Here is a 72,089-nt window from a genome sequence, read left to right as displayed (position 1 = left end):
CTGTCTCTGGTCCACGGTAATGTTCTGTCTCTGGTCCACGGTAATGTTCGATCTCTGGTCCACGATAATGTTCGGATTCACGGTAATGTTCCGTCTCTGGTCCACGATAATGTTCTGTTTCGGTTTCACGGTAATGATCCGTTTCTGGTCCACGATAATATTCTGTTTCGGTTTCACGGTAATGTTCCGTCTCTGGTCCACGGTAACGTTCGGTTTCAAGGTAAAGTTCCGTTTCTGGTCAATGATAATGTTCTGTTTCATGGTAATGTTCTGTCTCTGGTCCACGGTAACGTTCGGTTTCAAGGTAAAGTTCGGTCTCTGGTCCACAGTAATGTTCTGTCTCTGGTCCACGGTAATGTTCTGTCTCTGGTCCATGGTAATGTTCGATCTCTGGTCCACGATAATGTTCTGTTTCTCTATCACGGTAATGTTCCGTTTCTGGTCTACGCTAATTTTGTGTTTCTGTTTCACGGTAATGTTCCGTTTCTGGTCCACGATAATGTTCGGTTTCACGGTATTGTTCTGTCTCTAGTCCACGGTAATGTTCTGTGTCTGGTCCACGATAATGTTCGGTTTCACGGTAATGTTCCGTCTCTGGTCCACGATAATGTTCCGTCTTTGGTCCACGATAATGTTCTGTTTCTGTTTCACGGTAATGTTCTGTCTCTGGTCCATGATAATGTTCCGTTTCTGGTCCAGGATAATGTTCTGTTTCAGTTTCACGGTAATGTTCTGTTTCCGTTTCACGGTAATGTTCTGTCTCTGGTCCACGGTAATGTTTTGTTTCTGTTTCAAGGTAATGTTCCGTCTCTGGTCCACGATAATGTTCGGTTTCACGGTAATGTTTCGTCTTTGGTCCACAATAATGTTCTGTTTCTGTTTCACGGTAATGTTCTGTCTCTGGTCCATGATAATGTTCCGTTTCTGGTCCAGGATAATGTTCTGTTTCAGTTTCACGGTAATGTTCTGTTTCCGTTTCATGGTAATGTTCTGTCTCTGGTCCACGGTAATGTTTTGATTCTGTTTCACGGTAATGTTCCGTCTCTGGTCCACGATAATGTTCGGTTTCACGATAATGTTCCGTCTCTGGTCCATGATAATGTTCTGTCTCTGGTCCACGATAATGTTCCGTTTCTGGTCCACGATAATGTTCATTTTCGGTTTCACGGTAATGTTCTGTCTCTGGTCCACGATAATGTTCCCTTTCTGGTCCACGATAATGTTCTGTTTTGGTTTCAAGGTAATGTTCTGTCTCTGGTCCACGGTAATGTTCCGTTTCTGGTCCACGATAATGTTCTGTTTCGGTTTCACGGTAATGTTCCGTTTCTAGTCCACGATAATGTTCTGTTTCTGTTTAACGGTAATGTTCCGTTTCTGGTCCATGATATTGTTCTGTTTCACGGTAATGTTCTGTCCCTGGTCCATGGTAATGTTCTGTCTCTGGTCCACGGTAATGTTCGGTTTCAAGGTAAAGTTCGGTCTCTGTTCCACAGTAATGTTCTGTCTCTGGTCCACGGTAATGTTCTGTCTCTGGTCCACGGTAATGTTCTGTCTCTGGTCCACGGTAATGTTCTGTCTCTGGTCCACGGTAATGTTCGATCTCTGGTCCACGATAATGTTCGGTTTCACGGTAATGTTCCGTCTCTGGTCCACGATAATGTTCGGTTTCACGGTAATGTTCCGTCTCTGGTCCTCGATAATGTTCTGTTTCGGTTTCACGGTAATGTTCCGTTTCTGGTCCACGATAATTTTGTGTTTCTGTTTCACGGTAATGTTCCGTTTCTGGTCCACGATAATGTTCGGTTTCACGGTAATGTTCTGTCTCTGGTCCACTGTAATGTTCTGTGTCTGGTCCACGATAATGTTCGGTTTCACGGTAATGTTCCGTCTCTGGTCCACGATAATGTTCCGTCTTTGGTCCACGATAATGTTCTGTTTCTGTTTCACGGTAATGTTCTGTCTCTGGTCCACGGTAATGTTTTGTTTCTGTTTCAAGGTAATGTTCCGTCTCTGGTCCACGATAATGTTCGGTTTCACGGTAATGTTCCGTCTCTGGTCCACGATAATGTTTTGTTTCTAGTCCACGATAATTTTCCGTTTCTGGTCCACGATAATGTTCTTTTTAGGTTTCACGGTAATGTTCTGTCTCTGGTCCACGATAATGTTCCGTCTCTGGTCCACGATAATGTTCCGTCTCTGGTCCACGATAATGTTCTGTTTCGGTTTCACGGTAATGATCCGTTTCTGGTCCACGATAATATTCTGTTTCGGTTTCACGGTAATGTTCCGTCTCTGGTCCACGGTAACGTTCGGTTTCAAGGTAAAGTTCCGTTTCTGGTCAATGATAATGTTCTGTTTCATGGTAATGTTCTGTCTCTGGTCCACGGTAACGTTCGGTTTCAAGGTAAAGTTCGGTCTCTGGTCCACAGTAATGTTCTGTCTCTGGTCCACGGTAATGTTCTGTCTCTGGTCCATGGTAATGTTCGATCTCTGGTCCACGATAATGTTCTGTTTCTCTATCACGGTAATGTTCCGTTTCTGGTCTACGCTAATTTTGTGTTTCTGTTTCACGGTAATGTTCCGTTTCTGGTCCACGATAATGTTCGGTTTCACGGTATTGTTCTGTCTCTAGTCCACGGTAATGTTCTGTGTCTGGTCCACGATAATGTTCGGTTTCACGGTAATGTTCCGTCTCTGGTCCACGATAATGTTCCGTCTTTGGTCCACGATAATGTTCTGTTTCTGTTTCACGGTAATGTTCTGTCTCTGGTCCATGATAATGTTCCGTTTCTGGTCCAGGATAATGTTCTGTTTCAGTTTCACGGTAATGTTCTGTTTCCGTTTCACGGTAATGTTCTGTCTCTGGTCCACGGTAATGTTTTGTTTCTGTTTCAAGGTAATGTTCCGTCTCTGGTCCACGATAATGTTCGGTTTCACGGTAATGTTTCGTCTTTGGTCCACAATAATGTTCTGTTTCTGTTTCACGGTAATGTTCTGTCTCTGGTCCATGATAATGTTCCGTTTCTGGTCCAGGATAATGTTCTGTTTCAGTTTCACGGTAATGTTCTGTTTCCGTTTCATGGTAATGTTCTGTCTCTGGTCCACGGTAATGTTTTGATTCTGTTTCACGGTAATGTTCCGTCTCTGGTCCACGATAATGTTCGGTTTCACGGTAATGTTCCGTCTCTGGTCCACGATAATGTTCCGTTTCTGGTCCACGATAATGTTCCGTCTCTGGTCCATGATAATGTTCTGTCTCTGGTCCACGATAATGTTCCGTTTCTGGTCCACGATAATGTTCATTTTCGGTTTCACGGTAATGTTCTGTCTCTGGTCCACGATAATGTTCCCTTTCTGGTCCACGATAATGTTCTGTTTTGGTTTCAAGGTAATGTTCTGTCTCTGGTCCACGGTAATGTTCCGTTTCTGGTCCACGATAATGTTCTGTTTCGGTTTCACGGTAATGTTCCGTTTCTAGTCCACGATAATGTTCTGTTTCTGTTTAACGGTAATGTTCCGTTTCTGGTCCATGATATTGTTCTGTTTCACGGTAATGTTCTGTCCCTGGTCCATGGTAATGTTCTGTCTCTGGTCCACGGTAATGTTCGGTTTCAAGGTAAAGTTCGGTCTCTGTTCCACAGTAATGTTCTGTCTCTGGTCCACGGTAATGTTCTGTCTCTGGTCCACGGTAATGTTCTGTCTCTGGTCCACGGTAATGTTCTGTCTCTGGTCCACGGTAATGTTCGATCTCTGGTCCACGATAATGTTCGGTTTCACGGTAATGTTCCGTCTCTGGTCCACGATAATGTTCGGTTTCACGGTAATGTTCCGTCTCTGGTCCTCGATAATGTTCTGTTTCGGTTTCACGGTAATGTTCCGTTTCTGGTCCACGATAATTTTGTGTTTCTGTTTCACGGTAATGTTCCGTTTCTGGTCCACGATAATGTTCGGTTTCACGGTAATGTTCTGTCTCTGGTCCACTGTAATGTCCTGTGTCTGGTCCACGATAATGTTCGGTTTCACGGTAATGTTCCGTCTCTGGTCCACGATAATGTTCCGTCTTTGGTCCACGATAATGTTCTGTTTCTGTTTCACGGTAATGTTCTGTCTCTGGTCCACGGTAATGTTTTGTTTCTGTTTCAAGGTAATGTTCCGTCTCTGGTCCACGATAATGTTCGGTTTCACGGTAATGTTCCGTCTCTGGTCCACGATAATGTTTTGTTTCTAGTCCACGATAATTTTCCGTTTCTGGTCCACGATAATGTTCTTTTTAGGTTTCACGGTAATGTTCTGTCTCTGGTCCACGATAATGTTCCGTCTCTGGTCCACGATAATGTTCCGTCTCTGGTCCACGATAATGTTCTGTTTCGGTTTCACGGTAATGATCCGTTTCTGGTCCACGATAATATTCTGTTTCGGTTTCACGGTAATGTTCCGTCTCTGGTCCACGGTAACGTTCGGTTTCAAGGTAAAGTTCCGTTTCTGGTCAATGATAATGTTCTGTTTCATGGTAATGTTCTGTCTCTGGTCCACGGTAACGTTCGGTTTCAAGGTAAAGTTCGGTCTCTGGTCCACAGTAATGTTCTGTCTCTGGTCCACGGTAATGTTCTGTCTCTGGTCCATGGTAATGTTCGATCTCTGGTCCACGATAATGTTCTGTTTCTCTATCACGGTAATGTTCCGTTTCTGGTCTACGCTAATTTTGTGTTTCTGTTTCACGGTAATGTTCCGTTTCTGGTCCACGATAATGTTCGGTTTCACGGTATTGTTCTGTCTCTAGTCCACGGTAATGTTCTGTGTCTGGTCCACGATAATGTTCGGTTTCACGGTAATGTTCCGTCTCTGGTCCACGATAATGTTCCGTCTTTGGTCCACGATAATGTTCTGTTTCTGTTTCACGGTAATGTTCTGTCTCTGGTCCATGATAATGTTCCGTTTCTGGTCCAGGATAATGTTCTGTTTCAGTTTCACGGTAATGTTCTGTTTCCGTTTCACGGTAATGTTCTGTCTCTGGTCCACGGTAATGTTTTGTTTCTGTTTCAAGGTAATGTTCCGTCTCTGGTCCACGATAATGTTCGGTTTCACGGTAATGTTTCGTCTTTGGTCCACAATAATGTTCTGTTTCTGTTTCACGGTAATGTTCTGTCTCTGGTCCATGATAATGTTCCGTTTCTGGTCCAGGATAATGTTCTGTTTCAGTTTCACGGTAATGTTCTGTTTCCGTTTCATGGTAATGTTCTGTCTCTGGTCCACGGTAATGTTTTGATTCTGTTTCACGGTAATGTTCCGTCTCTGGTCCACGATAATGTTCGGTTTCACGGTAATGTTCCGTCTCTGGTCCACGATAATGTTCCGTTTCTGGTCCACGATAATGTTCCGTCTCTGGTCCATGATAATGTTCTGTCTCTGGTCCACGATAATGTTCCGTTTCTGGTCCACGATAATGTTCATTTTCGGTTTCACGGTAATGTTCTGTCTCTGGTCCACGATAATGTTCCCTTTCTGGTCCACGATAATGTTCTGTTTTGGTTTCAAGGTAATGTTCTGTCTCTGGTCCACGGTAATGTTCCGTTTCTGGTCCACGATAATGTTCTGTTTCGGTTTCACGGTAATGTTCCGTTTCTAGTCCACGATAATGTTCTGTTTCTGTTTAACGGTAATGTTCCGTTTCTGGTCCATGATATTGTTCTGTTTCACGGTAATGTTCTGTCCCTGGTCCATGGTAATGTTCTGTCTCTGGTCCACGGTAATGTTCGGTTTCAAGGTAAAGTTCGGTCTCTGTTCCACAGTAATGTTCTGTCTCTGGTCCACGGTAATGTTCTGTCTCTGGTCCACGGTAATGTTCTGTCTCTGGTCCACGGTAATGTTCTGTCTCTGGTCCACGGTAATGTTCGATCTCTGGTCCACGATAATGTTCGGTTTCACGGTAATGTTCCGTCTCTGGTCCACGATAATGTTCGGTTTCACGGTAATGTTCCGTCTCTGGTCCTCGATAATGTTCTGTTTCGGTTTCACGGTAATGTTCCGTTTCTGGTCCACGATAATTTTGTGTTTCTGTTTCACGGTAATGTTCCGTTTCTGGTCCACGATAATGTTCGGTTTCACGGTAATGTTCTGTCTCTGGTCCACTGTAATGTTCTGTGTCTGGTCCACGATAATGTTCGGTTTCACGGTAATGTTCCGTCTCTGGTCCACGATAATGTTCCGTCTTTGGTCCACGATAATGTTCTGTTTCTGTTTCACGGTAATGTTCTGTCTCTGGTCCACGGTAATGTTTTGTTTCTGTTTCAAGGTAATGTTCCGTCTCTGGTCCACGATAATGTTCGGTTTCACGGTAATGTTCCGTCTCTGGTCCACGATAATGTTTTGTTTCTAGTCCACGATAATTTTCCGTTTCTGGTCCACGATAATGTTCTTTTTAGGTTTCACGGTAATGTTCTGTCTCTGGTCCACGATAATGTTCCGTCTCTGGTCCACGATAATGTTCCGTCTCTGGTCCACGATAATTTTCCGTCTCTGGTCCACGATAATGTTCTGTCTCTGGTCCACGATAATGTTCCGTTTCTGGTCCACGATAATGTTCTGTTTCGGTTTCACGGTAATGTTCTGTCTCTGGTCCACGATAATGTTCCCTTTCTGGTCCACGATAAAGTTCTGTTTTGGTTTCAAGGTAATGTTCTGTCTCTGGTCCACGGTAATGTTCCGTTTCTGGTCCACGATAATGTTCTGTTTCTGTTTCACGGTAATGTTCCGTTTCTGGTCCATGATAATGTTCTTTTTCACGGTAATGTTCTGTCCCTGGTCCACAATAATGTTCTGTTTCTGTTTCACGGTAATGTTCTGTCTCTGGTCCATGATAATGTTCCGTTTCTGGTCCAGGATAATGTTCTGTTTCAGTTTCACGGTAATGTTCTGTTTCCGTTTCATGGTAATGTTCTGTCTCTGGTCCACGGTAATGTTTTGATTCTGTTTCACGGTAATGTTCCGTCTCTGGTCCACGATAATGTTCGGTTTCACGGTAATGTTCCGTCTCTGGTCCACGATAATGTTCCGTTTCTGGTCCACGATAATGTTCCGTCTCTGGTCCATGATAATGTTCTGTCTCTGGTCCACGATAATGTTCCGTTTCTGGTCCACGATAATGTTCATTTTCGGTTTCACGGTAATGTTCTGTCTCTGGTCCACGATAATGTTCCCTTTCTGGTCCACGATAATGTTCTGTTTTGGTTTCAAGGTAATGTTCTGTCTCTGGTCCACGGTAATGTTCCGTTTCTGGTCCACGATAATGTTCTGTTTCGGTTTCACGGTAATGTTCCGTTTCTAGTCCACGATAATGTTCTGTTTCTGTTTAACGGTAATGTTCCGTTTCTGGTCCATGATATTGTTCTGTTTCACGGTAATGTTCTGTCCCTGGTCCATGGTAATGTTCTGTCTCTGGTCCACGGTAATGTTCGGTTTCAAGGTAAAGTTCGGTCTCTGTTCCACAGTAATGTTCTGTCTCTGGTCCACGGTAATGTTCTGTCTCTGGTCCACGGTAATGTTCTGTCTCTGGTCCACGGTAATGTTCTGTCTCTGGTCCACGGTAATGTTCGATCTCTGGTCCACGATAATGTTCGGTTTCACGGTAATGTTCCGTCTCTGGTCCACGATAATGTTCGGTTTCACGGTAATGTTCCGTCTCTGGTCCTCGATAATGTTCTGTTTCGGTTTCACGGTAATGTTCCGTTTCTGGTCCACGATAATTTTGTGTTTCTGTTTCACGGTAATGTTCCGTTTCTGGTCCACGATAATGTTCGGTTTCACGGTAATGTTCTGTCTCTGGTCCACTGTAATGTTCTGTGTCTGGTCCACGATAATGTTCGGTTTCACTGTAATGTTCCGTCTCTGGTCCACGATAATGTTCCGTCTTTGGTCCACGATAATGTTCTGTTTCTGTTTCACGGTAATGTTCTGTCTCTGGTCCACGGTAATGTTTTGTTTCTGTTTCAAGGTAATGTTCCGTCTCTGGTCCACGATAATGTTCGGTTTCACGGTAATGTTCCGTCTCTGGTCCACGATAATGTTTTGTTTCTAGTCCACGATAATTTTCCGTTTCTGGTCCACGATAATGTTCTTTTTAGGTTTCACGGTAATGTTCTGTCTCTGGTCCACGATAATGTTCCGTCTCTGGTCCACGATAATGTTCCGTCTCTGGTCCACGATAATGTTCTGTTTCGGTTTCACGGTAATGATCCGTTTCTGGTCCACGATAATATTCTGTTTCGGTTTCACGGTAATGTTCCGTCTCTGGTCCACGGTAACGTTCGGTTTCAAGGTAAAGTTCCGTTTCTGGTCAATGATAATGTTCTGTTTCATGGTAATGTTCTGTCTCTGGTCCACGGTAACGTTCGGTTTCAAGGTAAAGTTCGGTCTCTGGTCCACAGTAATGTTCTGTCTCTGGTCCACGGTAATGTTCTGTCTCTGGTCCATGGTAATGTTCGATCTCTGGTCCACGATAATGTTCTGTTTCTCTATCACGGTAATGTTCCGTTTCTGGTCTACGCTAATTTTGTGTTTCTGTTTCACGGTAATGTTCCGTTTCTGGTCCACGATAATGTTCGGTTTCACGGTATTGTTCTGTCTCTAGTCCACGGTAATGTTCTGTGTCTGGTCCACGATAATGTTCGGTTTCACGGTAATGTTCCGTCTCTGGTCCACGATAATGTTCCGTCTTTGGTCCACGATAATGTTCTGTTTCTGTTTCACGGTAATGTTCTGTCTCTGGTCCATGATAATGTTCCGTTTCTGGTCCAGGATAATGTTCTGTTTCAGTTTCACGGTAATGTTCTGTTTCCGTTTCACGGTAATGTTCTGTCTCTGGTCCACGGTAATGTTTTGTTTCTGTTTCAAGGTAATGTTCCGTCTCTGGTCCACGATAATGTTCGGTTTCACGGTAATGTTTCGTCTTTGGTCCACAATAATGTTCTGTTTCTGTTTCACGGTAATGTTCTGTCTCTGGTCCATGATAATGTTCCGTTTCTGGTCCAGGATAATGTTCTGTTTCAGTTTCACGGTAATGTTCTGTTTCCGTTTCATGGTAATGTTCTGTCTCTGGTCCACGGTAATGTTTTGATTCTGTTTCACGGTAATGTTCCGTCTCTGGTCCACGATAATGTTCGGTTTCACGGTAATGTTCCGTCTCTGGTCCACGATAATGTTCCGTTTCTGGTCCACGATAATGTTCCGTCTCTGGTCCATGATAATGTTCTGTCTCTGGTCCACGATAATGTTCCGTTTCTGGTCCACGATAATGTTCATTTTCGGTTTCACGGTAATGTTCTGTCTCTGGTCCACGATAATGTTCCCTTTCTGGTCCACGATAATGTTCTGTTTTGGTTTCAAAGTAATGTTCTGTCTCTGGTCCACGGTAATGTTCCGTTTCTGGTCCACGATAATGTTCTGTTTCGGTTTCACGGTAATGTTCCGTTTCTAGTCCACGATAATGTTCTGTTTCTGTTTAACGGTAATGTTCCGTTTCTGGTCCATGATATTGTTCTGTTTCACGGTAATGTTCTGTCCCTGGTCCATGGTAATGTTCTGTCTCTGGTCCACGGTAATGTTCGGTTTCAAGGTAAAGTTCGGTCTCTGTTCCACAGTAATGTTCTGTCTCTGGTCCACGGTAATGTTCTGTCTCTGGTCCACGGTAATGTTCTGTCTCTGGTCCACGGTAATGTTCTGTCTCTGGTCCACGGTAATGTTCGATCTCTGGTCCACGATAATGTTCGGTTTCACGGTAATGTTCCGTCTCTGGTCCACGATAATGTTCGGTTTCACGGTAATGTTCCGTCTCTGGTCCTCGATAATGTTCTGTTTCGGTTTCACGGTAATGTTCCGTTTCTGGTCCACGATAATTTTGTGTTTCTGTTTCACGGTAATGTTCCGTTTCTGGTCCACGATAATGTTCGGTTTCACGGTAATGTTCTGTCTCTGGTCCACTGTAATGTTCTGTGTCTGGTCCACGATAATGTTCGGTTTCACGGTAATGTTCCGTCTCTGGTCCACGATAATGTTCCGTCTTTGGTCCACGATAATGTTCTGTTTCTGTTTCACGGTAATGTTCTGTCTCTGGTCCACGGTAATGTTTTGTTTCTGTTTCAAGGTAATGTTCCGTCTCTGGTCCACGATAATGTTCGGTTTCACGGTAATGTTCCGTCTCTGGTCCACGATAATGTTTTGTTTCTAGTCCACGATAATTTTCCGTTTCTGGTCCACGATAATGTTCTTTTTAGGTTTCACGGTAATGTTCTGTCTCTGGTCCACGATAATGTTCCGTCTCTGGTCCACGATAATGTTCCGTCTCTGGTCCACGATAATTTTCCGTCTCTGGTCCACGATAATGTTCTGTCTCTGGTCCACGATAATGTTCCGTTTCTGGTCCACGATAATGTTCTGTTTCGGTTTCACGGTAATGTTCTGTCTCTGGTCCACGATAATGTTCCCTTTCTGGTCCACGATAAAGTTCTGTTTTGGTTTCAAGGTAATGTTCTGTCTCTGGTCCACGGTAATGTTCCGTTTCTGGTCCACGATAATGTTCTGTTTCGGTTTCACGGTAATGTTCCGTTTCTGGTCCATGATAATGTTCTTTTTCACGGTAATGTTCTGTCCCTGGTCCATGGTAATGTTCTGTCTCTGGTCCACGGTAATGTTCGGTTTCAAGGTAAAGTTCGGTCTCTGGTCCACAGTAATGTTCTGTCTCTGGTCCACGGTAATTTTCTGTCTCTGGTCCATGGTAATGTTCGATCTCTGGTCCACGATAATGTTCGGTTTCAGGGTAATGTTCCGTCTCTGGTCCACGATAATGTTCTGTTTCTGTATCACGGTAATGTTCCGTTTCTGGTCCACGATAATTTTGTGTTTCTGTTTCACGGTAATGTTCCGTTTCTGGTCCACGATAATGTTCGGTTTCACGGTAATGTTCTGTCTCTGGTCCATGGTAATGTTCTGTGTCTGGTCCACGATAATGTTCGGTTTCACGGTAATGTTCCGTCTCTGGTCCACGATAATGTTCCGTCTTTGGTCCACGATAATGTTCTGTTTCTGTTTCACGGTAATGTTCTGTCTCTGGTCCATGATAATGTTCCGTTTCTGGTCCAGGATAATGTTCTGTTTCAGTTTCACGGTAATGTTCTGTTTCCGTTTCACGGTAATGTTCTGTCTCTGGTCCACGGTAATGTTTTGTTTCTGTTTCACGGTAATGTTCCGTCTCTGGTCCACGATAATGTTCGGTTTCACGGTAATGTTCCGTCTCTGGTGCACGATAATGTTCCGTTTCTGGTCCACGATAATGATCTGTTTAGGTTTCACGGTAATGTTCTGTCTCTGGTCCACGATAATGTTCCGTCTCTGGTACACGATAATGTTCCGTCTCTGGTCCACGATAATGTTCTGTTTCAGTTTCACGGTAATGTTCTGTCTCTGGTCCACGATAATGTTCCCTTTCTGGTCAACGATAATGTTCTGTTTTGGTTTCAAGGTAATGTTCTGTCTCTGGTCCACGGTAATGTTCCGTTTCTGGTCCACGATAATGTTCTGTTTCGGTTTCACGGTAATGTTCTGTTTCTAGTCCACGATAATGTTCTGTTTCTGTTTCACGGTAATGTTCCGTTTCTGGTCCATGGTAATGTTCTGTCTCTGGTCCACGGTAACGTTCGGTTTCAAGGTAAAGTTCGGTCTCTGGTCCACAGTAATGTTCGGTCTCTGGTCCACAGTAATGTTCTGTCTCTGGTCCACGGTAATGTTCTGTCTCTGGTACACGGTAATGTTCTGTCTCTGGTCCACGGTAATGTTCGATCTCTGGTCCACGATAATGTTCGGTTTCACGGTAATGTTCCGTCTCTGGTGCACGATAATGTTCCGTTTCTGGTCCACGATAATGTTCTGTTTAGGTTTCACGGTAATGTTTTGTCTCTGGTCCACGATAATATTCCGTCTCTGGTCCACGATAATGTTCCGTCTCTGGTCCACGATAATGTTCTGTCTCTGGTCCACGATAATGTTCCGTTTCTGGTCCACGATAATGTTCTGTTTCGGTTTCACGGTAATGTTCTGTCTCTGGTCCACGATAATGTTCCCTTTCTGGTCCACGATAAAGTTCTGTTTTGGTTTCAAGGTAATGTTCTGTCTCTGGTCCACGGTAATGTTCCGTTTCTGGTCCACGATAATGTTCTGTTTCGGTTTCACGGTAATGTTCCGTTTCTGGTCCATGATAATGTTCTGTTTCACGGTAATGTTCTGTCCCTGGTCCATGGTAATGTTCTGTCTCTGGTCCACGGTAATGTTCGGTTTCAAGGTAAAGTTCGGTCTCTGGTCCACAGTAATGTTCTGTCTCTGGTCCACGGTAATGTTCTGTCTCTGGTCCACGGTAATGTTCTGTCTCTGGTCTACGGTAATGTTCTATCTCTGGTCCACGGTAATGTTCTGTCTCTGGTCCACGGTAATGTTCGGTTTCAAGGTAAAGTTCGGTCTCTGGTCCACAGTAATGTTCTGTCTCTGGTCCACGGTAATGTTCTGTCTCTGGTCCACGGTAATGTTCTGTCTCTGGTCCACGGTAATGTTCTGTCTCTGGTCCACGGTAATGTTCTGTCTCTGGTCCACGGTAATGTTCTGTCTCTGGTCCACGGTAATGTTCGATCTCTGGTTCACGATAATGTTCGGATTCACGGTAATGTTCCGTCTCTGGTCCACGATAATGTTCTGTTTCGGTTTCACGGTAATGATCCGTTTCTGGTCCACGATAATATTCTGTTTCGGTTTCACGGTAATGTTCCGTCTCTGGTCCACGGTAACGTTCGGTTTCAAGGTAAAGTTCCGTTTCTGGTCCATGATAATGTTCTGTTTCATGGTAATGTTCTGTCTCTGGTCCATGGTATTGTTCTGTCTCTGCTCCACGGTAACGTTCGGTTTCAAGGTAAAGTTCGGTCTCTGGTCCACAGTAATGTTCTGTCTCTGGTCCACGGTAATGTTCTGTCTCTGGTCCATGGTAATGTTCGATCTCTGGTCCACGATAATGTTCTGTTTCTGTATCACGGTAATGTTCCGTTTCTGGTCTACGCTAATTTTGTGTTTCTGTTTCACGGTAATGTTCCGTTTCTGGTCCACGATAATGTTCGGTTTCACGGTAATGTTCTGTCTCTAGTTCCACGGTAATGTTCTGTGTCTGGTCCACGATAATGTTCGGTTTCACGGTAATGTTCCGTCTCTGGTCCACGATAATGTTCCGTCTTTGGTCCACGATAATGTTCTGTTTCTGTTTCACGGTAATGTTCTGTCTCTGGTCCATGATAATGTTCCGTTTCTGGTCCAGGATAATGTTCTGTTTCAGTTTCACGGTAATGTTCTGTTTCCGTTTCACGGTAATGTTCTGTCTCTGGTCCACGGTAATGTTTTGTTTCTGTTTCAAGGTAATGTTCCGTCTCTGGTCCACGATAATGTTCGGTTTCACGGTAATGTTTCGTCTTTGGTCCACAATAATGTTCTGTTTCTGTTTCACGGTAATGTTCTGTCTCTGGTCCATGATAATGTTCCGTTTCTGGTCCAGGATAATGTTCTGTTTCAGTTTCACGGTAATGTTCTGTTTCCGTTTCATGGTAATGTTCTGTCTCTGGTCCACGGTAATGTTTTGTTTCTGTTTCACGGTAATGTTCCGTCTCTGGTCCACGATAATGTTCGGTTTCACGGTAATGTTCCGTCTCTGGTCCACGATAATGTTCCGTTTCTGGTCCACGATAATGTTCTGTTTAGGTTTCACGGTAATGTTCCGTCTCTGGTCCACGATAATGTTCCGTCTCTGGTCCACGATAATGTTCTGTCTCTGGTCCACGATAATGTTCCGTTTCTGGTCCACGATAATGTTCATTTTCGGTTTCACGGTAATGTTCTGTCTCTGGTCCACGATAATGTTCCCTTTCTGGTCCAAGATAATGTTCTGTTTTGGTTTCAAGGTAATGTTCTGTCTCTGGTCCACAGTAATGTTCCGTTTCTGGTCCACGATAATGTTCTGTTTCGGTTTCACGGTAATGTTCCGTTTCTAGTCCACGATAATGTTCTGTTTCTGTTTAACGGTAATGTTCCGTTTCTGGTCCATGATAATGTTCTGTTTCACGGTAATGTTCTGTCCCTGGTCCATGGTAATGTTCTGTCTCTGGTCCACGGTAATGTTCGGTTTCAAGGTAAAGTTCGGTCTCTGTTCCACAGTAATGTTCTGTCTCTGGTCCACGGTAATGTTCTGTCTCTGGTCCACGGTAATGTTCTGTCTCTGGTCCACGGTAATGTTCTGTCTCTGGTCCACGGTAATGTTCGATCTCTGGTCCACGATAATGTTCAGTTTCACGGTAATGTTCCGTCTCTGGTCCACGATAATGTTCGGTTTCACGGTAATGTTCCGTCTCTGGTCCACGATAATGTTCTGTTTCGGTTTCACGGTAATGTTCCGTTTCTGGTCCACGATAATTTTGTGTTTCTGTTTCACGGTAATGTTCCGTTTCTGGTCCACGATAATGTTCGGTTTCACGGTAATGTTCTGTCTCTGGTCCACTGTAATGTTCTGTGTCTGGTCCACGATAATGTTCGGTTTCACGGTAATGTTCCGTCTCTGGTCCACGATAATGTTCCGTCTTTGGTCCACGATAATGTTCTGTTTCTGTTTCACGGTAATGTTCTGTCTCTGGTCCATGATAATGTTCCGTTTCTGGTCCACGATAATGTTCTGTTTCAGTTTCACAGTAATGTTCTGTTTACGTTTCACGGTAATGTTCTGTCTCTGGTCCACGGTAATGTTTTGTTTCTGTTTCACGGTAATGTTCCGTCTCTGGTCCACGATAATGTTCGGTTTCACGGTAATGTTCCGTCTCTGGTCCACGATAATGTTTTGTTTCTAGTCCACGATAATTTTCCGTTTCTGGTCCACGATAATGTTCTTTTTAGGTTTCACGGTAATGTTCTGTCTCTGGTCCACGATAATGTTCCGTCTCTGGTCCACGATAATGTTCCGTCTCTGGTCCACGATAATGTTCCGTCTCTGGTCCACGATAATGTTCTGTCTCTGGTCCATGATAATGTTCCGTTTCTGGTCCACGATAATGTTCTGTTTCGGTTTCACGGTAATGTTCTGTCTCTGGTCCACGATAATGTTCCCTTTCTGGTCCACGATAATGTTCTGTTTTGGTTTCAAGGTAATGTTCTGTCTCTTGTCCACGGTAATGTTCCGTTTCTGGTCCACGATAATGTTCGGTTTCACGGTAATGTTCCATTTCTGGTCCACGGTAATGTTCTGTCTCTGGTCCACCATAATGTTCGATCTCTGGTCCACGATAATGTTCGGTTTCACGGTAATGATCCGTCTCTGGTCCACGATAATGTTGTGTTTCTGTTTCACGGTAATGTTCCGTTTCTGGTCCACGATAATGTTCTGTTTCGGTTTCACGGTAATGTTCTGTCTCTGGTCCATGATAATATTCCGTTTCTGGTCCACGATAATGTTCTGTTTCTGTTTCACGGTAATGTTCCGTTTTTGGTCCATGATAATGTTCTGTTTCACGGTAATGTTCTGTCTCTGGTCCATGGTAATGTTCTGTCTCTGGTCCACGGTAATGTTCGGTTTCATGGTAAAGTTCGGTCTCTGGTCCACAGTAATGTTCTGTCTCTGTTCCGCGGTAATGTTCTGTCTCTGGTCCACGATAATGTTCGATCTCTGGTCCACGATAATGTTCGGTTTCACGGTAATGTTCCGTTTCTGGTCCACGATAATGTTCTGTTTCGGTTTCACGGTAATGTTCCGTCTCTGGTCCATGGTAATGTTCTGTCTCTGGTCCACGGTAATGTTCTGTCTCTGGTCCACGGTAATGTTCTGTCTCTGGTCCACGGTAATGTTCTGTCTTTGGTCCACGGTAATGTTCGATCTCTGGTCCACGATAATGTTCGGTTTCACGGTAATGTTCCGTCTCTGGTCCACGATAATGTTCTATTTCTGTATCACGGTAATGTTCCGTTTCTGGTCCACGATAATTTTGTGTTTCTGTTTCACGGTAATGTTCCTTTTCTGGTCCACGATAATGTTCGGTTTCAAGGTAAAGTTCTGTCTCTGGTCCACGGTAATGTTCTGTCTCTGGTCCACGGTAATGTTCGATCTCTGGTCCAAGATAATGTTCGGTTTCACGGTAATGTTCCGTCTCTGGTCCACGATAATGTTCTGTTTCTGTATCACGGTAATGTTCCGTTTCTGGTCCACGATAATTTTGTGTTTCTGTTTCACGGTAATGTTCCGTTTCTGGTCCACGATAATGTTCGGTTTCACGGTAATGTTCTGTCTCTGGTCCACGGTAATGTTCTGTGTCTCGTCCACGATAATGTTCGGTTTCACGGTAATTTTCCGTGTCTGGTCCACGATAATGTTCCGTCTTTGGTCCACGATAATGTTCTGTTTCAGTTTCACGGTAATGTTCTGTTTCCGTTTCACGGTAATGTTCTGTCTCTGGTCCACGGTAATGTTTTGTTTCTGTTTCACGGTAATGTTCCGTCTCTGGTCCACGATAATGTTCGGTTTCAAGGTAATGTTCCGTCTCTGGTCCACGATAATGTTGTGTTTCTGTTTCACGGTAATGTTCCGTTTCTGGTCCACGATAATGTTTTGTTTCTGGTCCACGATAATGTTCCGTTTCTGGTCCACGATGATGTTCTGTTTAGGTTTCACGGTAATGTTCTGTCTCTGGTCCACGATAATGTTCGATCTCTGGTCCACGATAATGTTCGGTTTCACGGTAATGTTCCGTTTCTGGTCCACGATAATGTTCTGTTTCGGTTTCACGGTAATGTTCCGTCTCTGGTCCATGGTAATGTTCTGTCTCTGGTCCACGGTAATGTTCTGTCTCTGGTCCACGGTAATGTTCTGTCTCTGGTCCACGGTAATGTTCTGTCTTTGGTCCACGGTAATGTTCGATCTCTGGTCCACGATAATGTTCGGTTTCACGGTAATGTTCCGTCTCTGGTCCACGATAATGTTCTATTTCTGTATCACGGTAATGTTCCGTTTCTGGTCCACGATAATTTTGTGTTTCTGTTTCACGGTAATGTTCCTTTTCTGGTCCACGATAATGTTCGGTTTCAAGGTAAAGTTCTGTCTCTGGTCCACGGTAATGTTCTGTCTCTGGTCCACGGTAATGTTCGATCTCTGGTCCAAGATAATGTTCGGTTTCACGGTAATGTTCCGTCTCTGGTCCACGATAATGTTCTGTTTCTGTATCACGGTAATGTTCCGTTTCTGGTCCACGATAATTTTGTGTTTCTGTTTCACGGTAATGTTCCGTTTCTGGTCCACGATAATGTTCGGTTTCACGGTAATGTTCTGTCTCTGGTCCACGGTAATGTTCTGTGTCTCGTCCACGATAATGTTCGGTTTCACGGTAATTTTCCGTGTCTGGTCCACGATAATGTTCCGTCTTTGGTCCACGATAATGTTCTGTTTCAGTTTCACGGTAATGTTCTGTTTCCGTTTCACGGTAATGTTCTGTCTCTGGTCCACGGTAATGTTTTGTTTCTGTTTCACGGTAATGTTCCGTCTCTGGTCCACGATAATGTTCGGTTTCAAGGTAATGTTCCGTCTCTGGTCCACGATAATGTTGTGTTTCTGTTTCACGGTAATGTTCCGTTTCTGGTCCACGATAATGTTTTGTTTCTGGTCCACGATAATGTTCCGTTTCTGGTCCACGATGATGTTCTGTTTAGGTTTCACGGTAATGTTCTGTCTCTGGTCCACGATAATGTTCGATCTCTGGTCCACGATAATGTTCGGTTTCACGGTAATGTTCCGTTTCTGGTCCACGATAATGTTCTGTTTCGGTTTCACGGTAATGTTCCGTCTCTGGTCCATGGTAATGTTCTGTCTCTGGTCCCAGGTAATGTTCTGTCTCTGGTCCACGGTAATGTTCTGTCTCTGGTCCACGGTAATGTTCTGTCTTTGGTCCACGGTAATGTTCGATCTCTGGTCCACGATAATGTTCGGTTTCACGGTAATGTTCCGTCTCTGGTCCACGATAATGTTCTATTTCTGTATCACGGTAATGTTCCGTTTCTGGTCCACGATAATTTTGTGTTTCTGTTTCACGGTAATGTTCCGTTTCTGGTCCACGATAATGTTCGGTTTCAAGGTAAAGTTCTGTCTCTGGTCCACGGTAATGTTCTGTCTCTGGTCCACGGTAATGTTCGATCTCTGGTCCAAGATAATGTTCGGTTTCACGGTAATGTTCCGTCTCTGGTCCACGATAATGTTCTGTTTCTGTATCACGGTAATGTTCCGTTTCTGGTCCACGATAATTTTGTGTTTCTGTTTCACGGTAATGTTCCGTTTCTGGTCCACGATAATGTTCGGTTTCACGGTAATGTTCTGTCTCTGGTCCACGGTAATGTTCTGTGTCTCGTCCACGATAATGTTCGGTTTCACGGTAATTTTCCGTGTCTGGTCCACGATAATGTTCCGTCTTTGGTCCACGATAATGTTCTGTTTCAGTTTCACGGTAATGTTCTGTTTCCGTTTCACGGTAATGTTCTGTCTCTGGTCCACGGTAATGTTTTGTTTCTGTTTCACGGTAATGTTCCGTCTCTGGTCCACGATAATGTTCGGTTTCAAGGTAATGTTCCGTCTCTGGTCCACGATAATGTTGTGTTTCTGTTTCACGGTAATGTTCCGTTTCTGGTCCACGATAATGTTTTGTTTCTGGTCCACGATAATGTTCCGTTTCTGGTCCACGATGATGTTCTGTTTAGGTTTCACGGTAATGTTCTGTCTCTGGTCCACGATAATGTTCCGTCTCTGGTCCACGATAATGTTCCGTCTCTGGTCCACGGTAATGTTCTGTCTCTGGTCCACGATAATGTTCCATTTCTGGTCCACGATAATGTTCTGTTTCGGTTTCACGGTAATGTTCTGTCTCTGGTCCACGATAATGTTCCCTTTCTGGTCCACGATAATGTTCTGTTTCTGTTTCACGGTAATGTTCTGTCTCTGGTCCATGATAATGTTCCGTTTCTGGTCCACGATAATGTTCTGTTTCAGTTTCACAGTAATGTTCTGTTTACGTTTCACGGTAATGTTCTGTTCCCGTTTCATGGTAATGTTCTGTCTCTGGTCCACGGTAATGTTCTGTTTCAGTTTCACAGTAATGTTCTGTTTACGTTTCACGGTAATGTTCTGTTCCCGTTTCATGGTAATGTTCTGTCTCTGGTCCACGGTAATGTTTTGTTTCTGTTTCACGGTAATGTTCCGTCTCTGGTCCACGATAATGTTCGGTTTCACGGTAATGTTCCGTCTCTGGTCCACGATAATGTTCCGTTTCTGGTCCACGATAATGTTCTGTTTAGGTTTCACGGTAATGTTCTGTCTCTGGTTCACGATAATTTTCCGTCTCTGGTCCACGATAATGTTCCGTCTCTGGTCCACGATAATGTTCCGTCTCTGGTCCACGATAATGTTCTGTCTCTGGTCCACGATAATGTTCCGTTTCTGGTCCACGATAATGTTCATTTTCGGTTTCACGGTAATGTTCTGTCTCTGGTCCACGATAATGTTCCCTTTCTGGTCCACGATAATGTTCTGTTTTGGTTTCAAGGTAATGTTCTGTCTCTGGTCCACGGTAATGTTCCGTTTCTGGTCCACGATAATGTTCTGTTTCGGTTTCACGGTAATGTTCCGTTTCTAGTCCACGATAATGTTCTGTTTCTGTTTAACGGTAATGTTCCGTTTCTGGTCCATGATAATGTTCTGTTTCACGGTAATGTTCTGTCCCTGGTCCATGGTAATGTTCTGTCTCTGGTCCACGGTAATGTTCGGTTTCAAGGTAAAGTTCGGTCTCTGTTCCACAGTAATGTTCTGTCTCTGGTCCACGGTAAGGTTCTGTCTCTGGTCCACGGTAATGTTCTGTCTCTGGTCCACGGTAATGTTCTGTCTCTGGTCCACGGTAATGTTCGATCTCTGGTCCACGATAATGTTCGGTTTCACGGTAATGTTCCGTCTCTGGTCCACGATAATGTTCGGTTTCACGGTAATGTTCCGTCTCTGGTCCACGATAATGTTCCGTCTTTGGTCCACGATAATGTTCTGTTTCTGTTTCACGGTAATGTTCTGTCTCTGGTCCATGATAATGTTCCGTTTCTGGTCCACGATAATGTTCTGTTTCAGTTTCACAGTAATGTTCTGTTTACGTTTCACGGTAATGTTCTGTCTCTGGTCCACGGTAATGTTTTGTTTCTGTTTCACGGTAATGTTCCGTCTCTGGTCCACGATAATGTTCGGTTTCACGGTAATGTTCCGTCTCTGGTCCACGATAATGTTGTGTTTCTGTTTCATGGTAATGTTCCGTTTCTTGTCCACGATAATGTTTTGTTTCTAGTCCACGATAATGTTCCCTTTCTGGTCCACGATAATGTTCTGTTTTGGTTTCAAGGTAATGTTCTGTCTCTGGTCCACGGTAATGTTCCGTTTCTGGTCCACGATAATGTTCTGTTTCGGTTTCACGGTAATGTTCCGTTTCTAGTCCACGATAATGTTCTGTTTCTGTTTAACGGTAATGTTCCGTTTCTGGTCCATGATAATGTTCTGTTTCACGGTAATGTTCTGTCCCTGGTCCATGGTAATGTTCTGTCTCTGGTCCACGGTAATGTTCGGTTTCAAGGTAAAGTTCGGTCTCTGTTCCACAGTAATGTTCTGTCTCTGGTCCACGGTAATGTTCTGTCTCTGGTCCACGGTAATGTTCTGTCTCTGGTCCACGGTAATGTTCGATCTCTGGTCCACGATAATGTTCGGTTTCACGGTAATGTTCCGTCTCTGGTCCACGATAATGTTCGGTTTCACGGTAATGTTCCGTCTCTGGTCCACGATAATGTTCCGTCTTTGGTCCACGATAATGTTCTGTTTCTGTTTCACGGTAATGTTCTGTCTCTGGTCCATGATAATGTTCCGTTTCTGGTCCACGATAATGTTCTGTTTCAGTTTCACAGTAATGTTCTGTTTACGTTTCACGGTAATGTTCTGTCTCTGGTCCACGGTAATGTTTTGTTTCTAGTCCACGATAATGTTCCGTTTCTGGTCCACGATAATGTTCTTTTTAGGTTTCACGGTAATGTTCTGTCTCTGGTCCACGATAATGTTCCGTCTCTGGTCCACGATAATGTTCCGTCTCTGGTCCACGATAATGTTCCGTCTCTGGTCCACGATAATGTTCCGTTTCTGGTCCACGATAATGTTCTGTTTCGGTTTCACGGTAATGTTCTGTCTCTGGTCCACGATAATGTTCCCTTTCTGGTCCACGATAATGTTCTGTTTTGGTTTCAAGGTAATGATCTGTCTCTGGTCCACGGTAATGTTCCGTTTCTGGTCCACGATAATGTTCGGTTTCACGGTAATGTTCCATTTCTGGTCCACGGTAATGTTCTGTCTCTGGTCCACCATAATGTTCGATCACTGGTCCACGATAATGTTCGGTTTCACGGTAATGATCCGTCTCTGGTCCACGATAATGTTGTGTTTCTGTTTCACGGTAATGTTCCGTTTCTGGTCCACGATAATGTTCTGTTTCGGTTTCACGGTAATGTTCTGTCTCTGGTCCATGATAATATTCCGTTTCTGGTCCACGATAATGTTCTGTTTCAGTTTCACGGTAATGTTCCGCTTCTGGTCCACGATAATGTTCTGTTTCTGTTTCACGGTAATGTTCCGTTTTTGGTCCATGATAATGTTCTGTTTCACGGTAATGTTCTGTCACTGGTCCATGGTAATGTTCTGTCTCTGGTCCACGGTAATGTTCTGTCTCTGGTCCACGATAATGTTCGATCTCTGGTCCACGATAATGTTCGGTTTCACGGTAATGTTCCGTTTCTGGTCCACGATAATGTTCTGTTTCAGTTTCACGGTAATGTTCCGTCTCTGGTCCATGTTAATGTTCTGTCTCTGGTCCACGGTAATGTTCTGTCTCTGGTCCACGGTAATGTTCTGTCTCTGGTCCACGGTAATGTTCTGTCTTTGGTCCACGGTAATGTTCGATCTCTGGTCCACGATAATGTTCGGTTTCACGGTAATGTTCCGTCTCTGGTCCACGATAATGTTCTGTTTCTGTATCACGGTAATGTTCCGTTTCTGGTCCACGATAATTTTGTGTTTCTGTTTCACGGTAATGTTCCGTTTCTGGTCCACGATAATGTTCGGTTTCAAGGTAAAGTTCTGTCTCTGGTCCACGGTAATGTTCTGTCTCTGGTCCATGGTAATGTTCTGTCTCTGGTCCACGGTAATGTTCTGTCTCTGGTCCACGGTAATGTTCTGTCTCTGGTCCACGGTAATGTTCGATCTCTGGTCCACGATAATGTTCGGTTTCACGGTAATGTTCCGTCTCTGGTCCACGATAATGTTCTATTTCTGTATCACGGTAATGTTCCGTTTCTGGTCCACGATAATTTTGTGTTTCTGTTTCACGGTAATGTTCCGTTTCTGGTCCACGATAATGTTCGGTTTCACGGTAATGTTCCGTCTCTGGTCCACGATAATGTTCCGTCTTTGGTCCACGATAATGTTCTGTTTCTGTTTCATGGTAATGTTCCGTTTTTGGTCCACGATAATTTTGTGTTTCTGTTTCACGGTAATGTTCCGTTTCTGGTCCACGATAATGTTCTGTTTCGGTTTCACGGTAATGTTCTGTTTCCGTTTCACGGTAATGTTCTGTCTCTGGTCAACGGTAATGTTGTGTTTCTGTTTCACGGTAATGTTCCGTCTCTGGTCCACGATAATGTTCGGTTTCACGATAATGTTCCGTTTCTCGTCCACGATAATGTTCTGTTTAGGTTTCACGGTAATGTTCTGTCTCTGGTCCACGATAATTTTCCGTCTCTGGTCAACAATAATGTTGTGTTTCTGTTTCACGGTAGTGTTCCGTTTCTGGTCCATGATAATGTTCTGTTTCATGGTAATGTTCTGTCACTGGTCCATGGTAATATTCTGTCTCTGGTCCACGGTAATGTTCGGTTTCAAGGTAAAGTTCGGTCTCTGGTCCACAGTAATGTTCTGTCTCTGGTCAACGGTAATGTTCTGTCTCTGGTCCACGGTAATGTTCTGTCTCTGGTCCACGGAAATTTTCTGTGTCTGGTCCACGGTAATGTTCTGTCTCTGGTCCACGGTAATGTTCGATCTCTGGTCCACGATAATGTTCGGTTTCACGGTAATGTTCCGTCTCTGGTCCACGATAATTTTGTGTTTCTGTTTCACGGTAATGTTCCGTTTCTGGTCCACGATAATGTTCTGTTTCGGTTTCACGGTAATGTTCTGTCTCTGGTCCACGGTAATGTTCTGTGTCTGGTCGACGATAATGTTCGGTTTCAAGATAATGTTCCGTTTCTGGTCCACGATAATGTTCTGTTTCGGTTTCACGGTAATGTTCTTTCTCTGGTCCACGATAATGTTCCGTTTCTGGTCCACGGTAATGTTCTGTTTCTGTTTCACGGTAATGTTCCGTTTCTGGTCCACGATAATGTTGTGTTTCTTTTTCACGGTAATGTTCCGTTTCTGGTCCACGATAATGTTCTGTTTCGGTTTTACGGTAATGTTCCATTTCTGGTCCACGATAATGTTCTGTTTCGGTTTCACGGTAATGTTCCGTCTCTGGTCCACGAAAATGTTGTGTTTCTGTTTCACGGTAATGTTCCGTTTCTGGTCCATGATAATGTTCTGTTTCACGGTAATGTTCTGTCTCTGGTCCATGGTAATGTTCTGTCTCTTGTCCACGGTAATGTTCGGTTTCAAGATAAAGTTCGGTCTCTGGTCCACAGTTATGTTCTGTCCCTGGTCCACGGTAATGTTCCATTTCTGGTCCACGGTAATGTTCTGTCTCTGGTCCACGATAAAGTTTTATCTCTGGTCCACGATAACGTTCGGTTTCACGGTAATGTTCTGTCTCTGGTCCACGATAATGTTGTGTTTCTGTTTCACGGTAATCTTCCGTTTCTGGTCCACGATAATGTTGTGTTTCTGGTCCACGATAATGTTCGGTTTCACGATAATGTTCCGTTTCTGGTCCACGATAATGTTCTGTTTAGGTTTCACGGTAATGTTCTGTCTCTGGTCCACGATAATGTTCCGTCTCTGGTCCACGATAATGTTCTGTCTCTGATCCACGATAATGTTCTGTCTCTGGTCCACGATAATGTTCCGGTACTGGTCCACGATAATGTTCTGTTTCGGTTTCACGGTAATGTTCTGTCTCTGGTCCACGGTAATGTTCCGTTTCTGGTCCACGATAATGTTCTGTTTCTGTTTCACGGTAATGTTCCATTTCTGGTCCATGATAATGTTCTGTTTCACGGTAATGTTCTGTCTCTGGTCCATGGTAATGTTCTGTCTCTGGTCCACGGTAATGTTCTGTTTCTGTTTCACGGTAATGTTCCGTTTGTGGTCAACGATAATGTTCTGTTTCTGTTTCACGGTAATGTTCCGTTTCTGGTCCATGATAATGTTCTGTTTCACGGTAATGTTCTGTCTCTGGTCCATGGTAATGTTCTGTCTCTGGTCCACGATAAAGTTCGATCTTTGGTCCACGGTAATGTTCGGTTTCAAGGTAAAGTTCGGTCTCTGGTCCACAGTAATGTTCTGTCTCTGGTCCACGGTAATGTTCTGTCTCTGGTCCACGGTAATGTTCTGTCTCTGGTCCACGGTAATGTTCTGTCTTTGGACCACGGTAATGTTCTGTCTCTGGTCTACGGTAATGTTCGATCTCTGGTCCACGATAATGTTCGGTTTCACGGTAATGTTCCGTCTCTGGTCCACGATAATGTTCTGTTTCGGTTTCATGGTAATGTTCTGTTTCTGTATCACGGTAATGTTCCGTTTCTGGTCCACGATAATTTTGTGTTTCTGTTTCACGGTAATGTTCCGTTTCTGGTCCACGATAATGTTCGGTTTCACGGTAATGTTCTGTCTCTGGTCCACGGTAATGTTCTGTGTCTGGTCCACGATAACGTTCGGTTTCACGGTAATGTTCCGTCTCTGGTCCACGATAATGTTCCGTCTTTGGTCCACGATAATATTCTGTTTCTGTTTCACGGTAATGTTCCGTTTCTGGTCCACGATAATTTTGTGTTTCTGTTTCACGGTAATGTTCTGTTTCTGGTCCACGATAATGTTCTGTTTCGGTTTCACGGTAATGTTCTGTCTCTGTTCCATGATAATGTTCCGTTTCTGGTCCACGATAATGTTCTGTTTCAGTTTCACGGTAATATTTTGTTTCTGTTTCACGGTAATGTTCCGTCTCTGGTCCACGATAATGTTCGGTTTCACGATAATGTTCCGTTTCTGGTCCATGATAATGTTCTGTTTCACGGTAATGTTCTGTCTCTGGTCCATGGAAATGTTCTGTCTCTGGTCCACGGTAATGTTCGGTTTCAAGGTAAAGTTCGGTCTCTGGTCCACAGTAATGTTATTGTCTCTGGTCCACGGTAATGTTCCGTTTCTGGTCCATGATAATGTTCTGTTTCATGGTAATGTTGTGTCTCTGGTCCACAGTAATGTTTTGTCTCTGGTCCACGGTAATGTTCTGTCTCTGGTCCACGGTAATATTGTGTCTCTGGTCCACGGTAATGTTCAATCTCTGGTCCACGATAATGTTCGGTTTCACGGTAATGTTCCGTCTCTGGTCCACGATAATGTTCTGTTTCTGTATCACGGTAATGTTCCGTTTCTGGTCCACGATAATTTCGTGTTTCTGTTTCACGGTAATGTTCCGTTTCTGGTCCACGATGATGTTCGGTTTCACGGTAATGTTCTGTCTCTGGTCCACGGTAATGTTCCGTCTTTGGTCCACGATAATGTTCTGTTTCTGTTTGACGGTAATGTTCCGTTTCTATTCCACGATAATTTTGTGTTTCGGTTTCACGGTAATGTTCTGTCTCTGGTCCATGATAATGTTCCGTTTCTGGTCCACGATAATATTCTGTTTCAGTTTCACGGTAATGTTCTGTTTCCGTTTCACGGTAATGTTCGGTCTCTGGTCCACAGTAATGTTCTGTCTCTGGTCCACGGTAATGTTCCATTTCTTGTCCACGGTAATGTTCTGTCTCTGGTCCACGATAAAGTTCGATCTCTGGTCCATGATAATGTTCCGTTTCTGGTCCACAATAATGTTGTGTTTCTGGTACACGATAATGTTCGGTTTCACGATAATGTTCCATTTCTGGTCCACGATAATGTTCTGTTTAGGTTTCACGGTAATGTTCTGTCTCTGGTCCACGATAATGTTCCGTCTCTGGTCCACGATAATGTTCTGTCTCTGATCCACGATAATGTTCTGTCTCTGATCCACGACAATGTTCTGTCTCTGGTCCACGATAATGTTCCGTTTTTGGTCCACGATAATGTTCTGTCTCTGGTCCACAATAATGTTCCGTTTCTGGTCCACGATAATGTTTTGTTTTGGTTTCACGGTAATGTTCTGTCTCTGGTCCACGGTAATGTTCCGTCTTTGGTCCACGATAATGTTCTGTTTCTGTTTGACGGTAATGTTCCGTTTCTGGTCCACGATAATTTTGTATTTCTGTTTCACGGTAATGTTCCGTTTCTGGTCCACGATAATGTTCTGTTTCGGTTTCACGGTAATGTTCTGTCTCTGGTCCATGATAATGTTCCGTTTCTGGTCCACGATAATATTCTGTTTCAGTTTCACGGTAATGTTCTGTTTCCGTTTCACGGTAATGTTCGGTCTCTGGTCCACGGTAATGTTCTGTCTCTGGTCCACGATAAAGTTCGATCTCTGGTCCACGATAATGTTCGGTTTCACGGTAATGTTCCGTCTCTGTTCCACGATAATGTTGTGTTTCTGTTTCACGGTAATGTTCCGTTTTACTGGTCCACGATAATGTTGTGTTTCTGGTCCACGTTAATGTTCGGTTTCACGATAATGTTCCGTTTCTGGTCCACGATAATGTTCTGTTTAGGTTTCACGGTAATGTGCTGTCTCTGGTCCACGATAATGTTCCGTCTCTGGTCCACGATAATGTTCTGTCTCTGATCTACGATAATGTTCTGTCTCTGATCCACGATAATGTTCTGTCTCTGGTCCACGATAATGTTCCGTTTTTGGTCCACGGTAATGTTCCATTTCTGGTCCACGGTAATGTTCTGTCTCTGGTCCATGATAATGTTCCGTTTCTGGTCCACGATAATATTCTGTTTCAGTTTCACGGTAATGTTCTGTTTCCGTTTCACGGTAATGTTCGGTCTCTGGTCCACAGTAATGTTCTGTCTCTGGTCCACGGTAATGTTCCATTTCTGGTCCACGGTAATGTTCTGTCTCTGGTCCACGATAAAGTTCGATCTCTGGTCCTTGATAATGTTAGGTTTCACGGTAATGTTCCGTCTCTGGTCCACGATAATGTTGTGTTTCTGTTTCACGGTAATGTTCCGTTTTACTGGTCCACGATAATGTTGTGTTTCTGGTCCACGATAATGTTCGGTTTCACGATAATGTTCCATTTCTGGTCCACGATAATGTTCTGTTTAGGTTTCACGGTAATGTGCTGTCTCTGGTCCACGATAATGTTCTGTCTCTGGTCCACGATAATGTTCCGTTTTTGGTCCACGGTAATGTTCCATTTCTGGTCCACGGTAATGTTCCGTCTCTGGTCCTCGATAATGTTGTTTTTCTGTTTCACGGTAATGTTCCGTTTCTGGTCCACAATAATGTTGTGTTTCTGGTCCACGATAATGTTCGGTTTCACGATAATGTTCCGTTTCTGGTCCACGATAATGTTCTGTTTCGGTTTCACGGTAATGTTCTGTCTCTGGTCCATGATAATGTTCCGTTTCTGGTCCACGATAATATTCTGTTTCAGTTTCACGGTAATGTTCTGTTTCCGTTTCACGGTAATGTTCGTTCTCTGGTCCACAGTAATGTTCTGTCTCTGGTCCACGGTAATGTTCCATTTCTTGTCCACGGTAATGTTCTGTCTCTGGTCCACGATAAAGTTCGATCTCTGGTCCATGATAATGTTCCGTTTCTGGTCCACAATAATGTTGTGTTTCTGGTCCACGATAATGTTCCGTCTCTGGTCCACGACAATGTTCTGTCTCTGGTCCACGATAATGTTCCGTTTTTGGTCCACGATAATGTTCTGTCTCTGGTCCACAATAATGTTCCGTTTCTGGTCCACGATAATGTTCTTTTTTGGTTTCACGGTAATGTTCTGTCTCTGGTCCACGATAATGTTCCGTTTTTGGTCCACGATAATGTTCTGTCTCTGGTCCACAATAATGTTCCGTTTCTGGTCCACGATAATGTTCTGTTTTGGTTTTACGGTAATGTTCTGTCTCTGGTCCACGGTAATGTTCCGTCTTTGGTCCACGATAATGTTCTGTTTCTGTTTGACGGTAATGTTCCGTTTCTGGTCCACGATAATTTTGTATTTCTGTTTCACGGTAATGTTCCGTTTCTGGTCCACGATAATGTTTTGTTTCGGTTTCACGGTAATGTTCTGTCTCTGGTCCATGATAATGTTCCGTTTCTGGTCCACGATAATATTCTGTTTCAGTTTCACGGTAATGTTCTGTTTCCGTTTCACGGTAATGTTCGGTCTCTGGTCCACAGTAATGTTCTGTCTCTGGTCCACGGTAATGTTCCATTTCTGGTCCACGGTAATGTTCTGTCTCTGGTCCACGATAAAGTTCGATCTCTGGTCCACGATAATGTTCGGTTTCACGGTAATGTTCCGTCTCTGGTCCACGATAATGTTGTGTTTAGGTTTCACGGTAATGTGCTGTCTCTGGTCCACGATAATGTTCCGTCTCTGGTCCACGATAATGTTCTGTCTCTGATCTACGATAATGTTCTGTCTCTGATCCACGATAATGTTCTGTCTCTGGTCCACGATAATGTTCCGTTTTTGGTCCACGGTAATGTTCCATTTCTGGTCCACGGTAATGTTCTGTCTCTGGTCCACGATAAAGTTCGATCTCTGGTCCACGATAATGTTCGGTTTCACGGTAATGTTCCGTCTCTGGTCCACGATAATGTTGTGTTTCTGTTTCACGGTAATGTTCCGTTTCTGGTCCACAATAATGTTGTGTTTCTGGTCCACGATAATGTTGTGTTTCTGTTTCACGGTAATGTTCCGTTTCTGGTCCACGATAATGTTCCGTCTCTGGTCCACGATAATGTTCTGTCTCTTATCCACGATAATGTTCTGTCTCTGATCCACGATAATGTTCTGTCTCTGGTCCACGATAATGTTCCGTTTCTGGTCCATGATAATGTTCTGTTTCACGGTAATGTTCTGTCTCTGGTCCATGGTAATGTTCAGTCTCTGGTCCACGATAAAGTTCGATCTCTGGTCCACGGTAATGTTCGGTTTCAAGGTAAAGTTCGGTCTCTGGTCCACGGTAATGTTCTGTCTCTGGTCCACGGTAATGTTCTGTTTCGGTTTCACGGTAATGTTCTGTTTCCGTTTCACGGTAATGTTCTGTCTCTGGTCCATGATAATGTTCCGTTTCTGGTCCACGATAATATTCTGTTTCAGTTTCACGGTAATGTTCTGTTTCCGTTTCACGGTAATGTTCGGTCTCTGGTCCACGGTAATGTTCTGTCTCTGGTCCACGATAAAGTTCGATCTCTGGTCCACGATAATGTTCGGTTTCACGGTAATGTTCCGTCTCTGGTCCACGATAATGTTGTGTTTCTGTTTCACGGTAATGTTCCGTTTTACTGGTCCACGATAATGTTGTGTTTCTGGTCCACGATAATGTTCGGTTTCACGATAATGTTCCGTTTCTGGTCCACGATAATGTTCTGTTTAGGTTTCACGGTAATGTGCTGTCTCTGGTCCACGATAATGTTCCGTCTCTGGTCCACGATAATGTTCTGTCTCTGATCTACGATAATGTTCTGTCTCTGATCCACGATAATGTTCTGTCTCTGGTCCACGATAATGTTCTGTTTTTGGTCCACGGTAATGTTCCATTTCTGGTCCACGGTAATGTTCTGTCTCTGGTCCATGATAATGTTCCGTTTCTGGTCCACGATAATATTCTGTTTCAGTTTCACGGTAATGTTCTGTTTCCGTTTCACGGTAATGTTCGGTCTCTGGTCCACAGTAATGTTCTGTCTCTGGTCCACGGTAATGTTCCATTTCTGGTCCACGGTAATGTTCTGTCTCTGGTCCACGATAAAGTTCGATCTCTGGTCCTTGATAATGTTCGGTTTCACGGTAATGTTCCGTCTCTGGTCCACGATAATGTTGTGTTTCTGTTTCACGGTAATGTTCCGTTTTACTGGTCCACGATAATGTTGTGTTTCTGGTCCACGATAATGTTCGGTTTCACGATAATGTTCCGTTTCTGGTCCACGATATTGTTCTGTTTAGGTTTCACGGTAATGTGCTGTCTCTGGTCCACGATAATGTTCTGTCTCTGGTCCACGATAATGTTCCGTTTTTGGTCCACGGTAATGTTCCATTTCTGGTCCACGGTAATGTTCCGTCTCTGGTCCTCGATAATGTTGTGTTTCTGTTTCACGGTAATGTTCCGTTTCTGGTCCACAATAATGTTGTGTTTCTGGTCCACGATAATGTTCGGTTTCACGATAATGTTCCGTTTCTGGTCCACGATAATGTTCTGTTTCGGTTTCACGGTAATGTTCTGTCTCTGGTCCATGATAATGTTCCGTTTCTGGTCCACGATAATATTCTGTTTCAGTTTCACGGTAATGTTCTGTTTCCGTTTCACGGTAATGTTCGTTCTCTGGTCCACAGTAATGTTCTGTCTCTGGTCCACGGTAATGTTCCATTTCTTGTCCACGGTAATGTTCTGTCTCTGGTCCACGATAATGTTCCGTCTCTGGTCCACAATAATGTTCCGTTTCTGGTCCACGATAATGTTCTGTTTTGGTTTTACGGTAATGTTCTGTCTCTGGTCCACGGTAATGTTCCGTCTTTGGTCCACGATAATGTTCTGTTTCTGTTTGACGGTAATGTTCCGTTTCTGGTCCACGATAATTTTGTATTTCTGTTTCACGGTAATGTTCCGTTTCTGGTCCACGATAATGTTCTGTTTCGGTTTCACGGTAATGTTCTGTCTCTGGTCCATGATAATGTTCCGTTTCTGGTCCACGATAATATTCTGTTTCAGTTTCACGGTAATGTTCTGTTTCCGTTTCACGGTAATGTTCGGTCTCTGGTCCACAGTAATGTTTTGTCTCTGGTCCACGGTAATGTTCCATTTCTGGTCCACGGTAATGTTCTGTCTCTGGTCCACGATAAAGTTCGATCTCTGGTCCACGATAATGTTCGGTTTCACGGTAATGTTCCGTCTCTGGTCCACGATAATGTTGTGTTTAGGTTTCACGGTAATGTGCTGTCTCTGGTCCACGATAATGTTCCGTCTCTGGTCCACGATAATGTTCTGTCTCTGATCTACGATAATGTTCTGTCTCTGATCCACGATAATGTTCTGTCTCTGGTCCACGATAATGTTCCGTTTTTGGTCCACGGTAATGTTCCATTTCTGGTCCACGGTAATGTTCTGTCTCTGGTCCACGATAAAGTTCGATCTCTGGTCCACGATAATGTTCGGTTTCACGGTAATGTTCCGTCTCTGGTCCACGATAATGTTGTGTTTCTGTTTCACGGTAATGTTCCGTTTCTGGTCCACAATAATGTTGTGTTTCTGGTCCACGATAATGTTGTGTTTCTGTTTCACGGTAATGTTCCGTTTCTGGTCCACGATAATGTTCCGTCTCTGGTCCACGATAATGTTCTGTCTCTTATCCACGATAATGTTCTGTCTCTGATCCACGATAATGTTCTGTCTCTGGTCCACGATAATGTTCCGTTTCTGGTCCATGATAATGTTCTGTTTCACGGTAATGTTCTGTCTCTGGTCCATGGTAATGTTCAGTCTCTGGTCCACGATAAAGTTCGATCTCTGGTCCACGGTAATGTTCGGTTTCAAGGTAAAGTTCGGTCTCTGGTCCACGGTAATGTTCTGTCTCTGGTCCACGGTAATGTTCTGTTTCGGTTTCACGGTAATGTTCTGTTTCCGTTTCACGGTAATGTTCTGTCTCTGGTCCATGATAATGTTCCGTTTCTGGTCCACGATAATATTCTGTTTCAGTTTCACGGTAATGTTCTGTTTCCGTTTCACGGTAATGTTCGGTCTCTGGTCCACGGTAATGTTCTGTCTCTGGTCCACGATAAAGTTCGATCTCTGGTCCACGATAATGTTCGGTTTCACGGTAATGTTCCGTCTCTGGTCCACGATAATGTTGTGTTTCTGTTTCACGGTAATGTTCCGTTTTACTGGTCCACGATAATGTTGTGTTTCTGGTCCACGATAATGTTCGGTTTCACGATAATGTTCCGTTTCTGGTCCACGATAATGTTCTGTTTAGGTTTCACGGTAATGTGCTGTCTCTGGTCCACGATAATGTTCCGTCTCTGGTCCACGATAATGTTCTGTCTCTGATCTACGATAATGTTCTGTCTCTGATCCACGATAATGTTCTGTCTCTGGTCCACGATAATGTTCTGTTTTTGGTCCACGGTAATGTTCCATTTCTGGTCCACGGTAATGTTCTGTCTCTGGTCCATGATAATGTTCCGTTTCTGGTCCACGATAATATTCTGTTTCAGTTTCACGGTAATGTTCTGTTTCCGTTTCACGGTAATGTTCGGTCTCTGGTCCACAGTAATGTTCTGTCTCTGGTCCACGGTAATGTTCCATTTCTGGTCCACGGTAATGTTCTGTCTCTGGTCCACGATAAAGTTCGATCTCTGGTCCTTGATAATGTTCGGTTTCACGGTAATGTTCCGTCTCTGGTCCACGATAATGTTGTGTTTCTGTTTCACGGTAATGTTCCGTTTTACTGGTCCACGATAATGTTGTGTTTCTGGTCCACGATAATGTTCGGTTTCACGATATAGTTCCGTTTCTGGTCCACGATATTGTTCTGTTTAGGTTTCACGGTAATGTGCTGTCTCTGGTCCACGATAATGTTCTGTCTCTGGTCCACGATAATGTTCCGTTTTTGGTCCACGGTAATGTTCCATTTCTGGTCCACGGTAATGTTCCGTCTCTGGTCCTCGATAATGTTGTGTTTCTGTTTCACGGTAATGTTCCGTTTCTGGTCCACAATAATGTTGTGTTTCTGGTCCACGATAATGTTCGGTTTCACGATAATGTTCCGTTTCTGGTCCACGATAATGTTCTGTTTCGGTTTCACGGTAATGTTCTGTCTCTGGTCCATGATAATGTTCCGTTTCTGGTCCACGATAATATTCTGTTTCAGTTTCACGGTAATGTTCTGTTTCCGTTTCACGGTAATGTTCGTTCTCTGGTCCACAGTAATGTTCTCTCTCTGGTCCACGGTAATGTTCCATTTCTTGTCCACGGTAATGTTCTGTCTCTGGTCCACGATAAAGTTCGATCTCTGGTCCATGATAATGTTCCGTTTCTGGTCCACAATAATGTTGTGTTTCTGGTCCACGATAATGTTCCGTCTCTGGTCCACGACAATATTCTGTCTCTGGTCCACGATAATGTTTCGTTTTTGGTCCACGATAATGTTCTGTCTCTGATCCACAATAATGTTCCGTTTCTGGTCCACGATAATGTTCTTTTTTGGTTTCACGGTAATGTTCTGTCTCTGGTCCACGGTAATGTTCCGTCTTTGGTCCACGATAATGTTCTGTTTCTGTTTGACGGTAATGTTCCGTTTCTGGTCCACGATAATTTTGTATTTCTGTTTCACGGTAATGTTCCGTTTCTGGTCCACGATAATGTTCTCTTTCAGTTTCACGGTAATGTTCTGTCTCTGGTCCACGGAAATGTTCTGTCACTGGTCCACGGTAATGTTCTGTCTCTGGTCCACGGTAATGTTCGATCTCTGGTCCACGATAATGTTCGGTTTCACGGTAATGTTCTGTCTCTGGTCCACGATAATTTTGTGTTTCTGTTTCACGGTAATGTTCCGTTTCTGGTCCACGGTAATGTTCGGTTTCACGGTTCTGTGTCTGGTCCACGATAATGTTCTGTTTCTGTTTGACGGTAATGTTCCGTTTCTGGTCCACGATAATTTTGTATTTCTGTTTCACGGTAATGTTCCGTTTCTGGTCCACGATAATGTTCTGTTTCGGTTTCACGGTAATGTTCTGTCTCTGGTCCATGATAATGTTCCGTTTCTGGTCCACGATAATATTCTGTTTCAGTTTCACGGTAATGTTCTGTTTCCGTTTCACGGTAATGTTCGGTCTCTGGTCCACGGTAATGTTCTGTCTCTGGTCCACGATAAAGTTCGATCTCTGGTCCACGATAATGTTCGGTTTCACGGTAATGTTCCGTCTCTGGTCCACGATAATGTTGTGTTTCTGTTTCACGGTAATGTTCCGTTTTACTGGTCCACGATAATGTTGTGTTTCTGGTCCACGATAATGTTCGGTTTCACGATAATGTTCCGTTTCTGGTCCACGATAATGTTCTGTTTAGGTTTCACGGTAATGTGCTGTCTCTGGTCCACGATAATGTTCCGTCTCTGGTCCACGATAATGTTCTGTCTCTGATCTACGATAATGTTCTGTCTCTGATCCACGATAATGTTCTGTCTCTGGTCCACGATAATGTTCCGTTTTTGGTCCACGGTAATGTTCCACTTCTGGTCCACGGTAATGTTCTGTCTCTGGTCCATGATAATGTTCCGTTTCTGGTCCACGATAATATTCTGTTTCAGTTTCACGGTAATGTTCTGTTTCCGTTTCACGGTAATGTTCGGTCTCTGGTCCACAGTAATGTTCTGTCTCTGGTCCACGGTAATGTTCCATTTCTGGTCCACGGTAATGTTCTGTCTCTGGTCCACGATAAAGTTCGATCTCTGGTCCTTGATAATGTTCGGTTTCACGGTAATGTTCCGTCTCTGGTCCACGATAATGTTGTGTTTCTGTTTCACGGTAATGTTCCGTTTTACTGGTCCACGATAATGTTGTGTTTCTGGTCCACGATAATGTTCGGTTTCACGATAATGTTCCGTTTCTGGTCCACGATAATGTTCTGTTTAGGTTTCACGGTAATGTGCTGTCTCTGGTCCACGATAATGTTCTGTCTCTGGTCCACGATAATGTTCCGTTTTTGGTCCACGGTAATGTTCCATTTCTGGTCCACGGTAATGTTCCGTCTCTGGTCCTCGATAATGTTGTGTTTCTGTTTCACGGTAATGTTCCGTTTCTGGTCCACAATAATGTTGTGTTTCTGGTCCACGATAATGTTCGGTTTCACGATAATGTTCCGTTTCTGGTCCACGATAATGTTCTGTTTCGGTTTCACGGTAATGTTCTGTCTCTGGTCCATGATAATGTTCCGTTTCTGGTCCACGATAATATTCTGTTTCAGTTTCACGGTAATGTTCTGTTTCCGTTTCACGGTAATGTTCGTTCTCTGGTCCACAGTAATGTTCTGTCTCTGGTCCACGGTAATGTTCCATTTCTTGTCCACGGTAATGTTCTGTCTCTGGTCCACGATAAAGTTCGATCTCTGGTCCATGATAATGTTCCGTTTCTGGTCCACAATAATGTTGTGTTTCTGGTCCACGATAATGTTCCGTCTCTGGTCCACGACAATATTCTGTCTCTGGTCCACGATAATGTTCCGTTTTTGGTCCACGATAATGTTCTGTCTCTGATCCACAATAATGTTCCGTTTCTGGTCCACGATAATGTTCTTTTTTGGTTTCACGGTAATGTTCTGTCTCTGGTCCACGGTAATGTTCCGTCTTTGGTCCACGATAATGTTCTGTTTCTGTTTGACGGTAATGTTCCGTTTCTGGTCCACGATAATTTTGTATTTCTGTTTCACGGTAATGTTCCGTTTCTGGTCCACGATAATGTTCTCTTTCAGTTTCACGGTAATGTTCTGTCTCTGGTCCACGGAAATGTTCTGTCACTGGTCCACGGTAATGTTCTGTCTCTGGTCCACGGTAATGTTCGATCTCTGGTCCACGATAATGTTCGGTTTCACGGTAATGTTCTGTCTCTGGTCCACGATAATTTTGTGTTTCTGTTTCACGGTAATGTTCCGTTTCTGGTCCACGGTAATGTTCGGTTTCACGGTTCTGTGTCTGGTCCACGATAATGTTCTGTTTCTGTTTGACGGTAATGTTCCGTTTCTGGTCCACGATAATTTTGTATTTCTGTTTCACGGTAATGTTCCGTTTCTGGTCCACGATAATGTTCTGTTTCGGTTTCACGGTAATGTTCTGTCTCTGGTCCATGATAATGTTCCGTTTCTGGTCCACGATAATATTCTGTTTCAGTTTCACGGTAATGTTCTGTTTCCGTTTCACGGTAATGTTCGGTCTCTGGTCCACGGTAATGTTCTGTCTCTGGTCCACGATAAAGTTCGATCTCTGGTCCACGATAATGTTCGGTTTCACGGTAATGTTCCGTCTCTGGTCCACGATAATGTTGTGTTTCTGTTTCACGGTAATGTTCCGTTTTACTGGTCCACGATAATGTTGTGTTTCTGGTCCACGATAATGTTCGGTTTCACGATAATGTTCCGTTTCTGGTCCACGATAATGTTCTGTTTAGGTTTCACGGTAATGTGCTGTCTCTGGTCCACGATAATGTTCCGTCTCTGGTCCACGATAATGTTCTGTCTCTGATCTACGATAATGTTCTGTCTCTGATCCACGATAATGTTCTGTCTCTGGTCCACGATAATGTTCCGTTTTTGGTCCACGGTAATGTTCCATTTCTGGTCCACGGTAATGTTCTTTCTCTGGTCCATGATAATGTTCCGTTTCTGGTCCACGATAATATTCTGTTTCAGTTTCACGGTAATGTTCTGTTTCCGTTTCACGGTAATGTTCGGTCTCTGGTCCACAGTAATGTTCTGTCTCTGGTCCACGGTAATGTTCCATTTCTGGTCCACGGTAATGTTCTGTCTCTGGTCCACGATAAAGTTCGATCTCTGGTCCTTGATAATGTTCGGTTTCACGGTAATGTTCCGTCTCTGGTCCACGATAATGTTGTGTTTCTTTTTCACGGTAATGTTCCGTTTTACTGGTCAACGATAATGTTGTGTTTCTGGTCCACGATAATGTTCGGTTTCACGATAATGTTCCATTTCTGGTCCACGATAATGTTCTGTCTCTGGTCCACGATAAAGTTCGATCTCTGGTCCATGATAATGTTCCGTTTCTGGTCCACAATAATGTTGTGTTTCTGGTCCACGATAATGTTCCGTCTCTGGTCCACGACAATGTTCTGTCTCTGGTCCACGATAATGTTCCGTTTTTGGTCCACGATAATGTTCTGTCTCTGGTCCACAATAATGTTCCATTTCTGGTCCACGATAATGTTCTTTTTTGGTTTCACGGTAATGTTCTGTCTCTGGTCCACGATAATGTTCCGTTTTTGGTCCACGATAATGTTCTGTCTCTGGTCCACAATAATGTTCCGTTTCTGGTCCACGATAATGTTCTGTTTTGGTTTCACGGTAATGTTCTGTCTCTGGTCCACGGTAATGTTCCGTCTTTGGTCAACGATAATGTTCTGTTTCTGTTTGACGGTAATGTTCCGTTTCTGGTCCACGATAATTTTGTATTTCTGTTTCACGGTAATGTTCCGTTTCTGGTCCACGATAATGTTCTGTTTCGGTTTCACGGTAATGTTCTGTCTCTGGTCCATGATAATGTTCCGTTTCTGGTCCACGATAATATTCTGTTTCAGTTTCACGGTAATGTTCTGTTTCCGTTTCACGGTAATGTTTGGTCTCTGGTCCACAGTAATGTTCTGTCTCTGGTCCACGGTAATGTTCCATTTCTGGTCCACGGTAATGTTCTGTCTCTGGTCCACGATAAAGTTCGATCTCTGGTCCACGATAATGTTCGGTTTCACGGTAATGTTCCGTCTCTGGTCCACGATAATGTTGTGTTTCTGTTTCACGGTAATGTTCCGTTTTACTGGTCCACGATAATGTTGTGTTTCTGGTCCACGATAATGTTCGGTTTCACGATAATGTTCCGTTTCTGGTCCACGATAATGTTCTGTTTAGGTTTCACGGTAATGTGCTGTCTCTGGTCCACGATAATGTTCCGTCTCTGGTCCACGATAATGTTCTGTCTCTGATCTACGATAATGTTCTGTCTCTGATCCACGATAATGTTCTGTCTCTGGTCCACGATAATGTTCCGTTTTTGGTCCACGGTAATGTTCCATTTCTGGTCCACGGTAATGTTCTGTCTCTGGTCCACGATAAAGTTCGATCTCTGGTCCACGATAATGTTCGGTTTCACGGTAATGTTCCGTCTCTGGTCCACGATAATGTTGTGTTTCTGTTTCACGGTAATGTTCCGTTTCTGGTCCACAATAATGTTGTGTTTCTGGTCCACGATAATGTTCGGTTTCACGATAATGTTCCATTTCTGGTCCACGATAATGTTCTGTCTCTGGTCCACGATAAAGTTCGATCTCTGGTCCATGATAATGTTCCGTTTCTGGTCCACAATAATGTTGTGTTTCTGGTCCACGATAATGTTCCGTCTCTGGTCCACGACAATGTTCTGTCTCTGGTCCACGATAATGTTCCGTTTTTGGTCCACGATAATGTTCTGTCTCTGGTCCACAATAATGTTCCATTTCTGGTCCACGATAATGTTCTTTTTTGGTTTCACGGTAATGTTCTGTCTCTGGTCCACGATAATGTTCCGTTTTTGGTCCACGATAATGTTCTGTCTCTGGTCCACAATAATGTTCCGTTTCTGGTCCACGATAATGTTCTGTTTTGGTTTCACAGTAATGTTCTGTCTCTGGTCCACGGTAATGTTCCATTTCTGGTCCACGGTAATGTTCTGTCTCTGGTCCACGATAAAGTTCGATCTCTGGTCCACGATAATGTTCGGTTTCACGGTAATGTTCCGTCTCTGGTCCACGATAATGTTGTGTTTCTGTTTCACGGTAATGTTCCGTTTTACTGGTCCACGATAATGTTGTGTTTATGGTCCACGATAATGTTCGGTTTCACGATAATGTTCCGTTTCTGGTCCACGATAATGTTCTGTTTAGGTTTCACGGTAATGTGCTGTCTCTGGTCCACGATAATGTTCCGTCTCTGGTCCACGATAATGTTCTGTCTCTGATCTACGATAATGTTCTGTCTCTGATCCACGATAATGTTCTGTCTCTGGTCCACGATAATGTTCCGTTTTTGGTCCACGGTAATGTTCCATTTCTGGTCCACGGTAATGTTCTGTCTCTGGTCCACGATAAAGTTCGATCTCTGGTCCACGATAATGTTCGGTTTCACGGTAATGTTCCGTCTCTGGTCCACGATAATGTTGTGTTTCTGTTTCACGGTAATGTTCCGTTTCTGGTCCACAATAATGTTGTGTTTCTGGTCCACGATAATGTTCGGTTTCACGATAATGTTCCGTTTCTGGTCCACGATAATGTTCTGTTTAGGTTTCACGGTAATGTTCTGTCTCTGGTCCACGATAATGTTCCGTCTCTGGTCCACGATAATGTTCTGTCTCTTATCCACGATAATGTTCTGTCTCTGATCCACGATAATGTTCTGTCTCTGGTCCACGATAATGTTCCGTTTCTGGTCCATGATAATGTTCTGTTTCACGGTAATGTTCTGTCTCTGGTCCATGGTAATGTTCAGTCTCTGGTCCACGATAAAGTTCGATCTCTGGTCCACGGTAATGTTCGGTTTCAAGGTAAAGTTCGGTCTCTGGTCCACGGTAATGTTCTGTCTCTGGTCCACGGTAATGTTCTGTTTCGGTTTCACGGTAATGTTCTGTTTCCGTTTCACGGTAATGTTCTGTCTCTGGTCCACGGTAATGTTCTGTCTCTGGTCCACGGAAATGTTCTGTCACTGGTCCACGGTAATGTTCTCTCTCTGGTCCACGGTAATGTTCGATCTCTGGTCCACGATAATGTTCGGTTTCGGTTTCACGGTAATGTTCTGTCTCTGGTCCATGATAATGTTCCGTTTCTGGTCCACGATAATATTCTGTTTCAGTTTCACGGTAATGTTCTGTTTCCGTTTCACGGTAATGTTCGGTCTCTGGTCCACAGTAATGTTCTGTCTCTGGTCCACGCTAATGTTCCATTTCTGGTCCACGGTAATGTTCTGTCTCTGGTCCACGATAAAGTTGGATCTCTGGTCCACGATAATATTCGGTTTCTCGGTAATGTTCTGTCTCTGGTCCAGGATAATGTTGTGTTTCTGTTTCACGGTAATGTTCCGTTTTACTGGTCCACGATAATGTTGTGTTTCTGGTCCACGATAATGTTCGGTTTCACGATAATGTTCCGTTTCTGGTCGATGATAATGTTCTGTTTAGGTTTCACGGTAATGTGCTGTCTGTGGTCCACGATAATGTTCCGTCTCTGGTCCACGATAATGTTCTGTCTCTGATCTACGATAATGTTCTGTCTCTGATCCACGATAATGTTCTGTCTCTGGTCCACGATAATGTTCCGTTTTTGGTCCACGGTAATGTTCCATTTCTGGTCCACGGTAATGTTCCGTCTCTGGTCCTCGATAATGTTGTGTTTCTGTTTCACGGTAATGTTCCGTTTCTGGTCCACAATAATGTTGTGTTTCTGGTCCACGATAATGTTCGGTTTCACGATAATGTTCCGTTTCTGGTCCACGATAATGTTCTGTTTAGGTTTCACGGTAATGTTCTGTCTCTGGTCCACGATAATGTTCCGTCTCTGGTCCACGATAATGTTCTGTCTCTGATCCACGACAATGTTCTGTCTCTGGTCCACGATAATGTTCCGTTTTTGGTCCACGATAATGTTCTGTCTCTGGTCCACAATAATGTTCCGTTTCTGGTCCACGATAATGTTCTGTTTTGGTTTCACGGTAATGTTCTGTCTCTGGTCCACGGTAATGTTCCGTCTTTGGTCCACGATAATGTTCTGTTTCTGTTTGACGGTAATGTTCCGTTTCTGGTCCACGATAATTTTGTATTTCTGTTTCACGGTAATGTTCCGTTTCTGGTCCACGATAATGTTCTGTTTCGGTTTCACGGTAATGTTCTGTCTCTGGTCCATGATAATGTTCCGTTTCTGGTCCACGATAATATTCTGTTTCAGTTTCACGGTAATGTTCTGTTTCCGTTTCACGGTAATGTTCGGTCTCTGGTCCACAGTAATGTTCTGTCTCTGGTCCACGGTAATGTTCCATTTCTGGTCCACGGTAATGTTCTGTCTCTGGTCCACGATAAAGTTCGATCTCTGGTCCACGATAATGTTCGGTTTCACGGTAATGTTCCGTCTCTGGTCCACGATAATGTTGTGTTTCTGTTTCACGGTAATGTTCCGTTTTACTGGTCCACGATAATGTTGTGTTTCTGGTCCACGATAATGTTCGGTTTCACGATAATGTTCCGTTTCTGGTCCACGATAATGTTCTGTTTAGGTTTCACGGTAATGTGCTGTCTCTGGTCCACGATAATGTTCCGTCTCTGGTCCACGATAATGTTCTGTCTCTGATCTACGATAATGTTCTGTCTCTGATCCACGATAATGTTCTGTCTCTGGTCCACGATAATGTTCCGTTTTTGGTCCACGGTAATGTTCCATTTCTGGTCCACGGTAATGTTCTGTCTCTGGTCCACGATAAAGTTCGATCTCTGGTCCACGATAATGTTCGGTTTCACGGTAATGTTCCGTCTCTGGTCCACGATAATGTTGTGTTTCTGTTTCACGGTAATGTTCCGTTTCTGGTCCACAATAATGTTGTGTTTCTGGTCCACGATAATGTTCGGTTTCACGATAATGTTCAGTTTCTGGTCCACGATAATGTTCTGTATAGGTTTCACGGTAATGTTCTGTCTCTGGTCCACGATAATGTTCCGTCTCTGGTCCACGATAATGTTCTGTCTCTTATCCACGATAATGTTCTGTCTCTGGTCCACGATAATGTTCTGTTTCCGGTCCATGATAATGTTCTGTTTCACGGTAATGTTCTGTCTCTGGTCCATGGTAATGTTCAGTCTCTGGTCCACGATAAAGTTCGATCTCTGGTCCACGGTAATGTTCGGTTTCAAGGTAAAGTTCGGTCTCTGGTCCACGGTAATGTTCTGTCTCTGGTCCACGGTAATGTTCTGTTTCGGTTTCACGGTAATGTTCTGTTTCGGTTTCACGGTAATGTTCTGTCTCTGGTCCACGGTAATGTTCTGTCTCTGGTCCACGGAAATGTTCTGTCACTGGTCCACGGTAATGTTCTGTCTCTGGTCCACGGTAATGTTCGATCTCTGGTCCACGATAATGTTCGGTTTCACGGTAATGTTCTCTCTCTGGTCCATGATAATTTTGTGTTTCTGTTTCACGGTAATGTTCCGTTTCTGGTCCACGGTAATGTTCTGTGTCTGGTCGACGAAAATGTTCGGTTTCAAGGTAATGTTCTGTCTCTGGTCCACGATAAAGTTCGGTCTCTGGTCCACAGTAATGTTCTGTCTCTGGTCCATGGTAATGTTCTGTCTCTGGTCCACGGTAATGTTGTATCTCTGGTCCACGGTAATGTTCTGTCTCTGGTCCACGGTAATGTTCTGTCTCTGGTCCACGGTAATGTTCGATCTCTGGTCCACGATAATGTTCGGTTTCACGGTAATGTTCCGTCTCTGGTCCACGATAATGTTCTGTTTCGGTTTCACGGTAATGTTCCGTTTCTGGTCCACGATAATATTCTGTTTCGGTTTCACGGTAATGTTCCGTCTCTGGTCCACGGTAATGTTCCGTCTCTGGTCCACGATAATGTTGTGTTTCTGTTTCACGGTAATGTTCCGTTTCTGGTCCATGATAATGTTCTCTAACATGGTAATGTTCTGTCTCTGGTCCATGGTAATATTCTGTCTCTGGTCCACGGTAATGTTCGGTTTCAAGGTAAAGTTCGGTCTCTGGTCCACAGTAATGTTCTGTCTCTGGTCCACGATAATGTTCCGTCTCTGGTCCACGATAATGTTCTGTCTCTGGTCCACGATAATGTTCCGGTTCTGGTCCATGATAATGTTCTGTTTCGGTTTCACGGTAATGTTCTGTCTCTGGTCCACGATAATGTTCCGTTTCTGGTCCACAGTAATGTTCTGTCTCTGGTCCACGGTAATGTTCCATTTCTGGTCCACGGTAATGTTCTGTCTCTGGTCCACGATAAAGTTTTATCTCTGGTCCACGATAATGTTCGGTTTCACGGTAATGTTCTGTCTCTGGTCCAAGATAATGTTGTGTTTCTGTTTCACGGTAATCTTCCGTTTCTGGTCCACGATAATGTTGTGTTTCTGGTCCAAGATAATGTTCGGTTTCACGATAATGTTCCGTTTCTGGTCCACGATAATGTTTTGTTTAGGTTTCACGGTAATGTTCTGTCTCTGGTCCACGATAATGTTCCGTCTCTGGTCCACGATAATGTTCTGTCTCTGGTCCACGATAATGTTCCGGTTCTGGTCCACGATAATGTTCTGTTTCGGTTTCACGGTAATGTTCTGTCTCTGGTCCACGATAATGTTCCGTTTCTGGTCCACGGTAATGTTCTGTCTCTGGTCCACGATAATGTTCGGTTTCACGATAATGTTCCGTTTCTGGTCCACGATAATGTTCTGTTTCGGTTTCACGGTAATGTTCTGTCTCTGGTCCATGATAATGTTCCGTTTCTGGTCCACGATAATATTCTGTTTCAGTTTCACGGTAATGTTCTGTTTCCGTTTCACGGTATTGTTCGTTCTCTGGTCCACAGTAATGTTCTGTCTCTGGTCCACGGTAATGTTCCGTTTCTTGTCCACGGTAATGTTCTGTCTCTGGTCCACGATAAAGTTCGATCTCTGGTCCATGATAATGTTCCGTTTCTGGTCCACAATAATGTTGTGTTTCTGGTCCACGATAATGTTCCGTCTCTGGTCCACGACAATGTTCTGTCTCTGGTCCACGATAATGTTCCGTTTTTGGTCCACGATAATGTTCTGTCTCTGGTCCACAATAATGTTCCGTTTCTGGTCCACGATAATGTTCTTTTTTGGTTTCACGGTAATGTTCTGTCTCTGGTCCACGGTAATGTTCCGTCTTTGGTCCACGATAATGTTCTGTTTCTGTTTGACGGTAATGTTCCGTTTCTGGTCCACGATAATTTTGTATTTCTGTTTCACGGTAATGTTCCGTTTCTGGTCCACGATAATGTTCTGTTTCGGTTTCACGGTAATGTTCTGTCTCTGGTCCATGATAATGTTCCGTTTCTGGTCCACGATAATATTCTGTTTCAGTTTCACGGTAATGTTCTGTTTCCGTTTCACGGTAATGTTCGGTCTCTGGTCCACAGTAATGTTCTGTCTCTGGTCCACGCTAATGTTCCATTTCTGGTCCACGGTAATGTTCTGTCTCTGGTCCACGATAAAGTTCGATCTCTGGTCCACGATAATATTCGGTTTCACGGTAATGTTCCGTCTCTGGTCCAGGATAATGTTGTGTTTCTGTTTCACGGTAATGTTCCGTTTTACTGGTCCACGATAATGTTGTGTTTCTGGTCCACGATAATGTTCGGTTTCACGATAATGTTCCGTTTCTGGTCCATGATAATGTTCTGTTTAGGTTTCACGGTAATGTGCTGTCTCTGGTCCACGATAATGTTCCGTCTCTGGTCCACGATAATGTTCTGTCTCTGATCTACGATAATGTTCTGTCTCTGATCCACGATAATGTTCTGTCTCTGGTCCACGATAATGTTCCGTTTTTGGTCCACGGTAATGTTCCATTTCTGGTCCACGGTAATGTTCCGTCTCTGGTCCTCGATAATGTTGTGTTTCTGTTTCACGGTAATGTTCCGTTTCTGGTCCACAATAATGTTGTGTTTCTGGTCCACGATAATGTTCGGTTTCACGATAATGTTCCGTTTCTGGTCCACGATAATGTTCTGTTTAGGTTTCACGGTAATGTTCTGTCTCTGGTCCACGATAATGTTCCGTCTCTGGTCCACGATAATGTTCTGTCTCTGATCCACGATAATGTTCTGTCTCTGATCCACGACAATGTTCTGTCTCTGGTCCACGATAATGTTCCGTTTTTGGTCCACGATAATGTTCTGTCTCTGGTCCACAATAATGTTCCGTTTCTGGTCCACGATAATGTTCTGTTTTGGTTTCACGGTAATGTTCTGTCTCTGGTCCACGGTAATGTTCCGTCTTTGGTCCACGATAATGTTCTGTTTCTGTTTGACGGTAATGTTCCGTTTCTGGTCCACGATAATTTTGTATTTCTGTTTCACGGTAATGTTCCGTTTCTGGTCCACGATAATGTTCTGTTTCGGTTTCACGGTAATGTTCTGTCTCTGGTCCATGATAATGTTCCGTTTCTGGTCCACGATAATATTCTGTTTCAGTTTCACGGTAATGTTCTGTTTCCGTTTCACGGTAATGTTCGGTCTCTGGTCCACAGTAATGTTCTGTCTCTGGTCCACGGTAATGTTCCATTTCTGGTCCACGGTAATGTTCTGTCTCTGGTCCACGATAAAGTTCGATCTCTGGTCCACGATAATGTTCGGTTTCACGGTAATGTTCCGTCTCTGGTCCACGATAATGTTGTGTTTCTGTTTCACGGTAATGTTCCGTTTTACTGGTCCACGATAATGTTGTGTTTCTGGTCCACGATAATGTTCGGTTTCACGATAATGTTCCGTTTCTGGTCCACGATAATGTTCTGTTTAGGTTTCACGGTAATGTTCTGTCTCTGGTCCACGATAATGTTCCGTCTCTGGTCCACGATAATGTTCTGTCTCTGATCTACGATAATGTTCTGTCTCTGATCCACGATAATGTTCTGTCTCTGGTCCACGATAATGTTCCGTTTTTGGTCCACGGTAATGTTCCATTTCTGGTCCACGGTAATGTTCTGTCTCTGGTCCACGATAAAGTTCGATCTCTGGTCCACGATAATGTTCGGTTTCACGGTAATGTTCCGTCTCTGGTCCACGATAATGTTGTGTTTCTGTTTCACGGTAATGTTCCGTTTCTGGTCCATGATAATGTTCTGTTTCATGGTAATGTTCTGTCTCTGGTCCATGGTAATATTCTGTCTCTGGTCCATGGTAATGTTCGGTTTCAAGGTAAAGTTCGGTCTCTGGTCCACAGTAATGTTCTGTCTCTGGTCCACGATAATGTTCCGTCTCTGGTCCACGATAATGTTCTGTCTCTGGTCCACGATAATGTTCCGGTTCTGGTCCATGATAATGTTCTGTTTCGGTTTCACGGTAATGTTCTGTCTCTGGTCCACGATAATGTTCCGTTTCTGGTCCACAGTAATGTTCTGTCTCTGGTCCACGGTAATGTTCCATTTCTGGTCCACGGTAATGTTCTGTCTCTGGTCCACGATAAAGTTTTATCTCTGGTCCACGATAATGTTCGGTTTCACGGTAATGTTCTGTCTCTGGTCCACGATAATGTTGTGTTTCTGTTTCACGGTAATCTTCCGTTTCTGGTCCACGATAATGTTGTGTTTCTGGTCCAAGATAATGTTCGGTTTCACGATAATGTTCCGTTTCTGGTCCACGATAATGTTTTGTTTAGGTTTCACGGTAATGTTCTGTCTCTGGTCCACGATAATGTTCCGTCTCTGGTCCACGATAATGTTCTGTCTCTGGTCCACGATAATGTTCCGGTTCTGGTCCACGATAATGTTCTGTTTCGGTTTCACGGTAATGTTCTGTCTCTGGTCCACGATAATGTTCCGTTTCTGGTCCACGATAATGTTCCGTTTCTGGTCCACGATAAAGTTCCGTTTCTGGTCCATGATAATATTCTGTTTTGGTTTCAAGGTAATGTTCTGTCTCTGGTCCACGGTAATGTTCCGTTTCTGGTCCACGGTAATGTTCTGTCTCTGGTCCACGATAATGTTCCGTTTCTGGTCCACGATAATGTTCCGTTTCTGGTCCACGATAATGTTCTGTTTTGGTTTCAAGGTAATGTTCTGTCTCTGGTCCACGGTAATGTTCCGTTTCTGGTCCACGATAATGTTTCGTTTCTGGTCCACGATAATGTTCTGTTTCGGTTTCACGGTAATATTCTGTCTCTGGTCCACGGTAATGTTGTGTTTCTGTTTCACGGTAATGTTCCGTTTCTGGTCCACGATAATCTTCTGTTTCGGTTTCACGGTAATGTTCCGTTTCTGGTCCACGATAATGTTGTTTTTCTGTTTCACGGTAATGTTCCGTTTCTGGTCCATGATAATGTTCTGTTTCATGGTAATGTTCTGTCTCTGGTCCATGGTAATGTTCTGTCTCTGGTCCACGGTAATGTTCGGTTTCAAGGTAAAGTTCGGTCTCTGGTCCACAGTAATGTTCTGTCTCTGGTCCACGGTAATGTTCCATTTCTGGTCCACGGTAATGTTCTTTCTCTGGTCCACGATAAAGTTTTATCTCTGGTCCACGATAATGTTCGGTTTCACGGTAATGTTCTGTCTCTGGTCCACGATAATGTTGTGTTTCTGTTTCACGGTAATCTTCCGTTTCTGGTCCACGATAATGTTGTGTTTCTGGTCCACGATAATGTTCGGTTTCACGATAATGTTCCGTTTCTGGTCCACGATAATGTTCTGTTTAGGTTTCACGGTAATGTTCTGTCTCTGGTCCACGATAATGTTCCGTCTCTGGTCCACAGTAATGTTCTGTCTCTGGTCCACGGTAATGTTCCATTTCTGGTCCACGGTAATGTTCTGTCTCTGGTCCACGATAAAGTTTTATCTCTGGTCCACGATAATGTTCGGTTTCACGGTAATGTTCTGTCTCTGGTCCACGATAATGTTGTGTTTCTGTTTCACGGTAATCTTCCGTTTCTGGTCCACGATAATGTTGTGTTTCTGGTCCACGATAATGTTCGGTTTCACGATAATGTTCCGTTTCTGGTCGACGATAATGTTCTGTTTAGGTTTCACGGTAATGTTCTGTCTCTGGTCCACGATAATGTTCCGTCTCTGGTCCACGATAATGTTCTGTCTCCGGTCCACGATAATGTTCCGGTTCTGGTCCACGATAATGTTCTGTTTCGTTTTCATCGTAATGTTCTGTCTCTGGTCCACGATAATGTTCCGTTTCTGGTCCACGATAATGTTCCGTTTCTGGTCCACGATAATGTTCCGTTTCTGGTCCACGATAATATTCTGTTTTGGTTTCAAGATAATGTTCTGTCTCTGGTCCACGGTAATGTTCCGTTTCTGGTCCACGGTAATGTTCTGTCTCTGGTCCACGATAATGTTCCGTTTCTGGTCCACGATAATGTTCCGTTTCTGGTCCACGATAATGTTCTGTTTTAGTTTCAAGGTAATGTTCTGTCTCTGGTCCACGATAATGTTCCGTTTCTGGTCCACGATAATGTTCCGTTTCTGGTCCACGATAATGTTCTGTTTTAGTTTCAAGGTAATGTTCTGTCTGTGGTCCACGGTAATGTTCCGTTTCTGGTCCAAGAAAATGTTTCGTTTCTGGTCCACGATAATGTTCTGTTTCGGTTTCACGGTAATATTCTGTCTCTGGTCCACGGTAATGTTGTGTTTCTGTTTCACGGTAATGTTCCGTTTCTGGTCCACGATAATCTTCGGTTTCGGTTTCACGGTAATGTTCCGTTTCTGGTCCACGATAATGTTCTGTTTCTGTTTCACGGTAATGTTCCGTTTCTGGTCCATGATAATGTTCTGTTTCACGGTAATGTTCTGTCTCTGGTCCATGGTAATGTTCTGTCTCTGGTCCACGGTAATGTTCGGTTTTAAGGTAAAGTTCGGTCTCTGGTCCACGGTAATGTTCTGTCTCTGGTCCACGGTAATGTTCTGTCTCTGGTCCACGGTAATGTTCGATCTCTGGTCCACGATAATGTTCGGTTTCAGGGTAATGTTCCGTGTCTGGTCCACGATAATGTTCTGTTTCGGTTTCACGGTAATGTTCCATTTCTGGTCCACGATAATGTTCTGTTTCGGTTTCACGGTAATGTTCCGTCTCTGGTCCACGGTAATGTTCCGTCTCTGGTCCACGATAATGTTTTGTTTCATTTTCACGGTAATGTTCCGTTTCTGGTCCATGATAATGTTCTGTTTCACGGTAATGTTCTGTCTCTGAACCATGGTAATGTTCTGTTTCTGGTCCATGGTAATGTTCGGTTTCAAGGTAAAGTTCGGTCTCTGGTCCACGGTAATGTTCTGTCTCTGGTCCACGGTAATGTTCTGTCTCTTGTCCACGGTAATGTTCTGTCTCTGGTCCACGATAATGTTCGATTTGTGGTCCACGATAATGTTCGGTTTCACGGTAATGTTCCGTCTCTGGTCCACGATAATTTTGTGTTTCTGTTTCACGGTAATGTTCCGTTTCTGGTCCACGATAATGTTCGGTTTCACGGTAATGTTCTGTGTCTGGTCCACGATAATGTTCGGTTTCACGGTAATGTTCCGTCTCTGGTCCAAGATAATGTTCCGTCTTTGGTCCACGATAATGTTCTGTTTCTGTTTCATGGTAATGTTCCGTCTCTGGTCCACGATAATGTTCGGTTTCACGATAATGTTCCGTTTCTCGTCCACGATAATCTTCTGTTTAGGTTTCACGGTAATGTTCTGTCTTTGGTCCACGATAATTTTCTTCTCTGGTCCACGATAATGTTGTGTTTCTGTTTCACGGTAATGTTCCGTTTCTGGTCCACGATAATGTTCTGTTTCGGTTTCACGGTAATGTTCTGTCTCTGGTCAACGGTAATGTTCCGTTTCTGTTTCACGGTAATTTTCTGTTTCCGTTTCACGGTAATGTTCTGTCTCTGGTCCACGATAATGTTCGGTTTCACGATAATGTTCCGTTTCTGGTCCACGATAATGTTCTGTTTAGGTTTCACGGTAATGTTCCGTCTCTGGTCCACGATAATGTTCTGTTTCTGTTTCACGGTAATGTTACGTTTCTTGTCCATGATAATGTTCTTTTTCACGGTAATGTTCTGTCTCTGGTCCATGGTAATATTCTGTCTCTGGTCCACGGTAATGTTCGGTTTCAAGGTAAAGTTCGGTCTCTGGTCCACGGTAATGTTCTGTCTCTGGTCCACGGTAATGTTCTGTCTCTGGTAAACGGTATTGTTCTGTCTCTGGTCCACGGAAATTTTCTGTCTCTTGTCAACGGTAATGTTCTGTCTCTGGTCCATGGTAATATTCGATCTCTGGCCCACGATAATGTTCGGTTTTACGGTAATGTTCCGTTTCTGGTCCACGATAATGTTCTATTTCGGTTTCACGGTAATGTTCCGTCTCTGGTCCACGATAATGTTGTGTTTCTGTTTCACGGTAATGTTCTGTCTCTGGTAAACGGTAATGTTCTGTCTCTGGTCCACGGAAATGTTCTGTCTCTGGTCCACGGTAATGTTCTGTCTCTGGTCAACGGTAATGTTCGATCTCAGGTCCACGATAATGTTCGGTTTCACGGTAATGTTCCGTTTCTGGTCCACGATAATGTTCTGTTTCGGTTTCACGGTAATGTTCCGTCTCTGGTCCACGATAATGTTGTGTTTCTGTTTCACGGTAATGTTCTGTCTCTGGTAAACGGTAATGTTCTGTCTCTGGTCCACGGAAATGTTCTGTCTCTGGTCCACGGTAATGTTCTGTCTCTGGTCCACGGTAATGTTCGATCTCAGGTCCACGATAATGTTCGGTTTCACGGTAATGTTCCGTTTCTGGTCCACGATAATGTTCTGTTTCGGTTTCACGGTAATGTTCCGTCTCTGGTCCACGATAATGTTGTGTTTCTGTTTCACGGTAATGTTCCGTTTCTGGTCCATGATAATGTTCTGTTTCACGGTAATGTTCTGTCTCTGGTCCATGGTAATGTTCTGTCTCTGGTCCACGGTAATGTTCTGTCTCTGGTCCACGGTAATGTTCTGTCTCTGGTACACGGTAATGTTTGATCTCTGGTCCACGATAATGTTCGGTTTCACGGTAATGTTCCATCTCTGGTCCACGATAATGTTGTGTTTCTGTATCACGGTAATGTTCCGTTTCTGGTCCACGATAATTTTGTGTTTCTGTTTCACGGTAATGTTCCATTTCTGGTCCACGATAATGTTCGGTTTCAAGGTAAAGTTCGGTCTCTGGTCCACGGTAATGTTCTGTCTCTGGTCCACGGTAATGTTCTGTCTCTGGTCCACGGTAATGTTCTGTCTCTGGTCCACGGTAATGTTCGATCTCTGGTCCACGATAATGTTCGGTTTCACGGTAATGTTCCGTCTCTGGTCCACGATAATGTTCTGTTTCTGTATCACGGTAATGTTCCGTTTCTGGTCCACGATAATTTTGTGTTTCTGTTTCACGGTAATGTTCCGTTTCTGGTCCACGATAATGTTCGGTTTCAAGGTAAAGTTCGGTCTCTGGTCCACGGTAATGTTCTGTCTCTGGTCCACGGTAATGTTCTGTCTCTGGTCCACGGTAATGTTCTGTCTCTGGTCCACGGTAATGTTTTGTCTCTGGTCCACAGTAATGTTCGATCTCTGGTCCACGATAATGTTCGGTTTCACGGTAATGTTCCGTCTCTGGTCCACGATAATGTTCTGTTTCTGTATCACGGTAATGTTCCGTTTCTGGTCCACGATAATTTTGTGTTTCTGTTTCACAGTAATGTTCCGTTTCTGGTCCACGATAATGTTCGGTTTCACGGTAATGTTCTGTCTCTGGTCCACGGTAATGTTCTGTGTCAGGTCCACGATAATGTTCGGTTTCAAGGTAAAGTTCGGTCTCTGGTCCACGGTAATGTTGTGTTTCTTTTTCATGGTAATGTTCCGTCTCTGGTCCACGATAATGTTCCGTCTTTGGTCCACGATAATATTCTGTTTCTGTTTCACGGTAATGTTCCGTTTCTGGTCCACGATAATTTTGTGTTTCTGTTTGACGGTAATGTTCCGTTTCTGGTCCACGATAATGTTCTGTTTCGGTTTCACTGTAATGTTCTGTCTCTGGTCCATGATAATGTTCCGTTTCTGGTCCACGATAATGTTCTGTTTCAGTTTCACGGTAATGTTCTGTTTCCGTTTCACGGTAATGTTCTGTCTCTGGTCCACGGTAATGTTTTGTTTCTGTTTCACGGTAATGTTCCGTCTCTGGTCCACGATAATGTTCGGTTTCACGGTAATGTTCCGTTTCTGGTACACGATAATGTTCTGTTTAGGTTTCACGGTAATGTTCTGTCTCTGGTCCACGATAATGTTCCGTCTCTGGTCCACGATAATGTTCCGTCTCTGGTCAACGGTAATGTTCGATATCTGGTCCACGATAATGTTCGGTTTCACGGTAATGTTCCGTCTGTGGTCCACGATAATGTTCTGTTTCGGTTTCACGGTAATGTTCCGTCTCTGGTCCAGGAAAATGTTGTGTTTCTGTTTCACGGTAATGTTCCGTTTCTGGTCCATGATAATGTTCTTTTTCACGGTAATGTTCTGTCTCTGGTCCACGGTAATGTTCGGTTTCAAGGTAAAGTTCGGTCTCTGGTCCACAGTAATGTTCTGTCTCTGGTCCACGGTAATGTTCTGTCTCTGGTCAACGGTAATGTTCTGTCTCTGGTCCACGGTAATGTTCTGTCACTGGTCCACGGTAATGTTCTGTCTCTGGTCCACGGTAATGTTCTGTCTCTGGTCCACGGTAATGTTCGATCTCTGGTCCACGATAATTTTCGGTTTCACTGTAATGTTCCGTCTCTGGTCCACGATAATGTTCTGTTTCGGTTTCACGGTAATGTTCCGTTTCTGGTCTACGATAATATTCTGTTTCGGTTTCACGATAATGTTCTGTCTCTGGTCCACGGTAATGTTCCGTTTCTGGTCCACGATAATGTTCTGTTTCCGTTTCATGGTAATGTTCTGTCTCTGGTCCACGGTAATGTTCTGTGTCTGGTCCACGATAATGTTCGGTTTCACGATAATGTTCGATCTCTGGTCCACGATAATGTTCGTTTCACGGTAATGTTCCGTTTCTGGTCCACGATAATGTTCTGTTTCGGTTTCATGGTAATGTTCTGTCTCTGGTCCACGGTAATGTTCTGTGTCTGGTCCACGATAATGTTCGGTTTCACGGTAATGTTCCGTCTCTGGTCCACGATAATGTTCCGTCTTTCGTCCACGATAATGTTCTGTCTCTGGTCCATGATAATGTTCCGTTTCTGGTCCACGATAATGTTCTGTTTCGGTTTCACGGTAATGTTCTGTATCCGTTTCACGGTAATGTTCTGTCTCTGGTCCACGGTAATGTTGTGTTTCTTTTTCATGGTAATGTTCTGTCTCTGGTTCACGGTAATGTTCTGTCTCTGGTCCACGCTAATGTTCTGTTTCACGGTAATGTTCCGTTTCTGGTCAACGATAATTTTGTGTTTCTGTTTCACGGTAATGTTCTGTCTCTGGTCCACGCTAATGTTCTGTTTCTGTTTCACGGTAATGTTCCGTTTCTGGTCCACGATAATGTTGTGTTTCTGTTTCACGGTAATGTTCCGTCTCTGGTCCACGATAATGTTGTGTTTCTGTTTCACGGTAATGTTCCGTTTCTGGTCCATGATAATGTTCTGTTTCACGGTAATGTTCTGTCTCTGGTCCATGGTAATGTTCTGTCTCTGGTCCACGGTAATGTTCTGTCTCTGGTCCACGGTAATGTTCTGTCTCTGGTACACGGTAATGTTTGATCTCTGGTCCACGATAATGTTCGGTTTCACGGTAATGTTCCATCTCTGGTCCACGATAATGTTGTGTTTCTGTATCACGGTAATGTTCCGTTTCTGGTCCACGATAATTTTGTGTTTCTGTTTCACGGTAATGTTCCATTTCTGGTCCACGATAATGTTCGGTTTCAAGGTAAAGTTCGGTCTCTGGTCCACGGTAATGTTCTGTCTCTGGTCCACGGTAATGTTCTGTCTCTGGTCCACGGTAATGTTCTGTCTCTGGTCCACGGTAATGTTCGATCTCTGGTCCACGATAATGTTCGGTTTCACGGTAATGTTCCGTCTCTGGTCCACGATAATGTTCTGTTTCTGTATCACGGTAATGTTCCGTTTCTGGTCCACGATAATTTTGTGTTTCTGTTTCACGGTAATGTTCCGTTTCTGGTCCACGATAATGTTCGGTTTCAAGGTAAAGTTCGGTCTCTGGTCCACGGTAATGTTCTGTCTCTGGTCCACGGTAATGTTCTGTCTCTGGTCCACGGTAATGTTCTGTCTCTGGTCCACGGTAATGTTTTGTCTCTGGTCCACAGTAATGTTCGATCTCTGGTCCACGATAATGTTCGGTTTCACGGTAATGTTCCGTCTCTGGTCCACGATAATGTTCTGTTTCTGTATCACGGTAATGTTCCGTTTCTGGTCCACGATAATTTTGTGTTTCTGTTTCACAGTAATGTTCCGTTTCTGGTCCACGATAATGTTCGGTTTCACGGTAATGTTCTGTCTCTGGTCCACGGTAATGTTCTGTGTCAGGTCCACGATAATGTTCGGTTTCAAGGTAAAGTTCGGTCTCTGGTCCACGGTAATGTTGTGTTTCTTTTTCATGGTAATGTTCCGTCTCTGGTCCACGATAATGTTCCGTCTTTGGTCCACGATAATATTCTGTTTCTGTTTCACGGTAATGTTCCGTTTCTGGTCCACGATAATTTTGTGTTTCTGTTTGACGGTAATGTTCCGTTTCTGGTCCACGATAATGTTCTGTTTCGGTTTCACTGTAATGTTCTGTCTCTGGTCCATGATAATGTTCCGTTTCTGGTCCACGATAATGTTCTGTTTCAGTTTCACGGTAATGTTCTGTTTCCGTTTCACGGTAATGTTCTGTCTCTGGTCCACGGTAATGTTTTGTTTCTGTTTCACGGTAATGTTCCGTCTCTGGTCCACGATAATGTTCGGTTTCACGGTAATGTTCCGTTTCTGGTACACGATAATGTTCTGTTTAGGTTTCACGGTAATGTTCTGTCTCTGGTCCACGATAATGTTCCGTCTCTGGTCCACGATAATGTTCCGTCTCTGGTCCACGGTAATGTTCGATATCTGGTCCACGATAATGTTCGGTTTCACGGTAATGTTCCGTCTGTGGTCCACGATAATGTTCTGTTTCGGTTTCACGGTAATGTTCCGTCTCTGGTCCAGGAAAATGTTGTGTTTCTGTTTCACGGTAATGTTCCGTTTCTGGTCCATGATAATGTTCTTTTTCACGGTAATGTTCTGTCTCTGGTCCACGGTAATGTTCGGTTTCAAGGTAAAGTTCGGTCTCTGGTCCACAGTAATGTTCTGTCTCTGGTCCACGGTAATGTTCTGTCTCTGGTCAACGGTAATGTTCTGTCTCTGGTCCACGGTAATGTTCTGTCACTGGTCCACGGTAATGTTCTGTCTCTGGTCCACGGTAATGTTCTGTCTCTGGTCCACGGTAATGTTCGATCTCTGGTCCACGATAATTTTCGGTTTCACTGTAATGTTCCGTCTCTGGTCCACGATAATGTTCTGTTTCGGTTTCACGGTAATGTTCCGTTTCTGGTCTACGATAATATTCTGTTTCGGTTTCACGATAATGTTCTGTCTCTGGTCCACGGTAATGTTCCGTTTCTGGTCCACGATAATGTTCTGTTTCCGTTTCATGGTAATGTTCTGTCTCTGGTCCACGGTAATGTTCTGTGTCTGGTCCACGATAATGTTCGGTTTCACGATAATGTTCGATCTCTGGTCCACGATAATGTTCGTTTCACGGTAATGTTCCGTTTCTGGTCCACGATAATGTTCTGTTTCGGTTTCATGGTAATGTTCTGTCTCTGGTCCACGGTAATGTTCTGTGTCTGGTCCACGATAATGTTCGGTTTCACGGTAATGTTCCGTCTCTGGTCCACGATAATGTTCCGTCTTTCGTCCACGATAATGTTCTGTCTCTGGTCCATGATAATGTTCCGTTTCTGGTCCACGATAATGTTCTGTTTCGGTTTCACGGTAATGTTCTGTATCCGTTTCACGGTAATGTTCTGTCTCTGGTCCACGGTAATGTTGTGTTTCTTTTTCATGGTAATGTTCTGTCTCTGGTTCACGGTAATGTTCTGTCTCTGGTCCACGCTAATGTTCTGTTTCACGGTAATGTTCCGTTTCTGGTCAACGATAATTTTGTGTTTCTGTTTCACGGTAATGTTCTGTCTCTGGTCCACGCTAATGTTCTGTTTCTGTTTCACGGTAATGTTCCGTTTCTGGTCCACGATAATGTTGTGTTTCTGTTTCACGGTAATGTTCCGTTTCTGGTCCACGATAATGTTCTGTTTCGGTTTCACGGTAATGTTCGGTTTCACGGTAATGTTTGGTCTCCGGTCCACGATAATGTTCGGTTTCACGGTAATGTTCTCGTCCACGGTAATGTTCCGTCTCTGGTCCACAGTAATGTTCCGTATCTGGTCCACGGTAATGTTCTGTCTATGGTCGACGATAATGTTCGATTTCTGGTCGACGATAATGTTCGGTTTCACGGTAATGTTCCGTCTCTGGTCCTCGATAATGTTCGGTTTCACGGTAATGTTCCATTTGTGGTCCACGGTAATGTTCTGTCTCTGGTCCACGATAATGTTCGATCTCTGGTCCACGATAATGTTCGGTTTCACGGTAATGTTCCGTCTCTGGTCCATGATAATGTTGTGTTTCTGTTTCACGGTAATGTTCCGTTTCTGGTCCACGATAATGTTCTGTTTCGGTTTCACGGTAATGTTCTGTCTCTGGTCCACGGTAATGTTCCGTTTCTGTTTCACGGTAATTTTCTGTTTCCGTTTCATGGTAATGTTCTGTCTTTGGTCCACGGTAATGTTGTGTTTCTGTTTCACGGTAATGTTCCGTCTCTGGTCCACGATAATGTTCGGTTTCACGATAATGTTCCGTTTCTGGTCCACGATAATGTTCTGTTTAGGTTTCACGGTAATGTTCCGTCTCTGGTCCACGATAAGTTCTGTTTCTGTTTCACGGTAATGTTCCGTTTCTGGTCCATGATAATATTCTTTTTCACGGTAATGTTCTGTCTCTGGTCCATGGTAATATTCTGTCTCTGGTCCACCGTAATGTTCGGTTTCAAGGTAAAGTTGGGTCTCTGGTCCACGGTAATGTTCTTTTTTAGTTTCAAGGTAATGTTCTGTCTCTGGTCCACGGTAATGTTTCGTTTCTGGTCCACGATAATGTTCTGTTTCGGTTTCACGGTAATATTCTGTCTCTGGTCCACGGTAATGTTGTGTTTCTGTTTCACGGTAATGTTCCGTTTCTGGTCCACGATAATCTTCGGTTTCGGTTTCACGGTAATGTTCCGTTTCTGGTCCACGATAATGTTCTGTTTCTGTTTCACGGTAATGTTCCGTTTCTGGTCCATGATAATGTTCTGTTTCACGGTAATGTTCTGTCTCTGGTCCATGGTAATGTTCTGTCTCTGGTCCACGGTAATGTTCGGTTTTAAGGTAAAGTTTGGTCTCTGGTCCACGGTAATGTTCTGTCTCTGGTCCACGGTAATGTTCTGTCTCTGGTCCACGGTAATGTTCGATCTCTGGTCCACGATAATGTTCGGTTTCAGGGTAATGTTCCGTGTCTGGTCCACGATAATGTTCTGTTTCGGTTTCACGGTAATGTTCCATTTCTGGTCCACGATAATGTTCTGTTTCGGTTTCACGGTAATGTTCCGTCTCTGGTCCACGGTAATGTTCCGTCTCTGGTACACGATAATGTTTTGTTTCTGTTTCACGGTAATGTTCCGTTTCTGGTCCATGATAATGTTCTGTTTCACGGTAATGTTCTGTCTCTGGTCCATGGTAATGTTCTGTTTCTGGTCCATGGTAATGTTCGGTTTCAAGGTAAAGTTCGGTCTCTGGTCCACGGTAATGTTCTGTCTCTGGTCCACGGTAATGTTCTGTCTCTGGTCCACGGTAATGTTCTGTCTCTGGTCCACGATAATGTTCGATTTGTGGTCCACGATAATGTTCGGTTTCACGGTAATGTTCCGTCTCTGGTCCACGATAATTTTGTGTTTCTGTTTCACGGTAATGTTCCGTTTCTGGTCCACGATAATGTTCGGTTTCACGGTAATGTTCCGTCTCTGGTCCAAGATAATGTTCCGTCTTTGGTCCACGATAATGTTCTGTTTCTGTTTCATGGTAATGTTCCGTTTCTGGTCCACGATAATTTTGTGTTTCTGTTTCACGGTAATGTTCCGTTTCTGGTCCACGATAATGTTCTGTTTCGGTTTCACGGTAATGTTCTGTTTCCGTTTCACGGTAATGTTCTGTCTCTGGTCCACGGTAATGTTGTGTTTCTGTTTCACGGTAATGTTCCGTTTCTGGTCCACGATAATGTTCTGTTTCGGTTTCACGGTAATGTTCTGTCTCTGGTCAACGGTAATGTTCCGTTTCTGTTTCACGGTAATTTTCTGTTTCCGTTTCACGGTAATGTTCTGTCTCTGGTCCACGATAATGTTCGGTTTCACGATAATGTTCCGTTTCTGGTCCACGATAATGTTCTGTTTAGGTTTCACGGTAATGTTCCGTCTCTGGTCCACGATAATGTTCTGTTTCTGTTTCACGGTAATGTTCCGTTTCTTGTCCATGATAATGTTCTTTTTCACGGTAATGTTCTGTCTCTGGTCCATGGTAATATTCTGTCTCTGGTCCACGGTAATGTTCGGTTTCAAGGTAAAGTTCTGTCTCTGGTCCACGGTAATGTTCTGTCTCTGGTCCACGGTAATGTTCTGTCTCTGGTAAACGGTAATGTTCTGTCTCTGGTCCACGGAAATGTTCTGTCTCTTGTCAACGGTAATGTTCTGTCTCTGGTCCACGGTAATATTCGATGTCTGGTCCACGATAATGTTCGGTTTTACGGTAATGTTCCGTTTCTGGTCCACGATAATGTTCTATTTCGGTTTCACGGTAATGTTCCGTCTCTGGTCCACGATAATGTTGTGTTTCTGTTTCACGGTAATGTTCTGTCTCTGGTAAACGGTAATGTTCTGTCTCTGGTCCACGGAAATGTTCTGTCTCTGGTCCACGGTAATGTTCTGTCTCTGGTCCACGGTAATGTTCGATCTCAGGTCCACGATAATGTTCGGTTTCACGGTAATGTTCCGTTTCTGGTCCACGATAATGTTCTGTTTCGGTTTCACGGTAATGTTCCGTCTCTGGTCCACGATAATGTTGTGTTTCTGTTTCAAGGTAATGTTCTGTCTCTGGTAAACGGTAATGTTCTGTCTCTGGTCCACGGAAATGTTCTGTCTCTGGTCCACGGTAATGTTCTGTCTCTGGTCCACGGTAATGTTCGATCTCAGGTCCACGATAATGTTCGGTTTCACGGTAATGTTCCGTTTCTGGTCCACGATAATGTTCTGTTTCGGTTTCACGGTAATGTTCCGTCTCTGGTCCACGATAATGTTGTGTTTCTGTTTCACGGTAATGTTGTGTTTCTGTTTCACGGTAATGTTCCGTTTCTGGTCCATGATAATGTTCTGTTTCACGGTAATGTTCTGTCTCTGGTCCATGGTAATGTTCTGTCTCTGGTCCACGGTAATGTTCTGTCTCTGGTCCACGGTAATGTTCTGTCTCTGGTACACGGTAATGTTCGATCTCTGGTCCACGATAATGTTCGGTTTCACGGTAATGTTCCGTCTCTGGTCCACGATAATGTTGTGTTTCTGTATCACGGTAATGTTCCGTTTCTGGTCCACGATAATTTTGTGTTTCTGTTTCACGGTAATGTTCCGTTTCTGGTCCACGATAATGTTCGGTTTCAAGGTAAAGTTCGGTCTCTTGTCCACGGTAATGTTCTGTCTCTGGTCCACGATAATGTTCTGTCTCTGGTCCACGGTAATGTTCGATCTCTGGTCCACGATAATGTTCGGTTTCACGGTAATGTTCCGTCTCTGGTCCAGGATAATGTTGTGTATCTGTTTCACGGTAATGTTCCGTTTCTGGTCCATGATAATGTTCTGTTTCACGGTAATGTTCTGTCTCTGGTCCATGGTAATGTTCTGTCTCTGGTCCACGGTAATGTTCTGTCTCTGGTCCACGGTAATGTTCTGTCTCTGGTCCACGGTAATGTTCGGTTTCACGGTAATGTTCCGTCTCTGGTCCACGATAATGTTGTGTTTCTGTATCACGGTAATGTTCCGTTTCTGGTCCACGGTAATGTTCCGTTTCTGGTCCACGATAATTTTGTGTTTCTGTTTCACGGTAATGTTCCGTTTCTGGTCCACGATAATGTTCGGTTTCAAGGTAAAGTTCGGTCTCTTGTCCACGGTAATGTTCTGTCTCTGGTCCACGATAATGTTCTGTCTCTGGTCCACGGAAATGTTCTGTCTCTGGTCCACGGTAATGTTCTGTCTCTGGTCCACGGTAATGTTCGATCTCAGGTCCACGATAATGTTCGGTTTCACGGTAATGTTCCGTTTCTGGTCCACGATAATGTTCTGTTTCGGTTTCACGGTAATGTTCCGTCTCTGGTCCACCATAATGTTGTGTTTCTGTTTCACGGTAATGTTCCGTTTCTGGTCCATGATAATGTTCTGTTTCACGGTAATGTTCTGTCTCTGGTCCATGGTAATGTTCTGTCTCTGGTCCACGGTAATGTTCTGTCTCTGGTCCACGGTAATGTTCTGTCTCTGGTCAACGGTAATGTTCCGTTTCTGTTTCACGGTAATTTTCTGTTTCCGTTTCACGGTAATGTTCTGTCTCTGGTCCACGATAATGTTCGGTTTCACGATAATGTTCCGTTTCTGGTCCACGATAATGTTCTGTTTAGGTTTCACGGTAATGTTCCGTCTCTGGTCCACGATAATGTTCTGTTTCTGTTTCACGGTAATGTTCCGTTTCTTGTCCATGATAATGTTCTTTTTCACGGTAATGTTCTGTCTCTGGTCCATGGTAATATTCTGTCTCTGGTCCACGGTAATGTTCGGTTTCAAGGTAAAGTTCGGTCTCTGGTCCACGGTAATGTTCTGTCTCTGGTCCACGGTAATGTTCTGTCTCTGGTAAACGGTAATGTTCTGTCTCTGGTCCACGGAAATGTTCTGTCTCTTGTCAACGGTAATGTTCTGTCTCTGGTCCACGGTAATATTCGATGTCTGGTCCACGATAATGTTCGGTTTTACGGTAATGTTCCGTTTCTGGTCCACGATAATGTTCTATTTCGGTTTCACGGTAATGTTCCGTCTCTGGTCCACGATAATGTTGTGTTTCTGTTTCACGGTAATGTTCTGTCTCTGGTAAACGGTAATGTTCTGTCTCTGGTCCACGGAAATGTTCTGTCTCTGGTCCACGGTAATGTTCTGTCTCTGGTCCACGGTAATGTTCGATCTCAGGTCCACGATAATGTTCGGTTTCACGGTAATGTTCCGTTTCTGGTCCACGATAATGTTCTGTTTCGGTTTCACGGTAATGTTCCGTCTCTGGTCCACGATAATGTTGTGTTTCTGTTTCAAGGTAATGTTCTGTCTCTGGTAAACGGTAATGTTCTGTCTCTGGTCCACGGAAATGTTCTGTCTCTGGTCCACGGTAATGTTCTGTCTCTGGTCCACGGTAATGTTCGATCTCAGGTCCACGATAATGTTCGGTTTCACGGTAATGTTCCGTTTCTGGTCCACGATAATGTTCTGTTTCGGTTTCACGGTAATGTTCCGTCTCTGGTCCACGATAATGTTGTGTTTCTGTTTCACGGTAATGTTGTGTTTCTGTTTCACGGTAATGTTCCGTTTCTGGTCCATGATAATGTTCTGTTTCACGGTAATGTTCTGTCTCTGGTCCATGGTAATGTTCTGTCTCTGGTCCACGGTAATGTTCTGTCTCTGGTCCACGGTAATGTTCTGTCTCTGGTACACGGTAATGTTCGATCTCTGGTCCACGATAATGTTCGGTTTCACGGTAATGTTCCGTCTCTGGTCCACGATAATGTTGTGTTTCTGTATCACGGTAATGTTCCGTTTCTGGTCCACGATAATTTTGTGTTTCTGTTTCACGGTAATGTTCCGTTTCTGGTCCACGATAATGTTCGGTTTCAAGGTAAAGTTCGGTCTCTTGTCCACGGTAATGTTCCGTTTCTGGTCCATGATAATGTTCTGTTTCACGGTAATGTTCTGTCTCTGGTCCATGGTAATGTTCTGTCTCTGGTCCACGGTAATGTTCTGTCTCTGGTCCACGGTAATGTTCTGTCTCTGGTCCACGGTAATGTTCGGTTTCACGGTAATGTTCCGTCTCTGGTCCACGATAATGTTGTGTTTCTGTATCACGGTAATGTTCCGTTTCTGGTCCACGGTAATGTTCCGTTTCTGGTCCACGATAATTTTGTGTTTCTGTTTCACGGTAATGTTCCGTTTCTGGTCCACGATAATGTTCGGTTTCAAGGTAAAGTTCGGTCTCTTGTCCACGGTAATGTTCTGTCTCTGGTCCACGATAATGTTCTGTCTCTGGTCCACGGAAATGTTCTGTCTCTGGTCCACGGTAATGTTCTGTCTCTGGTCCACGGTAATGTTCGATCTCAGGTCCACGATAATGTTCGGTTTCACGGTAATGTTCCGTTTCTGGTCCACGATAATGTTCTGTTTCGGTTTCACGGTAATGTTCCGTCTCTGGTCCACCATAATGTTGTGTTTCTGTTTCACGGTAATGTTCCGTTTCTGGTCCATGATAATGTTCTGTTTCACGGTAATGTTCTGTCTCTGGTCCATGGTAATGTTCAGTCTCTGGTCCACGGTAATGTTCTGTCTCTGGTCCACGGTAATGTTCTGTCTCTGGTCAACGGTAATGTTCCGTTTCTGTTTCACGGTAATTTTCTGTTTCCGTTTCACGGTAATGTTCTGTCTCTGGTCCACGATAATGTTCGGTTTCACGATAATGTTCCGTTTCTGGTCCACGATAATGTTCTGTTTAGGTTTCACGGTAATGTTCCGTCTCTGGTCCACGATAATGTTCTGTTTCTGTTTCACGGTAATGTTCCGTTTCTTGTCCATGATAATGTTCTTTTTCACGGTAATGTTCTGTCTCTGGTCCATGGTAATATTCTGTCTCTGGTCCACGGTAATGTTCGGTTTCAAGGTAAAGTTCGGTCTCTGGTCCACGGTAATGTTCTGTCTCTGGTCCACGGTAATGTTCTGTCTCTGGTAAACGGTAATGTTCTGTCTCTGGTCCACGGAAATGTTCTGTCTCTTGTCAACGGTAATGTTCTGTCTCTGGTCCACGGTAATATTCGATGTCTGGTCCACGATAATGTTCGGTTTTACGGTAATGTTCCGTTTCTGGTCCACGATAATGTTCTATTTCGGTTTCACGGTAATGTTCCGTCTCTGGTCCACGATAATGTTGTGTTTCTGTTTCACGGTAATGTTCTGTCTCTGGTAAACGGTAATGTTCTGTCTCTGGTCCACGGAAATGTTCTGTCTCTGGTCCACGGTAATGTTCTGTCTCTGGTCCACGGTAATGTTCGATCTCAGGTCCACGATAATGTTCGGTTTCACGGTAATGTTCCGTTTCTGGTCCACGATAATGTTCTGTTTCGGTTTCACGGTAATGTTCCGTCTCTGGTCCACGATAATGTTGTGTTTCTGTTTCAAGGTAATGTTCTGTCTCTGGTAAACGGTAATGTTCTGTCTCTGGTCCACGGAAATGTTCTGTCTCTGGTCCACGGTAATGTTCTGTCTCTGGTCCACGGTAATGTTCGATCTCAGGTCCACGATAATGTTCGGTTTCACGGTAATGTTCCGTTTCTGGTCCACGATAATGTTCTGTTTCGGTTTCACGGTAATGTTCCGTCTCTGGTCCACGATAATGTTGTGTTTCTGTTTCACGGTAATGTTGTGTTTCTGTTTCACGGTAATGTTCCGTTTCTGGTCCATGATAATGTTCTGTTTCACGGTAATGTTCTGTCTCTGGTCCATGGTAATGTTCTGTCTCTGGTCCACGGTAATGTTCTGTCTCTGGTCCACGGTAATGTTCTGTCTCTGGTACACGGTAATGTTCGATCTCTGGTCCACGATAATGTTCGGTTTCACGGTAATGTTCCGTCTCTGGTCCACGATAATGTTGTGTTTCTGTATCACGGTAATGTTCCGTTTCTGGTCCACGATAATTTTGTGTTTCTGTTTCACGGTAATGTTCCGTTTCTGGTCCACGATAATGTTCGGTTTCAAGGTAAAGTTCGGTCTCTGGTCCACGGTAATGTTCTGTCTCTGGTCCACGATAATGTTCTGTCTCTGGTCCACGGTAATGTTCGATCTCTGGTCCACGATAATGTTCGGTTTCACGGTAATGTTCCGTCTCTGGTCCAGGATAATGTTGTGTATCTGTTTCACGGTAATGTTCCGTTTCTGGTCCATGATAATGTTCTGTTTCACGGTAATGTTCTGTCTCTGGTCCATGGTAATGTTCTGTCTCTGGTCCACGGTAATGTTCTGTCTCTGGTCCACGGTAATGTTCTGTCTCTGGTCCATGGTAATGTTCGGTTTCACGGTAATGTTCCGTCTCTGGTCCACGATAATGTTGTGTTTCTGTATCACGGTAATGTTCCGTTTCTGGTCCACGGTAATGTTCCGTTTCTGGTCCACGATAATTTTGTGTTTCTGTTTCACGGTAATGTTCCGTTTCTGGTCCACGATAATGTTCGGTTTCAAGGTAAAGTTCGGTCTCTTGTCCACGGTAATGTTCTGTCTCTGGTCCACGATAATGTTCTGTCTCTGGTCCACGGAAATGTTCTGTCTCTGGTCCACGGTAATGTTCTGTCTCTGGTCCACGGTAATGTTCGATCTCAGGTCCACGATAATGTTCGGTTTCACGGTAATGTTCCGTTTCTGGTTCACGATAATGTTCTGTTTCGGTTTCACGGTAATGTTCCGTCTCTGGTCCACCATAATGTTGTGTTTCTGTTTCACGGTAATGTTCCGTTTCTGGTCCATGATAATGTTCTGTTTCACGGTAATGTTCTGTCTCTGGTCCATGGTAATGTTCTGTCTCTGGTCCACGGTAATGTTCTGTCTCTGGTCCACGGTAATGTTCTGTCTCTGGTACACGGTAATGTTCGATCTCTGGTCCACGATAATGTTCGGTTTCACGGTAATGTTCCGTCTCTGGTCCACGATAATGTTGTGTTTCTGTATCACGGTAATGTTCCGTTTCTGGTCCACGATAATTTTGTGTTTCTGTTTCACGGTAATGTTCCGTTTCTGGTCCACGATAATGTTCGGTTTCAAGGTAAAGTTCGGTCTCTTGTCCACGGTAATGTTCTGTCTCTGGTCCACGATAATGTTCTGTCTCTGGTCCACGGTAATGTTCGATCTCTGGTCCACAATAATGTTCGGTTTCACGGTAATGTTCCGTCTCTGGTCCAGGATAATGTTGTGTATCTGTTTCACGGTAATGTTCCGTTTCTGGTCCATGATAATGTTCTGTTTCACGGTAATGTTCTGTCTCTGGTCCATGGTAATGTTCTGTCTCTGGTCCACGGTAATGTTCTGTCTCTGGTCCACGGTAATGTTCTGTCTCTGGTCCACGGTAATGTTCGGTTTCACGGTAATGTTCCGTCTCTGGTCCACGATAATGTTGTGTTTCTGTATCACGGTAATGTTCCGTTTCTGGTCCACGGTAATGTTCCGTTTCTGGTCCACGATAATTTTGTGTTTCTGTTTCACAGTAATGTTCCGTTTCTGGTCCACGATAATGTTCGGTTTCAAGGTAAAGTTCGGTCTCTTGTCCACGGTAATGTTCTGTCTCTGGTCCACGATAATGTTCTGTCTCTGGTCCACGGTAATGTTCGATCTCTGGTCCACGATAATGTTCGGTTTCACGGTAATGTTCCGTCTCTGGTCCACGATAATGTTGTGTATCTGTTTCACGGTAATGTTCCGTTTCTGGTCCATGATAATGTTCTGTTTCACGGTAATGTTCTGTCTCTGGTCCATGGTAATGTTCTGTCTCTGGTCCACGGTAATGTTCTGTCTCTGGTCCACGGTAATGTTCTGTCTCTGGTCCACGGTAATGTTCTGTCTCTGGTCCACGGTAATGTTCTGTCTCTGGTCCACGGTAAAGTTCGATCTCAGGTCCACGATAATGTTCGGTTTCACGGTAATGTTCCGTTTCTGGTCCACGATAATGTTCTGTTTCGGTTTCACGGTAATGTTCCGTCTCTGGTCCACGATAATGTTGTGTTTCTGTTTCACGGTAATGTTCCGTTTCTGGTCCATGATAATGTTCTGTTTCACGGTAATGTTCTGTCTCTGGTCCATGGTAATGTTCTGTCTCTGGTCCACGGTAATGTTCTGTCTCTTGTCCACGGTAATGTTCTGTCTCTGGTCCACGGTAATGTTCGATCTCTGGTCCACGATAATGTTCGGTTTCACGGTAATGTTCCGTCTCTGGTCCACGATAATGTTGTGTTTCTGTATCACGGTAATGTTCCGTTTCTGGTCCACGATAATTTTGTGTTTCTGTTTCACGGTAATGTTCCGTTTCTGGTCCACGATAATGTTCGGTTTCAAGGTAAAGTTCGGTCTCTGGTCCACGGTAATGTTCTGTCTCTGGTCCACGGTAATGTTCTGTCTCTGGTCCACGGTAATGTTCGATCTCTGGTCCACGATAATGTTCGGTTTCACGGTAATGTTCCGTCTGTGGTCCACGATAATGTTCTGTTTCTGTATCACGGTAATGTTCCGTTTCTGGTCCACGATAATTTTGTGTTTCTGTTTCACGGTAATGTTCCGTTTCTGGTCCACGATAATGTTCGGTTTCAAGGTAAAGTTCTGTCTCTGGTCCACGGTAATGTTCTGTCTCTGGTCCATGGTAATGTTCGATCTCAGGTCCACGATAATGTTCGGTTTCACGGTAATGTTCCGTTTCTGGTCCACGATAATGTTCTATTTCGGTTTCACGGTAATGTTCCGTCTCTGGTCCACGATAATGTTGTGTTTCTGTTTCACGGTAATGTTCCGTTTCTGGTCCATGATAATGTTCTGTTTCACGGTAATGTTCTGTCTCTGGTCCATGGTAATGTTCTGTCTCTGGTCCACGGTAATGTTCTGTCTCTGGTCCACGGTAATGTTCTGTCTCTTGTACACGGTAATGTTCGATCTCTGGTCCACGATAATGTTCGGTTTCACGGTAATGTTCCGTCTCTGGTCCACGATAATGTTGTGTTTCTGTATCACGGTAATGTTCCGTTTCTGGTCCACGATAATTTTGTGTTTCTGTTTCACGGTAATGTTCCGTTTCTGGTCCACGATAATGTTCGGTTTCAAGGTAAAGTTCGGTCTCTTGTCCACGGTAATGTTCTGTCTCTGGTCCACGATAATGTTCTGTCTCTGGTCCACGGTAATGTTCGATCTCTGGTCCACGATAATGTTCGGTCTCTTGTCCACGGTAATGTTCTGTCTCTGTTCCACGATAATGTTCTGTCTCTGGTCCACGGTAATGTTCGATCTCTGGTCCACGATAATGTTCGGTTTCACGGTAATGTTCCGTCTCTGGTCCACGATAATGTTGTGTATCTGTTTCACGGTAATGTTCCGTTTCTGGTCCATGGTAATGTTCTGTCTCTGGTCCACGGTAATGTTCTGTCTCTGGTCAACGGTAATGTTCTGTCTCTGGTCCACGGTAATGTTCGGTTTCACGGTAATGTTCCGTCTCTGGTCCACGATAATGTTGTGTTTCTGTATCACGGTAATGTTCCGTTTCTGGTCCACGATAATTTTGTGTTTCTGTTTCACGGTAATGTTCCGTTTCTGGTCCACGATAATGTTCGGTTTCAAGGTAAAGTTCGGTCTCTTGTCCACGGTAATGTTCTGTCTCTGGTCCACGATAATGTTCTGTCTCTGGTCCACGGTAATGTTCGATCTCTGGTCCACGATAATGTTCGGTTTCACGGTAATGTTCCGTCTCTGGTCCACGATAATGTTGTGTATCTGTTTCACGGTAATGTTCCGTTTCTGGTCCATGATAATGTTCTGTTTCACGGTAATGTTCTGTCTCTGGTCCATGGTAATATTCTGTCTCTGGTCCACGGTAATGTTCTGTCTCTGGTCCACGGTAATGTTCTGTCTCTGGTCCACGGTAATGTTCTGTCTCTGGTCCACGGTGATGTTCTGTCTCTGGTCCACGGTAATGTTCGATCTCAGGTCCACGATAGTGTTCGGTTTCACGGTAATGTTCCGTTTCTGGTCCACGATAATGTTCTGTTTCGGTTTCACGGTAATGTTCCGTCTCTGGTCCACGATAATGTTGTGTTTCTGTTTCACGGTAATGTTCCGTTTCTGGTCCATGATAATGTGCTGTTTCACGATAATGTTCTGTCTCTGGTCCATGGTAATGTTCTGTCTCTGGTCCACGGTAATGTTCTGTCTTTGGTCCACGATAATATTCTGTTTCTGTTTCACGGTAATGTTCCGTTTCTGGTCCAATATAATTTTGTGTTTCTGTTTGACGGTAATGTTCCGTTTCTGGTCCACGATAATGTTCTGTTTCGGTTTCACGGTAATGTTCTGTCTCTGGTCCATGATAATGTTCCGTTTCTGGTCCACGATAATGTTCTGTTTCAGTTTCACGGTAATGTTCTGTTTCCGTTTCACGGTAATGTTCTGTCTCTGGTCCACGGTAATGTTTTGTTTCTGTTTCACGGTAATGTTCCGTCTCTGGTCCACGATAATGTTCGGTTTCACGGTAATGTTCCGTTTCTGGTACACGATAATGTTCTGTTTAGGTTTCACGGTAATGTTCTGTCTCTGGTCCACGATAATGTTCCGTCTCTGGTCCACGATAATGTTCCGTCTCTGGTCCACGATAATGTTCTGTCTCTGGTCCACGATAATGTTCCATTTCTGGTCCACGATAATGTTCTGTTTCGGTTTCACGGTAATGTTCTGTCTCTGGTCCACGATAAAGTTCCCTTTCTGGTCCACGATAATGTCCTGTTTTGGTTTCAAGGTAATGTTCTGTCTCTGGTCCACGGTAATGTTCCGTTTCTGGTCCACGATAATGTTCTGTTTCGGTTTCACGGTAATGTTCCGTTTCTAGTCCACGATAATGTTCTGTTTCTGTTTCACGATAATGTTCCGTTTCTGGTCCATGATAATGTTCTGTTTCACGGTAATGTTCTGTCCCTGGTCCATGGTAATGTTCTGTCTCTGGTCCACGGTAATGTTCGGTTTCAAGGTAAAGTTCGGTCTCTGGTCCACAGTAATGTTGTGTCTCTGGTCCACGGTAATGTTCTTTCTCTGGTCCACGGTAATGTTCTGTCTCTGGTCCACGGTAATGTTCGATATCTGGTCCACGATAATGTTCGGTTTCACGGTAATGTTCCGTCTCTGGTCCACGATAATGTTCTGTTTCGGTTTCACGGTAATGTTCCGTCTCTGGTCCACGGTAATGTTCCGTCTCTGGTCCACGGTAATGTTCGATCTCTGGTCCACGATAATGTTCGGTTTCAGGGTAATGTTCCGTGTCTGGTCCACGATAATGTTCTGTTTCGGTTTCACGGTAATGTTCCATTTCTGGTCCACGATAATGTTCTGTTTCGGTTTCACGGTAATGTTCCGTCTCTGGTCCACGATAATGTTTTGTTTCATTTTCACGGTAATGTTCCGTTTCTGGTCCATGATAATGTTCTGTTTCACGGTAATGTTCTGTCTCTGAACCATGGTAATGTTCTGTTTCTGGTCCATGGTAATGTTCGGTTTCAAGGTAAAGTTCGGTCTCTGGTCCACGGTAATGTTCTGTCTCTGGTCCACGGTAATGTTCTGTCTCTGGTCCACGGTAATGTTCTGTCTCTGGTCCACGATAATGTTCGATTTGTGGTCCACGATAATGTTCGGTTTCACGGTAATGTTCCGTCTCTGGTCCACGATAATTTTGTGTTTCTGTTTCACGTTAATGTTCCGTTTCTGGTCCATGATAATGTTCGGTTTCACGGTAATGTTCTGTGTCTGGTCCACGATAATGTTCGGTTTCACGGTAATGTTCCGTCTCTGGTCCAAGATAATGTTCCGTCTTTGGTCCACGATAATGTTCTGTTTCTGTTTCATGGTAATGTTCCGTCTCTGGTCCACGATAATGTTCGGTTTCACGATAATGTTCCGTTTCTCGTCCACGATAATCTTCTGTTTAGGTTTCACGGTAATGTTCTGTCTTTGGTCCACGATAATTTTCTTCTCTGGTCCACGATAATGTTGTGTTTCTGTTTTACGGTAATGTTCCGTTTCTGGTCCACGATAATGTTCTGTTTCGGTTTCACGGTAATGTTCTGTCTCTGGTCAACGGTAATGTTCCGTTTCTTTTTCACGGTAATTTTCTGTTTCCGTTTCACGGTAATGTTCTGTCTCTGGTCCACGATAATGTTCGGTTTCACGATAATGTTCCGTTTCTGGTCCACGATAATGTTCTGTTTAGGTTTCACGGTAATGTTCCGTCTCTGGTCCACGATAATGTTCTGTTTCTGTTTCACGGTAATGTTCCGTTTCTTGTCCATGATAATGTTCTTTTTCACGGTAATGTTCTGTCTCTGGTCCATGGTAATATTCTGTCTCTGGTCCACGGTAATGTTCGGTTTCAAGGTAAAGTTCGGTCTCTGGTCCACGGTAATGTTCTGTCTCTGGTCCACGGTAATGTTCTGTCTCTGGTAAACGGTAATGTTCTGTCTCTGGTCCACGGAAATGTTCTGTCTCTTGTCAACGGTAATGTTCTGTCTCTGGTCCACGGTAATATTCGATCTCTGGTACACGATAATGTTCGGTTTTACGGTAATGTTCCGTTTCTGGTCCACGATAATGTTCTATTTCGGTTTCACGGTAATGTTCCGTCTCTGGTCCACGATAATGTTGTGTTTCTGTTTCACGGTAATGTTCTGTCTCTGGTAAACGGTAATGTTCTGTCTCTGGTCCACGGAAATGTTCTGTCTCTGGTCCACGGTAATGTTCTGTCTCTGGTCAACGGTAATGTTCGATCTCAGGTCCACGATAATGTTCGGTTTCACGGTAATGTTCCGTTTCTGGTCCACGATAATGTTCTGTTTCGGCTTCACGGTAATGTTCCGTCTCTGGTCCACGATAATGTTGTGTTTCTGTTTCACGGTAATGTTCCGTTTCTGGTCCATGATAATGTTCTGTTTCACGGTAATGTTCTGTCTCTGGTCCATGGTAATGTTCTGTCTCTGGTCCACGGTAATGTTCTGTCTCTGGTCCACGGTAATGTTCTGTCTCTGGTACACGGTAATGTTTGATCTCTGGTCCACGATAATGTTCGGTTTCACGGTAATGTTCCGTCTCTGGTCCACGATAATGTTGTGTTTCTGTATCACGGTAATGTTCCGTTTCTGGTCCACGATAATTTTGTGTTTCTGTTTCACGGTAATGTTCCGTTTCTGGTCCACGATAATGTTCGGTTTCAAGGTAAAGTTCGGTCTCTGGTCCACGGTAATGTTCTGTCTCTTGTCCACGGTAATGTTCTGTCTCTGGTCCACGGTAATGTTCTGTCTCTGGTCCACGGTAATGTTCGATCTCTGGTCCACGATAATGTTCGGTTTCACGGTAATGTTCCGTCTCTGGTCCACGATAATGTTCTTTTTCTGTATCACGGTAATGTTCCGTTTCTGGTCCACGATAATTTTGTGTTTCTGTTTCACGGTAATGTTCCGTTTCTGGTCCACGATAATGTTCGGTTTCAAGGTAAAGTTCGGTCTCTGGTCCACGGTAATGTTCTGTCTCTGGTCCACGGTAATGTTCTGTCTCTGGTCCACGGTAATGTTCTGTCTCTGGTCCACGGTAATGTTCTGTCTCTGGTCCACAGTAATGTTCGATCTCTGGTCCACGATAATGTTCGGTTTCACGGTAATGTTCCGTCTCTGGTCCACGATAATGTTCTGTTTCTGTATCACGGTAATGTTCCGTTTCTGGTCCACGATAATTTTGTGTTTCTGTTTCACAGTAATGTTCCGTTTCTGGTCCACGATAATGTTCGGTTTCACGGTAATGTTCGGTTTCACGGTAATGTTCTGTCTCTGGTCCACGGTAATGTTCTGTGTCAGGTCCACGATAATGTTCGGTTTCAAGGTAAAGTTCGGTCTCTGGTCCACG

The sequence above is a fragment of the Leuresthes tenuis genome, unplaced genomic scaffold (genome assembly GCF_036924035.1).
Source record: "Leuresthes tenuis unplaced genomic scaffold, fLeuTen1.0.hap1 SCAF_23, whole genome shotgun sequence".
Lineage (NCBI taxonomy): Eukaryota > Metazoa > Chordata > Actinopteri > Atheriniformes > Atherinopsidae > Leuresthes > Leuresthes tenuis.
This window is presented reverse-complemented; position numbering follows the sequence as displayed.